The sequence below is a fragment of the Sorex fumeus genome, unplaced genomic scaffold, assembly GCF_029834395.1.
Source record: "Sorex fumeus unplaced genomic scaffold, SorFum_2.1 ptg000019l, whole genome shotgun sequence".
In the NCBI taxonomy this organism is placed as follows: Eukaryota; Metazoa; Chordata; class Mammalia; order Eulipotyphla; family Soricidae; genus Sorex; species Sorex fumeus.
In genome coordinates this window covers 39,997,348-40,069,436 of record NW_026606076.1, presented here as the reverse complement: position 1 = coordinate 40,069,436, position 72,089 = coordinate 39,997,348, and the positions used below count along the sequence as shown (strand labels likewise).

Here is a 72,089-nt window from a genome sequence, read left to right as displayed (position 1 = left end):
CCAAAGTCTCTTGCAGTGTCCATGAATTCATAGGTATTTTGGTTAAGGTCTCATCATCTTTCCTGGACATTGCACAACACTTCCAATGTAGGACAATCATGAGTGAAACATAGTAAAATGATTAATTTGAAGAAGAATTTGTTTCTATCAATTTACTTAACGAAGTACCTGGGGTCCCAGACAAGTCTGGACCCCAGGGCTGGAGCGACAGCACAGTGGGTAGGGCATTTGCCTTGCACGCAGCCAATCCGGGTTCGATTCTCAGCATCACATAGGGTCCCCCGAGCACCGCCAGGAGTAATTTCTGAGTACAGAGCCAGGAGTAACCCCGATCATTACCGGGTGTGACCCCACACCCCGAAAAAAGAAGTCTGGACCCCAGCAGGAACAAAGCCAAGGAAAGGAATTTCAAAGAGGACAGCTAACCAATCCCAACTCTATCCTCTGGGAAATTACCCTAGCAACAAACTTTTACCTAGGAAGAAGCCCCACCTGGGGCACTTTGAAAAAACCTAATAAAAGCCACCCGGAACAAAGAAAGCCCACACAGCTGCTGTCTGAGTCCACATGCGGCTTGTGCCCATGTGGCCGAGCACATGTGGCACCTGAGCACAGTTTAACATCATGTCTAATTCATTTAATCCTATGTAAAAAACCTTGATTTCCAATGATTTAAGAGCACTATAATGGGAGTCCAGCATTAAGATCGATAGACCATAGTTTAACGTCATATCTAACTTATTTAGTCTCATGTTGAGTACCTTGATTTCCTGTAATCTTTAAAGTGTCTAATTATCTCAGAGCACTGTAACAGGAGTCCAAATTATTCATCTAATATCTTTACCATACAGTTTAACATCATATCTAATTCATTTAGTCTCATGTTGAGAACCTTAGTTTCCTGTAGCCTTTTAAAGTGTCTATCTCAGAGCACTGTAATAGGAGTCCAAATCATCTAATATCTTTTCTTTTTTTAAAAATTTTTTCTAATATCTTTTCCATAGATCTTGCCAAAAAGGTACTAGAAAAATTCTGCAGATTAAAGAGTTGCTTATAACAATACCAGTTTGATTATAGTTTCTTTCCTTAAACCACAACCTCAAACTTTGTACACATTTCTTTACATTCTCAAGTCTTCAACACATTCCTTTACATTCATTCTGTCCTGTAACCTTTATTCATTCCATTTCAAAACCAGTTTTTTGCACTAACAGTATCTCCATTGATTATCTTTCTTATTAAAATATAGTCATGGGCTGGAGCAATAGGACAGTGGGTAGGACATTTGCCGGGTTCGATCCCCAGCATCCCACATGGTCACCCGAGCATGACCAGGAGTAATTTCTGAGTGCAGAGCCAGAAGTAACCCCTCTGTGCGTCACCGAGTGTAACCAAAAAATAAATGAATAAATAAATAAATAAAATATAGTCGCATCTTACAATTTTAACTTCCTTATTTTACTGAACTTAATACAGTTTGATCTGTCAAGAAGTTTAGACACAAGTTGCTAATCATTATGTCATTTAGCGTAACAAAATTGTACTCTGCAGTACTCTTTCAAAAACATTTAATCAGTTCTACAACTATTCAAAAGGCTGGGGCTGTAGCAATAGTACAGCAGGTAGGGTGTTTGCCTTGCACACAGCCAACCCGGGTTTGATTCCCAGCATCCCGAGCACTGCCAGGAGTAATTCCTGAGCGCAAAGTCAGCAGTAACCCCTGTGCACCTGTGCATCACCAGGTGTGACCCCCCCCCCCCCCCGCAATAAAAGGTTTTTGGATGCTCACAATTAAAGAACTTGTAACATATTACTCTTGGCAAAAATTCACTTCATATTAGGAATTAATCAGAAAACATACCAAAAAGTTTTATCTTTAGAATTCTGATTTCTAGGAAACCAGACATAAAAGGTTAAAACACTTACAAAGGTTACCATAAAACAGTAAGGATTTCACACACTTGTGAATAGAGTTCTCTTAAGTTCAAGACTTGGTGACAAAGCTTACATGAAAAAAAGTCATCTTAATAATAGCATCCGTTTTCATGTACTGGGCAGGTTGGCAACATAATCTGAAAAAAATTATTGCAGTCATTTTCACATTTTCCACCCAATTATTCATATTCAGAAGTTGTTAAATCCAAAGGGGCTGTTCCTAGCCTCTTGATTGTAGAGTGACTCACTTTTTTTGTGAGACTGGTCTGGAATTCCAGCAGGAAAGTCTGAGATCTTTAAACACTGATAGGCTAAAAGTTTTGTGAACAATTTTATAACTAAGAACCCATGTTTTAAACTAAACCAATACTTCTTGAACCTTTCTTTTTGATGTGCCACCACTATTTCAACTCACAAGATTTTCTAGGTCAGCTATTCTAATAATCCAATACAGGAACAAAACAAATATGTATAGTTAGACACACCATAGCTCTTGTACCTTAGTTATTTGTAAAACAGCCCAATTTCTCATTAAAATTGGTTAAGCCTTAAAAATAAAATCTTGCATTCTCTAAGCTCTTAACTCATTTCATTAAAATTTTTTTAGTTGTATATCTGTGAGATAAATCATTACAAAGCTGTTCATAATTGGATTTCAGTCATCCAGCACCCATCCCTCCACCAGTGTACATTTCCCACCACCAATGTTCCCCTTTTCCCCACCCCTGTTCCCCAACACCCCACCCCCTACCCCCAGCCTTCCTCTATGGGAATCACTTTCCTTCTTGCTCTCTCTCTCCTTTTCCTTTTGTGCATTATGGTTTGCAATACGGGTGCTAAGGCCATGGTGTTTGTTCCTGGCATTCGGTGTTTTTATCAGGAGGGTAAGGTTGAAATAGCTTTTCAGTTGGATCTCACTTCATTTTGGGGCTCTAGTTCCACAGCCCTTTCTAGATAGTTCAGATTCTTAAACTCAAAAGAATTTTAAGTGTTAAGTGATGTTGTTGGACCCCACTGGTGACTTATGTGAAGCCAGGAGGAGAAAGATGGTCACTTTCTCCCCATCTGCCTCTGCCACCCAGGTCCTGCTGGGAAGACTAGGACTTGGTAAAGACTGCGATGAGTCCCTGCTCTGCGTGGGCCTGAGCCCCACCAGTCCCACGAGGTTGTTGTCAGGCCACACTTGAAGTCGCTTGATCATCTAGACAAGGGAGTTGATCCCTGCCATCTGATTCCTCGGAGCAGGGAACAAACTCAGGCTGGAGCAAGGATTTACTCTTTGCAGGAAAGGAGAGGCCAGTCCCAGGCCTTATCCAGGGTTTTCGGGGTTCTTGTCTCGCTCGCAAAAAAAAATTTCAGGAGTAGGGGCTGGAGTGATAGCATAAGCGAGTAGGGCATTTGCCTTGCACGAGCTCTACCAGAGTTCAATTCCAAACATCCCATATGGTCCCCCGAGCACCGCCAGGAGTCATTCCTGAGTGCAGAGCCAGGAGCAACCCCTGTGCATTGTCGGGTATGACTCAAAAAGAAAAAAAAAATCAGGAGTATAAAAGCAGTGAAGTAAAACAGATTTTATTTGGAGGATTGAAGGGGAGGAGAGAGAAAGAGTAACACACTTAAGGGAGAGTGCAGTTTTCTCCAAAGATGGAGAAGCCTTGAAATGTTCTTTAGGACCTGCTTTTTTATGTATATTCCATTTTGGGGGGGAAGGGTGGCTTTTTGGGTCACACCCAGCAATGCACAGGGGCCACTCCTGGCTCTGCAATCAGGAACTACTCCTGGCGGTGCTCAGGGGACCCTATGGGATGCCAGGAATTAAACCCGGGTTGACCGTGTGCAAGGCAAACACTCTACTCGCTGTGCTATTGCTCCGGCCCCATATGTATTTTCTTAAGGATGCCTTAGTCCAGAGCTTTCTGACAGAGGTGGGGATTGAATAGATACAGTATCAATGGAACAACTTTGAAGTTTCTGGTGAATCTCTTTCAAGTCCTTAATTGTGTTGTTATCTTTGCTGAAGTTCATCATTTCTGTAGGGGTCCAACTCCTCAGGGTGTGTTCCTGGTTTTTTTTTCTGTTTTTTTCCCCTGCTTGCTGCTGAGGGTCTTATCAGGATCTCACCACTCTGGGGCTATTTCTTCCCAGGAAATCTTTGCCATTGCCTTGGGAGGGAGCCTTCCCTATCTGCCAGCCATAAGAACCATTTTACGTTTTTCCAATAAGAAATTTAGATTGAGAATTTTGATTTCTTTGTAGGTCCCACGTTCTGATGAGAAACCTTTGTTTAATCCTCGTCTAACAAGGTCCAAAAACATCTAAACTTTTTTCATTGCTAGGTTGCACATCACTCTCACCTCTCGTGATGATGCAGCTTGCCCAGATGTAAGGATTTCTGCTTCTGATTTCAACCTGGCTCTGACATTCCACACACAGAAAAACAGACGAATTGAGTACAGACAGAGGGGATGACGCCCACACATACATAGATGCACATACATGTCCGATCAATGAGTTTCAGTTGTTATGTGATCCTGGTGGGGTGGTGAGGGAGGGGGGAGGGGGGAAAGAAGGGGCAGTCTCCAGGTTAAAAAAATATCCCTGTTGGCTGATTTGGGAACTTTTCTCCACGTTTTTCAACCTGGCCCAGCTTTTATTCTGTGCTTTTTTTTTTAACGTGAAAAATGGGTCCCAACATAGAAGGACTGCATTCATCTGGGGAATATAAAGTAACAGAATGGGAGTTGAACACCCAAGAATAGTTGAGATAAATACCAGCAGGTCTGCTCCAGGGCTTGGAAGCCGGCCTCATATGCTGAGGGGGATAGGCAGCTCAGATAGAGAAGGGAACACTAAGTAAAGGATTTTGGAGGACTCGCTTGGGATACGAAATGTGTGCTAAAAGTAGACTATAGACCTAACATGATAGCCACTCAATACCTCTATTGCAAACTACAATACTCTAAAGGAAAGAGTGAGCAAAAGGGAATGCCCTGTCACAGAGGGTGGGGTGGGGGGATGGGGTGTGTGGGTGGGAGGGTTACTAGGATCATTGGTGATGGAGAATGGGCACTGGTGGAGGGATGGGTACTCGATCATTGTATAACTGAAACCCAAGCACGAAAGTTTGTAAGTCTACAACTGTACCTCATGGTGTTTCAAAAAAAATGGGTCCCAAGAAAGTGCTTTTGTTTGTATAGAAGCCGGCAAACTCAATCATGGGCAAGTCATTGTCTTTGGAATTCTAATTTCTAGGAAAACACAGATTTTACTGGACTTAAAACACTTGTTTTCCTAGCATGTGGCTGGCAGTCTTTCAATAAACCTAGGAGAGAGAAGGGGTTCCAGGTGGCAGTGACAGGGAGGGCTCAGGTCTGGAATCTGGAATTGGTGGCAGAGGGAGTGATGAGGGAGTGGCAGCTGTAGTGGCCAGCCCAGCGGTGTTAAGAGAGGAACAGTAGGTGAGACCCGGCAGGGGCCCCAAGAAGCTGGAGTGGGTTGGGGGGGATGGGTAGCAAAAGCTCAGTAGAGCTGACTGGTGGGGACCTCACCTGGGCCCCTCTGAGTGGGGGGAAGCGCAGGGAAGCACAGCAGGATGGATGAGGATGAGGATGAGGATGCGAGAGGATGGGGAGTCTGGCTAGAGACAGAGAGAGGAGAGAGAGAGACAGAGAGAGGAGAGAGAGAGACAGAGACAGAGAGAGGAGAGAGACAGAGAGAGAGAGAGAGAATTTCTCAGGTCAGAGCCATGGTACAGCGGGTAGGGCGGGTTTGCCTTGTGCACAGCTGACCTGGGTTCAATCCCCAGCATCCCATATGGTCCACCAAGCACTGCTAGGAGTAATCCCTGAACATTGCTGGGTGTGACCCGAAAAGAAAAAAAAAGAAGGTATTTCTCCCCACTGGTCACACACTGGCAGTGATTTCAGAGGTCAAGTAGTCCAAAGAAGTTAGCATTTTCTTGTCTAGGGAGACCTAGATCAGTTAGGATTCTTTTGTCCAGGGAGAGGCTACTCTAGGTGGAATTTTATGAAACTCTGATGAGGCTGAGGTCAAGATGAAGAAGGATTTTTAAATTGTCTTAGGCATAAAAGGGAACAGAGACCAGTGGAACCGGTGTGCTTGGTCTGACCTGTTATCTTGGGGAGGGGGGCGGGGGGCAATGTCTATGTGAGGAAGCAAGAAATGCAGCCTGATGGCTTCCTGTCTCTGGGTAGGCCATAAATCCTGTCTTCCGCACTGGGGCAGGGTAGTCTTTGATTCTGGAAATGTCACTACTTCATCTGCCACCCACCATTCAGTCTGGAGCAAACCTTGCAAAACAGAATTTCTAAATTCCTAAGTTTCTAAATTTCCAAACCCTATCTAAGGTTTGAAATACATTCAAATACACAAAGAGAAACTAGACTTCTATACGCAGCAGCAAGCTGATGACATGGGCCATCCAGATTCTAAAGCAAAGTCACAAAGTAATGGGAACAACAGAATTAAATAGGTATGTCTCATTTCATACTTGGCTACAAAACAGTACGGGGATGCAGCACTGTTTACAAAAGCTAGAATCTGGAAAAAAACTGAGTGCCCGAGAACAGATGACTGGTTAAAGAAACTTTGGTACATCTACACAATGGAGTACTATGTAGCTGTTAGAAAAGATGTAGTCATGGAATTTACATACAAGTGGTACTACACGGAAAGTATCATGCTAAGCGAAATGAGTCAGAAAGAGAGGGACAGATATAGAACGATTGCATTCATCTGGGGAACATCACTGTCACTGTCCTTCCGTTGTTCATCGATTTGCTCGAGCGGGCCCAGTAACGTCTCCATTGGAGACTTTGTTGTTACTGTGGTTTGGAATATCGAATACATCACTGGTAGCTTGCCAGGTTCTGCCATGCGGGAGAGATACTCTCAGTAGCTTGCCGGGCTCTCTGAGAGGGGCGGAGGAATCGAACTCGGGTCGGCCATTTGGCTGCATGCAAGGCAAATGCCCTACCGCTGTGCTATCACTCCAGCCCTCTGGGAAACATAAAGTAACAAAACAAGAGACTAACACTCAAGAATAGCTGAGATAAGTACCAGGAGGTTTACTCCATGGCTTGGATGCCAGCAGCACATGCTAGAGGAAAAGGCAGCTCAGATAGAGAAGGGAGCACCAAATAAAGGGTATTGGGAGGATCCTCCCAGGATGGGAGATACATGCTGAAAATAGACTATAGACTGAACATGATTGCCACTCAATGCCTCTTTTGCAAACCACAGCACTCAAAAGGAGAAAAAGAACAAAAGGAAATACCCTGCCACAGAGGCAGGGTGGGATGGGAGGGATAGGGGGTGGGAGGGATACTGGGATCAGTGGTCGTGGAGAATGGGCACTGGTGGAGGGATGGGTACTCGATCATTGTATAACTGAAACCCAAGCACAAAAATTTGTAGGTCTACAACTGTACCTCATGGTGTTTCACTAATAAAAATTAAAAAAAAAAACAGTATCGGGTTCCAAGATTTCAAGATCTGAAATGTCTTCCAGTTCGTCCATCCTAGGGAGGTCACGTGTCTTTTAGTTTTTCTTCCTGATAAGTCTTATCAGAGTGGCCTTGATGTCTTTGTTCCGGAGGCTGTAGATGAAGGGATTCAGCATGGGGGTGACCACTGTGTACATTATTGAGGCGATGGCAGTTGAATGGGAGTTCTGAGACACGGCGGCGCTCAGATACACCCCTAGGATGGTACAGTAGAACAGGGAGACCACGGCGAGGTGAGACGTGCAGGTGGAAAATGCCTTAAACTTCCCCTGAGCGGAAGAGATTCTCCGTATGGAGGAGATGATCTTGGAGTAAGAGTAAAGGATCCCAGTCAGGGGGCCGCCCCCCAGGAACACGGCTGTAAACAATATCACCAAATCATTAGGAACGGTGTCTGAACAGGCAAGTTGGATCACCTGATTGAGTTTGCAGAAATAATGAGGGATTTTCACATCTGTACAGAAGGACAGGCGTAAAACCATGGAGACTTCTAATAAGGAATTCAGGGCAATGGTGACCCAGGACCCCAGAACCAGCAGCCCACAGAGGTGGGGATTCATGATGACCATGTAGTGCAAAGGGTGGCAAATGGCCACATAGCAGTCATAGGCCATCACCGCCAGGAGGATATTGTCCAGGCCTGCAAAGAGGATGAAAAAATACATCTGGGTGATGCAGCCTTCATAGGTGATGGCTTTGCTCTGGGCCTGTATGTTCACCAGCATCTTGGGGATGTTAGTAGAGGTCAAGCAGATGTCCATGAAGGCCAGGTTAGAAATGAAGTACATGGGCGTGTGGAGGTGGGGGTCTGAGCTGACGGCCAGGATAATGAGCAGGTTCTCCAGCACGGTGATCAGGTACATGGACAGGAAAAGGCAAAAAATCAAGGACTGCAGTTCTTGTTCCTCGGACAATCCTAGAATTAGAAATTCTATAATTCCAGTAATATTTTCTGGTTCCATGTGATGGCGTGAGCTATAAAGACTGAGTTAAAAACAATATGATTATTACACAAAATGTCATTATTTTGGGCTTGGATCAAGGAGCATGGGATTTCAAGACTGATTGACAAATGCTATAAATATTTATACTACAGAAACACTCCTCCCCCTTAACTCTTGCACTGTTGACACTCTTTGTGTGAGATTTGTCTGTGCCTTCCAGAACATTCAGAGCACCCATGATCTCCACCATTCCTGCTCTTTTGTTGCAGCTAAAATGTCCGTGAAAATTGTTCAGTGTCTGCTAGAGAAAATAGTCATTCCTGCTCTGAAGTACTTTTCAATTCACCATGCAAAGTATTTTATTGGATTGGTATATTTACAATTTTCATAGACTTGACTCTTACAATCTAGCACCGTATTAATGTTTGTGATCCCTTATGAAAATGTGCTCTCTGTGGGTGGGGAACATGGCCGAAAGGACTGGAGTACTTCCTTCCTTCTTTCCTTTCCTTTCCTTTCCTTTCCTTTCCTTTCCTTTCCTTTCCTTTCCTTTCCTTTCCCTTTCCCTTTCCCTTTCCCTTTCCCTTTCTCCTTCCTTCCTTCCTTCCTTCCTTCCTTCCTTCCTTCCTTCCTTCCTTCCTTCTTTCTTTCCTTCTTTCTTTCCTTCCTTTCTTTCTTTCTTTCTTTCTTTCTTTCTTTCTTTCTTTCTTTCTTTCTTTCTTTCTTTCTCTTTCTTTCCTTTCTTTATCTTTCTTTCTTTTTTCTTTCCCCTTCCTTTCTTCCTTTCTTTTTTCTTTCTTTCCTTTTCCTCCCTCCCTCCCTCCCTCCCTCCCTCCCTCCCTCCCTCCCTCCCTTCCTTCCTTCCTTCCTTCCTTCCTTCCTCTTACTTTATTTTTTTCTTTCTTCCTTAGTTTGCTTGGGGTGACTCCTGCTCTGCAGTCAGAAATCACTCCTGGTGTGGCTGGGCGAACCATAGGGCTGCCAGGGAGTGAACCCAGTTTGCAAGACAAGTGCCTTACATGCTTTACTATCAGTCCAGCCCCGGAGCACATAATTTACATGTGGGAACTCTCAATTTCAGTACCACATCTCGGCAGCAACTTCTGAGCAATTTGTCAGGTGTGGCCCAAACAGACACTTTCTTCTCTTCTCTTCTCTTCTCTTCTCTTCTCTTCTCTTCTCTTCTCTTCTCTTCTCTTCTCTTCTCTTCTCTTCTCTTCTCTTCTCTTCTCTTCTCTTCTCTTCTCTTCTCCTCTCCTCTCCTCTCCTCTCCTCTCCTCTCCTCTCCTCTCCTCTCCTCTCCTCTCCTCTCCTCTCCTCTCCTCTCCTCTCCTCTCCTCTCCTCTCCTCTCCTCTCCTCTTCTCTTCTCTTCTCTTCTCTCTCTCACACACACCATACACTCACACATACTCTCACTCACCATATATATACACATTTACTTATACATACTTACATACTCAAGCTCTCCCACACAAACACAAAATAAAATGTTAGCTATCTTTTTTCTTTTGGGACCACACCCAGCTGTACTCAGGCTGCTTACTTTTGGCTCTGTGTTCAGGATCACTCCTGGAGGTTTCAGGAGACCCTGTGTGGTCCCAGAGATCAAACTAAGATCAACTGCATGTAAGGCAAGCAGATTAACTCCTGTACTATCTCTCTGGCCCACAAAATTTTCTCTACAAACACCTTGATTTAACTTAATTGTGTGTGTATTACAGAACAATGTCTAACTTTTATTACAAAAATCTTTGCTTAACATATATGTGTGTGTATATATATACATATATATATATATATCCTCCCTTATTACCACAGAAGTATCACAAAATGATAGGTTAATCTTTCATCTAAGAAATAAGACAAAGCAGACTGAATTCTGCTATTAATATTTGACAGTACTGACCGCATTAATTCATACACTTTATATATTCTTAATATATGTGGTCACTGTCACTGTCCTCCCGTTGTTCATTGATTTTCTCGAGCAGGCCCAGTAATGTCTCCATCGCGAGACTTTTTTGTTACTGTGTTTGGCATATCAAATACATCACTGGTAGCTTGCCAGGCTTTGCCGTGCAGGCGAGATACTCTCGGTAGCTTGCCGGGCTCTCCGAGAGGGGCGGAGGAATCGAACTCGGGTCAGCCATGTTGGCTGCATGCAAGGCAAATGCACTACCCACTGTGCTATCACTCCAGCCCAATATATGTGGTAAACAAATTAAATGGAATATAGTCAGATGGCAAAAGTCTATTATTAGCTTTTGATTTAATGCAATGAAGAACAGAAACAAAATCACTGTGACCTGACCACGCCAGAGCTAAGGGCTTGGATAGACAGTTCACAATGCTAAACAATGTTTGTCACACCACAAATATGCTCATCCAGGGCTGTAGCGATAGCACAGCAGGCAGGGAATTTGCCTTGCACACGGCAAACCTGGATTCAATCCCTGGCATCCTATATGGTTCCCCGAGCACTGCCAGAAGTGATTCCTGTTTGCAGAGCTAGGAGTAACCCCTGAGTATTGCCGGATGTGACCCAAAAAGAAAAAAATGCTCATCCACACAGAAAATGAAATGATTAGAACCCAAAGCTCATTATCAGAGCCTATTTTTATGCAGTGCATAATTTTCTTTCATACAGATACCAGTTTGAGCAGACCCCATTGCAGTTGCAAGATAACATTTTCAAGCATTTTTTTCACTGGTGTTTTTCTCATCAACAAGCAAAGTCCATGCTACATCCTTTCAAAAAATGCAGTTTTGACACCTCTCTTAATTGCAAGATAAGAGATTTTGTCCTATATTTACTGGAGAATTATATTTTTATTTCATTTTATTTTTCATATTAATATATTTTGATCATCATATCTGTATTAGGGTTATAATTGTGTTCAAAGTCTTGGTATCGGTATACAAAGATCCTGCCCACTTTTGCCACCAAATTTTCCATGAGCTTTCCCCACATCCCTATGTCTGGAGAATTTTTTTAACACTCTGGGAATAGTACATTTATTTTAATAGCACAAAAATGGAAATCAATTTCAAATGAAGAATATATATAGACTGAAATTAAATGCTCTTAAAATGTTTGTGCTCCATTTTGGCTCTAAAAGGAAGAAAATCATCAAGGAGAATACATGACATGAAAATAGTTATATTAAGAAATAGGAATTCTGAGGCTATGGTGCCACCAGCAGGTCAATTTGTACCTGTGAGGCAAGTGCATCAGCAGCCTGATGGCACAGTCAGACTTGCAGATACTCCCAAATTGCTGCTGCCTTTGGCCAGACCCCAAAAACTTGGGGCAAAGTTTACCAAGAAAGTAAATGGCCAAAAGTTAGGTATGTGGGAGACACACTAACAAACCACATCCGGCTCAGCTATATAATTGGAAGCATGGTCTCTCTAGTTCCTGATCGAACTGCTTAACGGCCATGATCCCAGAGACTCAGAAACGAATCTCAGAACCCAAAGGCTTTTGGCAGAAATGTGTCCTGTTCCTGCAGTAGGTTACTGGCACTGGGCCACTCCAGGTGGGAATAGGTTCCGTGCCTTGGCCTGTTCCCCCTGGCGGCCCGGTGACCACCATCCTCCAAAGGCCCCTGGACAGTCAGGTTTGGGCCTGCAGTGATGAGACATGTGGAGCCTCACAAGATGGGGGTGGAACCAGCCCTTTCCTCCTCATCCCAATGAGACCCCGAGTTGCCACCTACAAATGGCCTCTCTGGCTCCTTATCAAGCTGATTAACGGCAATGATCCCAGAGACTCAGAAACAAATCTCGAAACCCAGCGGCTTTTGGCTTTTTGGCTTCTGGACCGCATACAAGGTGGCCGCTGCCTCAGAGCTTATAAGGAAGCCAGGTATGAGCCAGCAGTGATGGGAGAACTGCAGTCTCATGGGAAGGGGGATGGTACTGGCTCATCATTCACGCCCTACCTAGGTCACGAGTTGCCCCCCACGAGTGGATCTCTGGCACAGCCATAACACCAGATGCCCAGAAACCAATCTCATAATTATTGGCTCTTTGCAGAAATCCAAAATCATTATATGATTCTCATAACCAGCTATAGAAAACAAAGTGTTTCATAATGCCTTTTCAGTAATTCTGATTGTTGGGGGGGGATATTCTATACAATAATGGTGCATCTTTTGTCAAAATAATGAATGTAATCAATGTATAGAAAAGTAGAAATCATCTGCCTCACAGGCATTGGGAGGGATGAGAGGAAGGTATATTGGGGTTCTTGGCGGTGAAAAATGAGTACTGGTGAAGGGAAAGGTGTTTAATCATTGTATGACCAAGACTTAAACCTGAAAGCTTTGTAACTTTTCCCACAGTGATTCAATAAATAAATATAAGAAGAAAAACTAAATCAATTAAATTATGAAGAAAAAAATAGTAAGGTGGAGTTCATGCCCAATTTAATCAGCTAATCAGTGGCTGAATAAATAGCAGTACTCCTACATAAAAAAAAAAGAAATAGGAATTCATTCTTCAGGGATGTTTCTATTTCAACTAATATCTCTCAAGCTTTGTTTAATGTCATTTAAAACTTTTCATTTGATAACATGAGCACGGAAACCAAAACACAAGATTAAAACTCTGAAAGCATATCTTGTCTGGAGAATTCTTCTAATTTTTCTCCAATTAATACTATACCCTTTGACACCTGCCTGATTTGTTCAATAACTACTTCTCTTTGAGTCATCATAAGCAGTATATAATGAATCAAGCCATACTAAGAAAATGATCTCAGGGATCTGGAACAAAATGGATGGTCTCACAGGTATCTCAGAGCAGTGTTCTTCCCTTTCCTTCTCTCTGACCTTCTCCTATATAGTCAGTGTGACTCACCCGGAAGGGATTCCAGAGCCCAAGGTCTCTGCAGAAATGAGAAGATTTCTCTCTGTGTGAGGGATGATGCAGACAGGAGCCCAGATGAGTCTGTAGGAAGGAGAGAAGTTCCCGTCCCCCAGCCAGACTCAGGACTCTGAAAGCAACCACCATGTCTTTCTCAGTCCCACGTTGAACAAGCTGATGTACCACAGAAAAAAAGGATATTTATTGCTCCTCTCTATGCTCATTAAGTCCGATTACTTTTTTACTTCACCCTCTGAGATTTTGATTTTCCTGTGTGACACTGGTCTGGACTAAATGGAAATTACCAACTGATGTGAGGTTTTCCAGGAGATCTTGTTAGAAGTCAGGTGAGACCAATTGTCACAATGACTCCTTGATTTTCTAGACCAAGAGATGGGTCACCTCCCAATTCTGAGTTACATTTTCTAAAGTGTATAAAAGTGGAAAATTAGTTTTGGCTTAGTTCCCTGCATCTTACAGTATTAGAGTGGTGGGGACCCAGTTCCTGAGATCTCCAGAGAACTGCCCTAGATATCCAACAGAACTGATGGGTTTGGGACCATATTCCTTAACTTTGTGACACTTTTGACAAATAAAGGGCAATCTCCACATACTACAGAAAACTAAGAATTACAATTCTGCCCAATGAATAAGAAACCTAATTTTAAGAGATGTATTCACATGCTTGCTTTTAGAATTTTGCAGCTTTTTTGACTTTGCTTGATTTAATTTTCATAAATTTCATTCTGGGAAAATTAGCTTTCATAGAAAATTGATTTAATTTTCATAAAGTTCTTTCTGTGAGGTAGTTCTACTATAAATTCCATTCCTTGTTGCAGAAATGGTACAGTGAACTTTCACAATTTGTCCAGAAATATAATCAGAGGAAGGGTGGACACTGATGGTAATTTAGTCAAGATGTTTTCAAACTTCCAATTCTCTGTCAGCAGTTATCAGTTAGAGATGATGTTCCCCTTACTGCATTTCACAATGTCTGAAAGAAGCTTAGCAACATTTATACTCCATGGGTCAGCCCCCAACACATGGAATTATTGAACCCAAAATGTAAGTTGAAAATGTGGGCAGACACCTTTGACCCAGCACTTTTCCAGTGACAACGTGTAGGTATATTTCAAAGGTTTCTAGTCCAAATGCATGATCCTCTTGGTTCAATTCCTAGAGGGTCCACGGATTCAACCTCTACAAAATGCTGTTCAGCACTGATGCTGCAAGTCCTGGTCTGTGGTCTACTGTCTAAACAGCAAAGTTGTGGTTCTGTGGATTATAGTTTCACAAATATCTGATTTGATTTATTTTTTAAACACATTGTATAAATTAAAGATAAATGAGTGTCCCCCAGGCCAAATTATATTGCAGGTGATTTTGAACAAATGGGAAATCCACAATTTCAGGAACTTGTGTTTACATATAGAGGTTTGATCATTTTATTTAAGGAGTCCTGAGAGCCTGTAGAAGGAAGGAGCATGTGAGATGAGGTTGCACAATTGTTGATCTTACAATAACAGATTAGCCATGGTTACACAGGAACTCACATTATCCTCACTGCTTCCTGGATATAGAAGAGAATGACAAAATACTGGGAATGAGAGAGATTTAAAAATGCCAGCCTATGGAGGAATCAGTCGGGATGGGAGATGTGTGCAGAAAGTAGTTAAAGGACCAAACATGATAACCTCTCAGGGTTGTAAACCATTAATGCCCCGAAGTAGAGAGAGATTATGGGGAATCATATCTGCCATGGAGGCAGAGGGAGGGTGGGAAAGGGGGGTTATACTGGGGATATTGGTGGTGGGAAATGTGCACTGGTGGAGGGATGGGTGTTTGATTATTGTGTGATTGTAACCCAAACATGAAAGCTTATAACTATCTCACAGTGATTTAATAAAATTAATAAAAAATTTAAAAAAGAAAAAATAAATTAAAAAATTGGAGAAAGAATAATTCAATTAAAAAGAAAGAAAGAAAGAAAATGCCAGCCTATGTGGTTTGATTATGAAGAGAATTGTCCCATATGCCAAGGGATACCTGTGGTCATAACCTAGAAATTAATTGTTAATAGATTCTCTCCTGGAATCTCCAGCAGGAATTGGATTTTGACCTTATATTGGTCTTATTGGTCATCTTGATCTCATTGGGAGTTAACCCAGGGTTTTCACCTCTCCAACAAGAGACTCATGAAGTTGATGCTGTGTTAAACTAGGACGTTAAGCTCTAGAATAATAATTTGTTACAGCAGCATTAAAATGTGACATATTAATCTAGTTTTTGAGAAATCTCATTTAATCCTATTGGATGTGGACAGGGACATTGTGCATGGAAGTCCAACTTAAGTAGGAAAAACTTAAGTGCTGTGTTGGCTATATCCTCTGCTGGTAGAGAGAATTCCCCACTGTAAAAATAAATATACTTATGGTTCTAATGATGAAGTCTTTGGTGGTTATGATATGGAACGTAACTTGTCATAAAAATTAAAAATATTATTTCTACTTAGGTAGGGCGTTTGCTTTGCATGCGGCCAATCTGGCCAACCCAGGTTCGATTCCTCTCTGCCCCTCTTGGAGAGCCCGGCAAGCTACTGAGAATATCTCCCCACACGGCAAAGCCTGGCAAGCTACCCATGATGTATTCGATATGCCAAATACAGTAACAAGTGTCACAATGGAGACGTTACTGGGCCCACTCTAGCAAATCGATGAACAACTGGAGGACAGTGACAGTGACAGTGATTTCTACTTTTATCTTTGGCTCTGAATTGATGTAATCTGTAGGATAACATTGTTTTGTCCTTTCCCCCTTGCCACAAGGAACTCAGGTTTATTACAGTGCTCCTGAGGCACTTCCATTCCATTGTGTTTATCTGTAAATTCTTCCCTATGCTCTCTTCCCCAACCAGTTAATTAGCTTTCCCCCTAATCAGAATCTGTTAATTATTTGTAAGGTCAGATCCTTCTAGGACACTGAAATTGTATTGATGTCTTTGTTCCGGAGACTGTAGATGAAGGGGTTCAGCATGTGTACATCACTGAGGCGATGGCACTGGATTGTGAGTTCTGGGTCACAGCAGAGCTTAGGTACACACCTAGGGCTGTGCCATAAAAAAAGGAGACCACGGAGAGGTGGGACGCATAGGTGGAAAACGCTTTATACTTCCCCTGCGCTGAGGAGATTCTACATACAGAGGAAACAATCTTAGAGTAGGAATAAAGGATCCCAGCCAGGGGGCCACCCCCCAGTAGCACAATTGAAAAGTACATCACCAGGTTATTAATGAAGGTGTCAGAACAGGCAAGAAGAAATACCTGGTTGAGCTGGCAGAAAAAATGAGGGATTTCCAACTCTGTACAGAAGGACAGTTGTAACACCATTAAGATTTCTAATAAAGAATCCAGGACACTCATGATCCAGGACCTCAGGACCAGCAGCCCACAGAGGCGGGGGTTCATGATGACCGTGTAGTACAAGGGGTGGCAGATGGCCACAAAGTGGTCATAGGCCATCACGGCCAGGAGAAAATTGTCTAACACTCCAAAGAGTAGGGAAAAGTACATTTGGGCAATGCAACCTCCATAGTTGATGGCCTTACTGTGTCTGGATGTTCAGCAGCATCTTGGGGACGATGGTGGAGGTGAAGCAGATGTCCACAAAGGACAGGTTGGACAGGAAGAAGTACATGGGTGTGTGGAGGTTGAGGTCTGAGCTCACGGCCAGGATGATGAGCAGGTTCCCCAGCACAGTGATCAGGTACATGGACAGGAAAATCCCAAAGATGAGGGGCTGCATTTCTGGTTTTTCTGAAGAAGTAATTCTAGAACTCCTGTAAGGTTTTCTGACTCCATGCAGTGTGAGAACTGAAAGGATTGAGTAAAAAATATAAATTCTGTTAGGGGTTACACTTTATTGAGGCAACACGGAATGACAAGATTATGTTGTAAGAAAGTTATAAATATCAAAGACATGAACATTCGGGAGGTGCATTTCCTCATTCTGGGATGATTGAAAATACCCAGTTGATGATCTGGCCTCGGGTCTGTCCTCTAATTGTTGGAAGTGGAGAGAACATTCTGACAGAGATGTCTTCACTGTGCCTTCCATACCATAAATGCAATGTTTTACCCTCGTGTAACTTTCAATATATTTTGACCTGTTCTGCATTTAGCAAAGGATTTTAAACCTACTTCCTCTTTGTTTTTTATTAAAAATCATGGCGACTTACAAAGTTGTACATTATACAGTTGTTTCAAGCATTACACTACTTCCACTACCCAGCCGTCGCCACACTCCAGGACGCTTTCCGGACCCGCGCGGCTGCTTGACACATCATAAGACACTAAATACCCACCTTCCGGAATTGTCGTACCATATTTGATAGGGTTCAAATATGGTAACACCTACAAGGGTGATTAGAGGTCGCCCCAAAAGCCTCTATCCCTCTCGGAAAGACTGGCAAGCTACCGAGAGTATTCCACCCGCACGGAAGAGCCTGGCAAGCTATCCGTTGTGTATTCGATATGCCAAAACCAGTAACTACAACTGGTCTCATTCACCTGACCCTGAAGGCTTCACCGACATGGCAGCACTGAGAAGGATGAGAAAGGAGAGGCCGACAAAATCTCAAGGCCGAACTAGGCTGCCACAACGAAGGAAGACAAAAATGATCTTCTGTATGTTCAATGCACGTACGCTAGCATCAGATACATCCATCGAGGACCTGATGGTACAAGCGCGAATGATCAAGTACGACATCATTGGTCTGACTGAGACAAGAAGGCACGAATCTCACCATGCCGTTTTCGACACTGGAGAAGAATTGTTCCTCGGAACATGCGATAAAAGAGGTGTCAGAGGCGTTGGTGTCCTTGTCAACACAAACTTGGCCAAGAGCATTGATTCATTCGAATGCCTAACAACCCAAATCGGACGTTTACATTTGAATAGATGTGGCTCACTGCCTGTAGTTTCTATCTTCGTTGTCTACGCACCAACATCTCATTATGATGAAAGAGAAATCGAGAAGTTCTACATGGAGCTAGAGAAGTTCTATAAAGAAGACCACACCTTCTACAAGATCATTGTGGGTGATTTTAATGCCAAGATAGGACCGAGAAGATCAGCTGAAGAACTTCACATCGGGACCCATGGCCTAGAATGGAACGAACAGGGTGAGAGACTGTCTGAGTTCATCATGTCGACCAAGACCATTCATGGTAACTCACAGTTCCAGAAGGCAGAATCTAAACGATGGACATGGGAGTCTCCCGGTGGACGATTCCACAACGAAATAGACCACATCATATTCAATCGACGGTTTTGCCTGACTGATGTCGCTGTTGTCCCAAAATTTCTAACGGGATCGGACCACCGTCTCCTTCGTGCAAAATTATACTTCACAGAGCGGAGAGAAAGGGCTGCAAAGTTCAAAAAGAGAACTCCCAGAATGACCACCAACTGGGAATTCTTTGGTACTATTGCGGCAACATGGGAAGATGCCATTGTTGACAACATTGACGAGGAATACGATCGACTGGTTCAGCACCTCCATGAATGTGCGAGGAACGCCAAGAGAGAGATAGCCACAAAAAGTCGCCTATCTTCGAAAACTCTTGAGCTAATTCGCCAGCGTGGTTTGGCGCATGCCTCAGGCAACCGCAAGCTAACGTCCGAGCTCGCAAAGCAGTGCAGAGATGCGATCAAGGAAGACCTCAAAGAGAGAAGAGCAGAAGTACTGGTAGATGCGGCAGAAGCCGGGAAAAGTATTCGTCGTCCTTCGCCAACTATAAGACCAAGATGACTGCCCTCTGAGGTCCTGATGGATCCATCACATCCTCCAGAACGGCAATGGAGAAGATTATCCATGACTTCTACTCAAATCTCTTCAATAGCCATGTCTACTTGCCGACATACCAAATTCCACAGGATGGATATGTCGTTCCCAACGTTCTCCCTTCCGAAATCCGACAAGCCATTTCGTCGGTAAAGAAACAAACAGCACCCGGCCCAGACAAGGTCAGACCTGAACACCTGAAGAACCTGCCGTCAGTACTCATCAATACACTGGCTCGGCTCTTCACTCGCTACCTGTCTGAATGCAAGGTTCTGTCCCAATGGAAAACCAGCAGGACCGTTCAAGAAGGGAGACATCCATGACATTGGCAACTATCGCCCGATCTGCCTATTGTCTGTCATCTACAAGTTGTTCACTCGAGTCATCCTAAGTAGGATTGGCAGAACACTAGATGAAGGACAACCATGCGAGCAAGCAGGGTTCCGCAAAGGATTCAGCACCATCGACCATATCCACACAATAACCAAGCTCATTGAGGTTTCTCGGGAGTTCAAGATGTTGCTCTGTTTAACGTTCATTGATTTAAAGAAGGCCTTTGATTCTGTTGAGATGGAAGCGGTCATTGAAGCCATAGCCAATCAGTCATTCAAGCACAATACATCAGGATCCTCTGTGAGCTGTATTGCGGATTCACTACCAGGATGTCACCATTCTACAAAGAAGTGATCGTTGATGTCAAGAAAGGGGTTCGGCAGGGTGATATCATTTCACCGAATCTCTTCAGTGCCACCCTCGAGAACATCATGTGATGACTGGAATGGGAAGGAATGGGAGTGAAGATAGATGGTCGGCAACTACACCACCTCCGCTTTGCTGATGACATTGTTTTAATAACACCAAACATCAGCCAAGCGGCACAAATGCTGAACGACTTTGACCGTGAATGTGGAAAGGTCGGACTACAGCTGAATCTTACGAAGACAATGTTTATGAGAAACAGCCTTGTTCCTGACGCCCCATTCACTCTCAATGGAACGACCATCTCCGAATGCAACAGCTATGTGTACCTAGGTCGAGAGGTCAACATGACAAATGACCTGGCACCCGAGCTGCGCAGGAGGAAGAGAGCGGCTTGGAACGCCTTCAACAACGTCGAAGAAATAGCTAAGAGGATGAAGAACCTCCGGCTCCGGGCACATCTCTTTGATTCCACTGTTCTTCCTGCATTAACATATGACTCAGAGACCTGGGCCCTACGCAAACAAGATGAGAACACTATTCAGGTCTCCCAAAGAAGAATAGAAAGAGCTATGCTTGGAATATCACGTTTCACTCAAATGAGAGAAAGAATCCGGAGTTCTGACATCCGTCGACGATCAAGAATCAGGGACGCTGTCTCATTTGCCAAGGTGTCAAAAATCAGATGGGCTGGTCACGTAATGAGATTTAAAGATGACCGCTGGACTAGAGCTGTTACTGACTGGATTCCACGGGATGTCAAAAGACCGCGTGCCACCCACCTTCCAGATGGTCAGACTTCTTCGTGAAGATCATGAACGATCGGTTTGAGGCCCTTCATGTTCCCGGAGCGAACAGATACCATTGGGCTACACTAGCACGCGACAGGGACAAATGGAGACGTTACTGGCGCCTGCTCGAGCAAATCGATGACTAACGGGAAGTTAAGTTAAGTGGTAAGTGATTCCTCTTTGTTTTTTATTAAAAATCATGGCGACTTACAAAGTTGTACATTATACAGTTGTTTCAAGCATTTAGTGTCCCAACACCCCCTCCCTCCACCAATATTCCCAGTTTCCCTCCCAATCCCAACCTGCACCCTGTTGCACATACCAAATTTACTTTATATTGCTTATTCCAACAAAACTTAGCACTGTAGCACTGCCGTCCCATTGTTCATTGATTTTCTTGAGCGGACACCTGCATTGTGAGACTTGTTATTGTTTTTGGAATATCGAATACGCCATGGGTAGCTTGCCAGGCTCTGCCGAAACAAAACTTAAAGAACTAAAGAACTGGAAAATAGAATGCTTAGAAAATAAATCAGTAAGGGCCAATGAGTGATTACTATATTATTTTGACCTGTATCACTGTCACTGTCATTGTCATCCCTTTGTTCATCTATTTGCTCAAGCAGGTGCCAGTAACATCTCCATTTGTCCCTGTTGCATGCTAGTATAGCCCAATGGCATATTGAGGACTTTTTCAAGATCAGGGGAACGAGGACCATCATTGTTACTGTTTTTGGAATATCAAGTACACCACGGATATCTTGCCAGGCTCTGCCATGTGGGCAGGATACTCTCAGTAGCTTGCCAGGCTCTTTGAAAGGCATGGCTAGCACTGACACCAGCATTGATTATTCAATAATTACTAAGGTTTTGGTCATCAGAACTGGTCCAATTCTTTAATGTTTTAAGTTTTTTATTGAATCATTGTGAGATAGGCCATTACAAAGCTGTTCATGATTGGATTTCAGTCATACAGCATTCCAACACCCCTCCCTCCACCAAAACTGGTCCAATTCTTGGATCCTATTGTAGAACCTTCTAGCTGAGTTGACTAAACAAAAATATTAGTTCATTCATTCATTAATCATGCTAGCATAAAAACCAATTATCATGGTATCTGCTCTCAGCTGGAGGATCTCTCAGGTGACGTAAGGTCAAAGTTCTTGTCTTTCCTTCTGTCAAACATGCGTCTCTAGCAGCTGGAGAGATAGTATAGCAGGTAAGAAACTTGTCTTGCATGCAGCAGACCCGGGTTCAATCCCTGGCACCACACATGGTTGCCCTGAGCCCACCAGGACTGATTTCTGAGTGCAGAGCCAGGAATAACCCGTGAACATTGCCAGGTGTGGTCCCCAAACCAAAACAAACAAATAATAATCAAACGAACATGCGTCTCTAAGCTCTACATGACATGTCAATTCATATGGATTAGATATTCTCTTTTTGTTTTGTTTTATGGGCCACACCCAGTGGTGTTCAGGCTTACTTCTGGCTCTGTGCTCATGTATCACTCCCAGCAGTCTTGGGGGACTATACAGGGTTCCAAATATCAAACCCAGGTCAGCTGTGTGCAAGGCAAGCACCTAACCCACTGTACTACTGCTCAGTCCCTCATCTGGGGTAGAATTTCTGAGAAATACAGAATTCTTAGACCTTATTGTTGAACCCTCCAGCTGATTTGACTGAGTATCCCTGAGAGGGTCCCCGGATTCCCTTGCTCAGTTTGGAAATCTCCTTAGTCATTCAGAAGACAGGTTACAGTAGGAAAGTGTGGATATATTGCAGGGCAAACTAACTGGTGACCCAAAATGTCATAGTGATATACTGTCAGGATTCCTTTGTGAAAAACTAAGAAATCCTAATTACAACAGCCAATCTTGCAAAACCCTTTGAATGACGCATTGTGAATGAAGTTTCACACCATTATAAGGGACCACTCTAATGTTTAGGACAGAATAATGAAGTGTTGGATGTTGGAGAAACCGTTTGAAGATGGCGCTGAGAGCCTGGATACCATTTCACCACTGGGGCTATTGGCTCTCTGTCCAGTTGAGTTCTGGTGGGGTCTTTCCTGTGATCTGAGATAAGGTCAGAGCAACCCCAGCCTTCACCCAGTCTCCTCCAGTGTTGCTTCTAAAATATCTGTGGAAATTTCCCAATGTCTTCTAGGAAACATCAGGGAACGAACTAGAGTTTTCCTTAATCATGAAAAAAATGTTTGGTGATATAGCATATTTACATATTCTAAAGATATCATTAAAGCTCATCAAAGACATAAACAACCACCATATCATGCATGATGATGAAGCATCAAAACCATGAATTGATGAGTCATGAGTGACAACTCATGAATTGATGACAATTGGGCTAAAATCAGCTCTGCCATGAGTCGAGCTTGTTGTTTAGAGATACTCGCATTCTGAGTGAGAGGAATGAGGGAAAATGTAGAAAAGAAGTTGCCATGTTGAAACTCTACTTCCCCTCCTAGAATACGCGATATCTGTATTTCTCACAGGACCTCAGGGGGAGCAGCCTTGCTGTTCATTCTCTGTGACAAGTGTCTTTCATTCCCTGCAGAGGTTGTCTGACAGTTGGATTCACCTGGGTGCAATCCAAGAGGAAGCCTCTGAGTGCAAACATAAATTCCTCACTGCAAGGTTGATAGTGGAGTCTGGAGTCCAGACAATGCAGCAGAAAGGAGAGGAAGCTTCATTCTACCGACACATTCAGGACTGCAAAAGCATCATGCACGCCCTGTGCATCCCCAGAGTGAACACGCAGAGGGACAGGGCAGAGGAGTATTTACAGCTACGGTGTTGGCTCATTAGCCTGATCCCTTTCTACTCCAGCCTCTGAGAGCGTCCATTCCCCATGGGTCATGTTGCACAAAGGATGGAAATTTCCTGAAGGAGCTCAGGATGGCAGGAAGTCATGTTAGGAGTCAGGTGTAACCAACTGTTTCCTCCTCCCTGAGCCCCTGACTCACTGAGGGGTCAACTTCCAGGACTGTCCCAACCCTGTTTGTCCCAGATTGCAATGTCTAAGGGTGGAATGTGGGTCTTAGCGAAGGTCCCTACATATTTAGTCCATAAGCACAGCACTGACACAACCCCCAGGTTGCCAGAGACGGACCCACAGTCCTTCACTCAGTGTCACTTTTGCCAAACCAAGGAGGAATTTCACATTATATAAGACGTTAATAGATGTCAATCAATCCCAACTAATCATAACTTTAAAGAGGCATTCATCTAATTGTATGCCACATAACCTTTTTTAAACATTTTATTGACTAGCTCACTTAAACTTTTATAAAATCTATTTTGTGAAGCAAGTCTCATAAATTTCACCTGCTGTTTCATAAATGTAGCTTCAAATTTTTTTTATATAAATGTACCTGCAATTCACTGCAACTTGGATGCAACTGAATGATATCCTGGTAAGTGAAGTTAACTCAGCAGAAGAGGAATCAATACCAAATGATCTTGCTTATTTCTGGCATATGAAAATAGGACCAGGGAATTCAAGATAACAAAAGTGGGGGCTGAAGCGATAGCACAACAGGGAGGGCATTTGCCTTGCATGCAGCTGACCCAGGTTCGATCTCCAGCATCCCATATGGTCCCCCGTGCACCACCAGGAGTAATTCCTGAGTGCATGAGTCAGGAGTGGCCCCTGAGCATCACTAGGTGTGACCCAAAAAGAACAAAAAAAGATATAAAAAATGGAACACTTAGATTACCTTTGACACTAGCTTATAGAAATTAGCCCGGCTGGAGCGAAAGTACAGCAGTAGGGTGTTGGCCTTGCGCAGTAGGTTGTTTGCCTTGTGCACAGCCAGCCTGGCCAAGCTGGGTTCGATTCCTCTGCCCCTTTCGGAGAGCCCAGCAAGCTACCGAGAGTATCTCACTCGCATGGCAAAGCCTGGCAAGCTACCTGTGACGTATTTGATATGCCAAAACACAGTAACAACAAGTCCCAAAAATGGAGACATTACTGGGCCTGCTCGAGCAAATCAATGAACAACAGGAGGACAGTGTTTGTTTATAGAACTGCCAGGGAAGGAAAGAAATCAAGGAAGTGTTGAGTAAGAAGAGGTGGATGGAAGGTAACTTGGACAGGGGGCAGGGGCCTTGGACATATTGACAGTATATAGGTGTGTGTGTATGTGTCTAAACCACAGAGCCAACAGAACTGCAAGCCTGAGGTTCAAACTACAGCAACCAAACTTAAAAATGTGCCTGTCCCAGTAGGAAGGGTGGGGGAGAGGGGGTGGAGGGAACCTGGTGACACTGGTCGACAGAAGTTGACACTGGTTGTAGGGTTGGTATTGGAATATTGTATGCCTGAAACTCAACTCTCTATAACTTTGTAAATCATGATAGCTTAAAAGTGGGCTTTTTTTGCTCTCTGGGATATATTCCCAGGAGTGTTATTGCTGGGTCAAATGGGAGCTCAATTTCTAATGTTTTGAGAATCGTCCATACTGTTTTCCAAAAGGGCTGAACCAGTCGGCATTCCCACCAGCAGTGAAAGAGGGTCCCTTTCTCGCCACATCCACGTCAGCACCTGTTGCTTTTGTTCTTGTGGATGTGGGCCAGTCTCTGTGGTGTGAGATGATATCTCATTGTGGTTTTGAGAGAGAGAACAAAAGAGAATGCCCCGATACAGAGGCAGAGTGGGATGGGGGGGGGTGGGAATGAAAGGTGGGAGGGATACTGGGACCTGTGGTGGTGGAAAATGGGCTCTGATGGAGGGATGGGTATTTGATCATTGTATAATTGAAACTCAAACACAAAAATTTGTAAGTCTACAACTGTACTTCATGGTGTTTCACTAATAAAAATTAAGAAAAAAAAAGTGGGATTTTTTTTTTGGTGATCAGTTGCCATTAATTCCTTTCTTCCCACACACCTGTTCCAGTCTCCCTAAGCCCCTCATTCTAATCTCACTCTGCCCCTCATTCTTTTTTTAAAAAATTTTTTATTAGTGAATCACCATGAGATGCAGTTATAGATTTACAAACTTTCCTGCTTATATTTCAGTCATACAATGATGGAGTACCCATCCCTCCACCAGTGCCCATTCTCTACCACCAATGATCCCAGGATCCCTCCCGCCACTTCCACCCTGCCTCTGTGGCAGTCTGCCCCCCATTCTTGTCTCCTCTTGTCTCTCCCACTCATCTCTCCCCACCCTTCTACTCACAGCCTAGTCTCTCTCTAGTCTCTCACCAACCCCCCCCCCCATTGGAGGTAGCAGAATCAACATATCAAAGCCCTTCATGATCGACAGATCAGACTCAAGGGCAGAAATACCACCTAGGGGTTTTTCTCCTCTCCTTAGTCCAATAACTTAATTAACATCTTCATTCTACTTCTTAATATTAGTCATTTTGTATGGACACAGTAAGAGATACATTCGCTTTGCAGGGTGACTCTCCTGGGGACAACTCGCTATAGATCTCAGACTACATACAGTACTCAGGGCAGATTAATATTTTCTAACCCTAGCAGGGTCCTAATCTAGATATTACTTTTTGGATCCTGACAGAATTTGTTCAAGACCATGCTCTTAACTTATAGCTAAGTATTATGGCACTTTGGCCAGGCTCCTTTCGATTCCAGATAGCTCACAACTTGCCCTGGGTCCAACCAGTCCCTTGTTGGGAAAGTTTAAAAGTTTTAAAAATAAATTTGTCTGAAGTTTTATGGGGGGGGGGCAGTGATTAAAGTTCTGTAAGTCAGCAAAGAGGGACCACACCTATGGCCTCTCCCTCCCCTTATGAGTAAACTGGAGCATATTGGGGTTGGAGAGATAGTGCAGCAGGTAGGGCATTTACATTGCACTCAGACAATCAGGTTTAATCACTGGCACTGCTTACAATCCTCCAAGTTCTGTCAGGAGTAATCCCTGAGCACTGCAGGTTTTGGCACTCCCAAATAACCAGGCGCATATGAATTTTAGAGACATTCTTTTTTTCCTTTTGTCCATTCCCAGTGATGCTCAGGGCTTCCTCCTGGCTCTGCACTCAGTAATTATTTCTGGCAGTGTTTGGGGACTGTATAGGATAACAGGGATCAAACCCGGTTGGCTGCAAGCAAGGCAAACACCCTACTGGCTTTACTATTCTCCAGTCCTCCCCACCCCCCATTTTTTTTCATTGGTACCATCAAATTCCCAGCCTGGGTCCTTTCTATTGCTTATCAACAATCACGTTTCTTTTGGTCATCAAACACAATGCATCAATAAATTTGTTGAGTGTAAGGACCCAGTGGCATTGGGATCTAGCTAAGCTGGATCAGCGCCCAGTCAAACTCAGTTGGATGTTCTTACCTTTCATTCCTTCTGACGTTTTCCTACACAGTATACATCACAGGTGAACTCACCTGGCTGGAATTTTGAAAGGAAGTTCTCGGAGCAGAACTGGGAGATTGTTGAAAAAGACAAGACAGAAGAGTGGAGGCAACTGGTTTCTCAGAAAGAGGCAAGATTCCAAACCAACATGATTTGTCCCAGAGCACGTAAACTGAGGAACTGAGCCGTGGAGATAGTCACAGCGCCCTTGACTGCTCATTAAGACCCATTTAATTTCTCACTCCTGTCTCTTGAGAGTATGATTTCCCAGAAAGAGTACTCAGGATAGGACAGAAATTTCCTGCATTTCTCAGGAGGTCTTGTTAGGAGTCACGAGTATCCAAATGTGGTACAGACTCTATGATGCTCCTGTTTGACAGAGGGGTCTCCACTCAAGGATCAGTCTGGAATGAAATAAGTACATGTGTCCCTATTGGTCACTCCTTTGGACAAAGGAATATTTTCCCCTCTGGTCTGTTCCCAGGAGACCAGGTTAGGAGTCAAGTTTATCGTGTTCATTATTGCTTCACTGTGAGCTATCCTGTCTCCCAGAGTTCTAGCTGATCCAGCACTTTCTCCCAAACATGAGTTTGAATTATGTCTAAATTCTAAGATTCAGAAGTCTCTGGAATTGCTAGTTCTGGTATCTTCCAAGCATTAAGTTGTGTTGGGAGAGTCCATAATAACAGAAAATTCATCTTCCACAATTCAGCAGGGGAGAGAACCATGCTCTTTTGAAAGAAAATCTTGATCACTTAATTATTTGCTTCAGGCTACATTTACAAAAATTAGGGATTCATCCTATATCACAAGCTTTATTTGCATCTCATTTAGAAGGGTTTCTTATTTATAATATGTACTGACATATGTCATGCCATGTGGACTGATATTTGTAGCTTTAGAAATTGTTTAATTTAAATTTCTATGTTATTTTAACTTTAACATAGACTTTAATTTTCTTCATTCTAACTTTGAAAATTTTGCTAACTATCTAATAAAAAGATTGGATTGCGTATCGCTGTAAGTGGATTTATTTCAAAGAGAATATATGAAAATTTATCTTTTTTTACTTACACACATATTTTTCTTGAATATTTTGTTTAGACTCAGCAAATTACTTCTATACATTGCATTTGTTCTTCCAGAAAACCCATGAAATTGTGTTCATAGTCCAAGTTATAATTAGAAATAAAGAAATTAAAGTTCAAAGATTTAGCATGCAAGTAACAATGAGAACTTGTAAGTTTTGTTTAAAATATGAAAAAATCGGGGGATGGAGTGATAGCACAGCTGGTAGGGCATTTGCCTTGCACATGGTCAACCCAGATTCAATTCTCAGCATTCCATATGGTTCCCTGAGCACCACCAGGGGTAATTCTTGAGTGCAGAGCCAGAAGTAATGCCTGTGCATCGCCAGGTGTGACCCAAAAAGCAAAAGTAAATAAATAAAAATGAAAAAAATCTCCCCCAGGGATCCAGGGTGAGAGTACATACTCCCTTTGCATGCAACCAATGTTAGTTCAATTCATGGCACTATAATGATCTCCTAAGCATTGCCAGAAGTGACTCCTGAATACAGAACCCATAGGAGCACCACCAGATGTGTTCCAGAACCCAAACAAATATTCGAAAATTGAATCAGACTGTCCACTCAACTTTTGTTTGAGTCTTGGCATTCTAAATATTGAAAAACTTACACCATTCCATTTTTTTAATTTCTAATGAGTCATAACTGGCATATGGCATTGAAAAACGTGTAGAAAACAATGTATGTGTAAGAAAATGGGAAAACATTCTGGGCTCTTATCCTTTTTGTCGCCCACACAATTATTATTATTATTTTGCTAGTGTGAGGTCATTAAGAGGGTTTTTTAGCAATGTACAAGTATATAAGGTAAAAAGGTAAAGGCCCTTCCGTTGTTCATCGATTTGCTCGAGCGGGCCCAGTAACGTCTCCATTGGAGATTTTGTTGTTACTGTGTTTGGCATATCGAATACGTCACGGGGAGCTTGCCAGGCTCTGCCGTGCGGGCGAGATACTCTCAGTAGCTTGCCAGGCTCTCCGAGAGGGGCGGAGGAATCGAACTCGGGTCGGCCATGTTGACTGCGTGCAAGGCAAACGCCCTACCACTGTGCTATCGCTCCAGCCCTTATAATACAGAATTATTCACTGTGGTGATCATATTAAAGGTAAAGGCCCTCCCGTTGATCATCGATTTGCTCGAGCGGGCCCAGTAACGTCTCCATTGGAGACTTTGTTGTTACTGTGTTAGGCATATCGAATACGTCACGGGGAGCTTGCCAGGCTCTGCTGTGAGGGCGAGATACTCTTGGTAGCTTGCCGGGCTCTCCGAGGGGGGGGCAGAGGAATTGCACTCGGGTCGGCCATGTTGGCTGCGTGCAAGGCAAACGCCCTACCGCTGTGCTATTGCTCCAGCCCTTATAATACAAAATTATTCACTGTGGTGATCATATTATAGAGTAGCTTCTAAAAGCTTATTTATCCTATAAATATATGGCTCATTTCGAATAAAATATTCCATTGCCTTCACACCTCAGCAAGTAGAGACTATAAATCTACTCGTTATATTTGTACTCTTCGTTTTCAAAGATGCCATATACTTCTGGGTCATGGTCTTATTTCACTTAACTTACTTACTCAAAGGACCCTCTGTGTTGCTACCAATGACGTCATTTCCCTGTTTGTTAAATGCCATTCGTATGTATGTCTATGGCATCACGGTCACTGTATCACTGTCAATCCATTGTTCGTCGATTTACTTGAGCAGGTACCAGTAACGTCTCTATTCCTCACAAGCCCTGAGATTTTAGCAGCCTCTCCTTACTTGTCTTTCCCAATGATTGGAGGTTCTTTCAGGGTCAGGGGAATGAGACCTGTTATTGTTACTGTTTTTGGTATATCAAACACGCCACGGAGAGCTTGCCAGTCTCTGCCCATGCGGGCGGGATACTCTCGGCAGTTTGCCGGACTCTCCGAGAAGTATAAATATATATTTCTCTCTATGATTTATTGCCTAATGTCTGAACCCCATCAAATATGGTGTGGTAATTATGAGAAATGGGTTGGAAGTCTGGTAGCATGGTTTAGGGAGCCTCATTTTATGCTGCCTTCCAGGAGAAGCAGCAGATGAGTTCGGGAGGGTGGCCAATGAAGAGATTATCTGGCACCAACAGGGAGTGGCTTATTGGTGTGACCCCTGGATCGCTGGAGACTGGGGGATGCAGGCAGAGGATCTCTGCTCCTGGGTCCTGTTGAGCCCAGAGTCTAAGGTCACAAAGTTCCACATTACCTGGGTTCCATGGGACTTCATTTCATGCGTGAGGCTCAGCCCGAGCATCCAGAAAGCGGCCTGGAGCATGGCAGTGGTTGTGGGTAGTGGAGGTTGGCTGCCAGGGCTGTGTCCCTTGGGGCGAGAAGGGCACTCACCTGCCCCACTCTGGGGATCCCCTAGTGAAAACAGCCTGGCACAGAGTCTATAGGCATGCAAGTCCATATTCATATCTCCATGTCCATCTCTATAGTCGTTCACCAAAGAACAACACTTGGATTGCTCCCATATATTTTGCTATTGTGAATGCTGCTAGGATTAATATTTAGTAGACATTTATGATAGACAATAAGACATTTATCTCTTTAAGATAATGATTCATTATTAGTTAATTTTTTATTAAGATACCATGATTTACAACATTATTCAAAGTTGTATTTCAGTCATACAACGTTCCAATGTTCCAACACCAATCTCACCTCCACCAATATCCCCCAAGTTGCCTCCCAGCCCCACCACTATTTCTTTGGATGTATACTCAGGGTTGGATTATGGGGACCCAAGATTACTTTCTCACATAGTTACTGCACTAATTTTTATTCCCACACACAGTGCATAGGTGCATTTTATTTTTACCACCTAAACTTGGTTTACTTGTCAACTTTTTTTAAGAAAGCCATTCTACAGGGTGGAGGTGACATATCATTATTTTGATTGGCCTCTCCTTGATTACTAGTGGCATTGACTACATGTAGCTATTGGACATTTATCTTCTTTGGGAAAATATCTACTCAGATCCTCTGCCCAATTTCTATTTGAATATTTGTGTTTTGTTATTGATTTGTAGGACTTCCTGGTGTGCTTTAGATAGTAACCCATTGTGAGGTATAGCACTGTCACTGTCCTGTCCTTCCTGTTGTTCATCGATTTGCTCAAGCGGGCACCGGTAACATCTCCATTGTGAGACTTGTTGTTACTGTTTTTGGCATATCAAATATGTCATGGGTAGCTTGCCAGGCTTTGCCATACGGTTGGAATACTCTCAATAGCTTGTAGGGCTCTCTGAGAGAGGCAGAGGAATTGAACCCTGGCCGGCAGGATGCAAGGCAAATGCCTTACCCGTTATGCTACTGCTCCAACCCTGTCAGGTATAGGGTTTGAAAATATTTCCTTCTGAAGAAACAGAAGAGAGAGGGCTAATAGACCTATACAGGGCTTTACACCCCCCCCCCCCCAAAAGAATGCACATTATTCTCCAGTGCACATGGAGCATTCTCCAAAATACGTGTTAGGCCACAAAACATACTTCAATAAAATCAGGAAGATAGAAGTAGTATCAACAATCTTTTCAGATCATGATGTGTTGAAGATCGAAGTGAATCACACAAAGACACCAAGAAACAAATCAAACATTTGGAAATTAAACAACTCAATGTTGAACAATGAGTGGGTCAGGAAGGAAGTCAAAGACGACATCAAAAGATACCTGGAAACAAATGAGAATGAAGACACTAGCTACCAGAACCTATAGGACGCAGCTAAAGCTGTACTAATAGGAAAATTTATATAGTGTTGCAAGCATTCCTAAGGAAAGACGAAAGGGCCTACATATATAACCTAACCACACAGCTCAAGATTTTAGAAAAAGACCAATAAAAGGAACCCAAAATTGGCCAAAGGAAAGAAATAGTAAAACTTAGAGCAGAAATTAACGACATGGAAACCAAAGAAATAATCCGAAAAGTCAATGAAACCAAGGGCTGGTTCTTTGAGAAAATAAATAAGATTGATAAACCACTAGCAAGACTCACAAAGAAAAAAAGAGAGAGAACCCTAATAAACTGAATCAGAAATGAAAAAGGGGACATTACAACAGAAACCAGTGAAATTCAAAAGATCATCAGAGACTAGTTTGAGAGTCTGTATGCCACAAAACAAGAGAACTTAGAAGAAATGGACAAATTACTGGATTCCTATATTCTCCCAAGATTGAACCAGGAAGACTTGGGATACCTGAATAGACCATTCATATCAAGGAAATTGAAGTGATAATCAAAACTCTTCCCAAAATCAAAAGCCCAGGCCCAGACGGGTTCACTAGTGAATTCTTCCAAACATTCAAAGAAGATCTTTTTTTCAGTTCTCCTCAAGCTTTTCCAGGAAATTGAAAAAACAGAAACTCTCCCAAACAGCTTCTATGAGACACATATCTCCCTAATACCTAAAGCAAACAAAGACACCACCAACAAAGAAAACTATAAGCCAATATCCTTGATGAACATAGATGAGAAGATCCTCAACAAAGTATTAGCAAATAGAATCCAACAACTCATCAAAAAGATCATACACCACGACCAAGTAGGTTTCATCCCGGGGATGCAAGTATGGTTTAACATTCAGAAATCAATCAACATAATCCATCATATCAACAAAAGTAAAGATAATAACCATATGATTATATAAATAGATGCAGAGAAAGCTTTTCACAAGATCCAGTACCCGTTTATGATGAAAACTCTCACCAAAATGTGTTTTGAAGGAACTTTCCTCAAGATAGTCAAAGCCATCTATGACAAACCCATGGCAAGCATTATCTTCAATGGGGAAAGACTAAGGCACTTTCTTCTAAGATCAGGGACAAGACAAGGATGCCCACTATCACTACTGCTGTTTAACATAGTACTGGAATTACTTGCAATAGCAATTAGGCAAGAAAAAGACATTAAAGGTACCCAGATAGAAAAGGAAGAAATCAAGCTCTCACTATTCGCAGATGATATGATAATGTATCTCAAGAATCCTAAATCTTCTACCAAAAACTCCTAGAAACAATAGTCTTGTTCAGTAAAGTCGCAAGCTATAAAATCAACGCCCAAAAATCCATGGCCTTCCTATATGCAAATAACAAGAGAGAGGAAAGTGACATGAAAAAAACAATCCCTTTCACAATTGTGCCCCAGAAAATCAAATACCTCGGAATCAGCCTAACTAAAGAGGTGAAGGATCTCTACAATGAAAACTACAAAACACTCCTCCATGAAATAAAAGAGGACACTAGGAAATGGAAATATAGCCCCTGCTCATGGATAGGAAGAATCAACATCATCAAAATGGCAATACTTCCGAAAGCATTATACAGATTCAATATGATCCCTATAAGGATACCCATGAAATTCTTCAAAGAAATAGATCAAGAATTCCTGAAATTCCTAGGAAACAATAAATACCCACGAATAGCTAAAGCAATTCTTGGGAAAAAAACCTGGGGAGGCATTACCCTCCCCAACCTCAAACTCTACTACAAAGCGATAATAATTAAAACAGCATGGTACTGGAAAAAAGCCAGGGCTGCAGATCAATGGAACAGGGTGGAATATCCGTACACACAACCCCAAATGTATGAACATCTAATCTTTGATAAGGTAGCAAGAAATTTGAAGTGGAACAAGGAAAGCTTCTTCAACAAATGGTGCTGGCATAACTGGACAACCACATGCAAAAAAATGGACTTAGACCTTGACCTAACACCATGCACAAAAGTCAGATAAAAAATTAAAGATCTCAACATCAGGCCAAAATCCAAATGATACATTGAAGAAAAGGTAGGCAGAACCCTCCAGGATATTGAGACTAATGGTACATTCAAAGATGACACTCCACTGACCAACCAAGTGGAAACAGAGATAAACAAATGGGACTATATTAAATTAAGAAGCTTCTGCACCTCAAAAGATACAATAACCAGAATACAAAGACAATCTACAGAATGGGAAAGGATATTTACCCAATACCCATCTGATAAAGAGTTGATATCAAGGATATACAAAGCACTGGTTGAACTTTACAAGAAGAAAACATCTAACCCCAAGAAAAAAATGGGGTGATGAAATGAACAGAAACTTTCCCAAAGAAGAAATCCGAATGGCTAAAATGCACATGAGAAAATGTTCAACATCACTAATCATCAGGGAGATGCAGATCAAAACAACAATGAGATATCATCTCACAACACAGAGACTGGCCCACACCCAAAAGAGCAAAAGCAATGGGTGTTGATGTGGATGTGGCTAGAAAGGGACTCTCCTTCACTGCTGGTGGGAATGCCAACTGGTTCAGCCCTTTTGGAAAACAGTATGAATGATTCTAAAAAAAACTAGAAATTGAGCTCCCATTTGACCCAGCAATACCACTCCTGGGAATATATCCCGGAGAGACAAAAAAGTGTAGTCAAAATGACATCTGCACTTCTATGTTCATTGCTGCACTATTCACAATAGCCAAAATCTGGAAAAAAAACTCGAGTGCCCGAGAACAGATGACTGGTTAAAGAAATTTTGGTACATCTACATCTACACAATAGAGTGCTATGCAGCTGTTAGAAAAGATGAAGTCATGAAGTTTATATACAAGTGGTACTACATGGAAAGTATCATGCTAAGTGAAATGAGTCAGAAAGAGAGGGATGGACATAGAAAGATTGCATTCATCTGGGAGATATAAAGTAACAAATTGGGAGACCAACATCCAAGAATAGCCGAGATAAGTACCAGGAGGTTCACTCTATGGCTTGGAGGCCAGTCACACATGCTGGGGAATAAGGCAGCTCAGATAGAGAGGGGAGCACCAAGTAGAGGGTATTGGGAGGATCCTCCCAGGATGAGAGATACATGCTGAAAATAGACTATAGACCAAACACGATTGCCATTCAATGCCGCTTTTGCAAACCACAGCACCCAAAAGGAGAGAGAGAACAAAAGGGGTGGGGTAGGATGGTGCCACAGGGGTGGGGTGGGATGGTGGGGTTGGGGGCATGGGAGTGATAGTGGGAGCATTGGAGGTGGGGAATGGACACTGGTGGATGGATGGGTACTCAGTCATTGTATGGATAAAACCCAAGCTCAAAATTTGAAAGTCTACAATTGTACCTCATATGTGTTTCACTAATAAAAATTAAAAAAAAAAGAAAATATTTCCTTCTATCATAGAGTATTCTTCTTTGTTGATTGCATCCTTTACTGTTGAAATATTTGCCTGATATTGTTCTTCTTAATTATTAGTATTTTTATCTGTCTTGAGTGTCATATTCAAAAAATCATATATGAAGTCATGTCAAGGCCATTAGTTTCCACGTGTTTTCCTAAGTATTGTGGTTCTGTTGTTATGTTTCCATCTTTTATTCATTGTGTGTTAATATATGTGAGTCTTATAAGACAAAATTTTAATATCATTCATTTACTTGGATAATAAAATCAGTAACAAGCAACATTCCTAACCTACTTTTAATTCTCAACAGTATCTTGTGGATTCATATGAATAGTATCCATTGCCCATATGTTCATAAGTTTCTATCAATTTTTTAGGGCTTGGAGAATAGTCCTGGCTGTGTCAGGGTTTAGTCCTCGCTCTGCTCAGACCCCTGATGGGGTTTGAGGAACCATATGGGGAGCTGAGGTTCAAACCCAGGTTCAAACTCATGAGTAAGGCAAGTGCCATCCCCACTGTACTATCATTCCCGCCAGGCTTCAAATTCTTAAGCTGGTTCCATGATCTATTTTCTTTTCATGCCAGTATTATACTTACCATCAATATGGTCTTGAAACAAAATTTGAAGTCAAGAAATATGATACCTTCAGCTCTCTTCATTATTAGGGATGCACTGACTGTAGGATGACTGGATACCAATCGTGAAAGATTTCTATGTATCTGGGGAACTGTTGGAATTTTGGGAACAATTGGATAGACTGGAACTGGGTAGGCCACTCGCCTTAAGAGTCCCGTCCCCTAACCCGGGGCTGGAGTGATAGCACAACAGGTAAGGCATTTGCCTTGCACACGGCCAACCCGGGTTCGATTCCCAGCAACCCATATGGTCCCCTGAGCACTGCCAGGATTGATTTCTGAGTGCAAAGCCAAGAGTAACCCCTGAGCATTGCCAGGTGTGACCCAAAAAGCAAAAAAAAAATAATAAGAGTCCTAACCCTCACCAGAAGAGTGATCACTAAACACCGAGCTAGGAATAAGCCCTGAGCAGTCAAGTGAGACTCCCCACACCAAAAGAAAAAAATGTGGATGCATAGTTTTTATTAAAAGTATAAGTCTCACTACTATTCTCTCAATAAAGGTGCACAAAATTTACTTTAAACTACTAATTAGAATAAATTATTCTCAAGACATCCACATAGCCCCTGAGCACTGCTGGAGGTGGCAAATTCCCCACTCTCAAGAATAGAAAAACAAACGAACATAAACATAGTACATAATACAAGTGAAAGCTTCAATATTTTTAGATTCAAGTTAAGAAAATTACAGCATAAATTGTTACAAAGAAAAGCCCGCCTATCAAGAGTGGAAACAGCTTATTAAGTTGAATTTTAGAAGCTATAGAGAGTACATTTAAAAACAAATTAGAGGAGTAAATTAAAGTACAAAGTGCTCGCTTCCTTTTCAGAGCCACCTCTGAAAAGAAATCACAGTTTCTGATGCTCTTGCTCTAGACCATGAAACTGAGACATTCCTTTGTCCACAGGACAATTAAAGTTTTCTTCTCTCTTTTCCTATAAGAATTCTCAGAGCCCCCTTTATGTCTGTTCCTCAGACTATACATGAAGGGGTTCAGCATGGGGGTGACCACTGTGTACATCACTGAGGCTCTTGCACTGGAGTATGAGCTGTGGGCATCAGCAGAGCTCAGGTACACGCCGATGAGTGAGCAGTAAAACAAGGAGACCATGGAGAGGTGAGACGCACATGTGGAGAAGGCTTTACGCTTGCCCTGAGCTGAGGAGATTCTCCGGATGGAGGAAATGATCTTAGAGTAAGAGTAAAGGATGCCAGCCAGGGAGCCCCCACCGAAAAGGATAACCGTCAAATATATTACCACGTAATTCAGAGTGGTGTCAGAACAGGCAAGTTGGATCACCTTACTGAGCTCACACAAAAAGTGGCGCAATCCTACTCTTTTGCCAAAGGACAACCTTAGCACTAATAAACTTTCTATCAAGGAATGCAGGAAACTCGTAACCCAGCACACCAGAACCAGCAGCCTACAGAACTGAGGGTTCATGATGACTGTGTAGTACAGGGGGTGACAGATGGCCACAAAGCGGTCATAGGCCATCACCACCAGGAGAAAGTTGTCCAGTGCTCCAAAGATGTGGAAGAAAAACATCTGGGTGATGCAAGTTTGGAAGGTGATGGCTTTACTGTGTGCCTGGATGTTCACCAGCATCTTGGGGATGGTAGTAGATGTGATACAGATGTCCACAAAAGACAGGTTGGCGAGGAAGAAGTACATGAGGGTGTGGAGATGAAAGTCTGTGATGATGAGCAGGATGAGGAGTAAGTTTCCAAGCACAGTGATCAAGTACATAGACAGGAAAAGCCCAAATATGAGGGACTGCAACTCTGATCCCTCTGAAAATCCTAGCAGAAGAAACTCTGTAGTGCCAGTTTTGTTCTCTGGTTCCATGAAGTGGAGGGAACTATAAAGCATGGAGAAAATGGCATCATTTTTGTCTTAGGCAATACATACATTAATTGGAATACTACTGCATTTGTTGTGAATTAAACTCTCTTCCATGTTCTGTGGATAGATTTTGTGACCTCAAAGGAACTTCTCTCATTTCAAGAATTTCTGTCCCTTTTCACTGAAATCTCCAGACTTACCCAGAGCCAAGAATGGGCGACCTCTTCCCATCTGCCTATGCTTCCAATAACTGGTAATCAGGACCACGAACTATTTCTGGTGCCATTTAAGCTCATCAACAGTCATGATCTAGAAACTCACAAATAAACCTTGGAAGTAGAAGAGAGCAACACACTGCAGAGATGTCTCTGGACCACAAAGTCGCCATCCAGTTAAAAGTTTAATTCCTTATATATGAGCACACAAGTCCAACCTTTAATAACATGTTACTAATCTCTTATAGATGGGCTTAATGGCTACTGGGTGAAATACAACAATCTTTATACACTTTCCTCTAATAAACCTTTTCTGTCTCATTTTTAGTGGATTATTCATAACAAGCAATACAAAATAAATTATTTCAGCTCTGCTTTGGGGGCAGGGTTTGGGATTCGAGATGGAAATATGCTGGCGGGAAGGTATAATGGTGGTGGGATTGGTGTTTGAATATTAAATGTAATCAATTATTGTGAACAACTTTATAAAAATTAAATTAAATTTAAAAAAGAGGAAACAAGAATTTCTTTCCTGCTTTCAGCCTTTATTCCGTTATTTCTGCAAACCTTAGGAAACTTAGGCTAGTCTAAACCATGTTCTCCTGTGTAGGAGGCTGAATGACAGTTGTCTATGTCCTAATGGTGGAAAAATGTTTCAACAAATTAAAAAAATTCAACATATAAAAATTTAATCTAATATGTTGTTTGGGGAGAGTAACCCTGATGTCAAGGAAAAGAGCTTTAGAGGATGTGTATCTAGTGAGTACTATATTTAGCAGATATTTGTCCAGAGAACACAGGAAATACGAAACCAGAAGACCTATAGAAATGTGTTTGTGAATGCACAGGAGGCTAGTACAAACCCTCAGAGCAAAAAGCTTGTTGAAAAAGATGTGGAAGATGGGTAAACAGGAAGGAGTTTGATGAGAGAAGGGGTCAGGAAATAGGAGTTGTGTCCTCAACTCACTGCTGCTAAAGAAATTTCCAGGGACTGGAGCAACAGCAATAGGTAGGGTATTTTCCTTGCACACAGACAACCCGGGTTCGATTCCCAGCATCCCATATGATCCCCTGAGCACCTCCAGGAGTAATTCCTGAATGCAGAGCCAGGAGTAACCCCTGTGCAGTGCCGGGTGTGACCCAAAAAGCCAAAAGAAAGGAAGGAAGGAAGGAAGGAAGGAAGGAAGGAAGGAAGGAAGGAATTTCCAGAAAGGAGGATTTCGTCACTCACAAGTTCCAGATTCTATAAATTTACTTAGAGTGAAAGCTCATGAATCAGCAAAATCCTCTCTTGAGGACCATCTACTGGCTGATATTTTTGCTCTGTGATGTGAGTCATCTTGGTAGGTATAATCCAGAAACTCTTATCAGTTGAAAAGAGCATCTTATTCCACTAGGTTGGCATGTGAACACACACACACAGTGGGGGATGCCCCCAGCTCTTTCCCACCATGCCCTGACCAGTCCAATCCTATGCATTAAGGATGGATTGAATTCAGTGCAAACTGGTCAGATCCATGGCTGGTGCACTCACCTGGGTGGGATTTCTTATACAAAATCCTCTGACTCCCCAGGTGGTTGATGGTAGAAAGTGAAGCTCAGACAAGACAACAAGGAGGATGAAAGCATTGGTCCCTCAGACAGGGGGATCCGAGGGAGGCACTGGGCAGAGAAGGTATTTACAGCTCTTCATGTTTGCTCATTAGGCACGCTGCCATTCTGCCACTTAATTATGTGGCCACCATGCACATGATTTCCCTGTGGGTCACTGCTCTGGAGAAAAGCAAATTTTGCCTCCTGAATCTCTGTTCCCGAGGGAGCTAATTAAGACTGGTGAGTCCTGTCCGTGATTCCTTCTCCATAAACCCTCCCGCCATCTTCCAAGGCTCTGCCCACCACCAGCTTTCTCCAAAATGAGTTTTCTCCAAAATCTCAAATAGATCAGTCTTCGGCTTGCATTATTTGTGCCTTCAAAGCATTAAGCTGTATTAGGGACCCAAGTGCATCGTTTCCAGAAAATATATCTTCCTTCCCATAACAAGGGGAATAAATAGAAAAGCAAGGAATTCATTGAATTAATCTCCTCCCTTGTATTTGTAGAAAATCATGTGGATATCTGCATCTATTTTAAAGTAATTTAGGAACTCAGCATTTATTAAATAAGTATCATCCTGAGTTTAAGAACATTTCTAACACAAATGCATTTTATAAACTGTAGCATAGGAAGCTAACAGAAACAAGCTGTACATATGTACATATGTGTAAGTTAATTATCAGCACGGAGAGGCAGGTGATGGTGGGGGCGGGTGAGAGTGGGGGTTGGAGGGAACTGGACATTTGTTATGGGAAATGTACACTGGTGAAGCGATGAGTGTAGGAACAGTATATGACTGAAACCCAATCATGAACAACTTTTAACTGAGTGTCTTCACTAGGATTTAATGCAAAATTTAAAAATAATATCACCATGAATCCATAATTAAATTAAAACGCATTAACATAAATATACACTGTCACTGTTATCCCATTGTTCATTGATTTGCTCCAGCGGGTGCCAGTAACCTCTCCATTCATCCCTGTCACGTGCTAGTGTAGCCCGATGGCATATTGGGCGCTCTTTCAGGGTCAAGGGAATGAGGACCATCATTGTTACTGTTTTTGGCATATCGAGTATGCCACGGGTAGCTTGACAGGCTCTCAGGTGGGATACTCTCAGTAGCTTGCAAAATGTAAAAGTAACTTCCGGATGTGTCAATATTCTAATGTAGTTTGAATAATCAGAAGCAAATTGTTCAATATAAAAGATATTTAGTGGGGCTGGAGCGATAGCACAGCGGGTAGGGTGTTTGCCTTGCACGTGGCTGACCCAGGTTGGGTTCCCAGCATCCCATATGGTCCCTCAAGAACTGTCCTGAGTGCAGAGCCAGGAGTAACCCCTGACCATCACCAGGTGTTACCCAAAAAGAAAAAAAAAGATATTTAGTGTGTGACATGATTAAATTTCCATTTATTTGAAAAAAATTAGCATGCCTACTTTCACTTTAGAGTACTGTTTTTATGAGAATTCTCTGTGTAAGAAAATACTGATAAGTGAATATTTCAGTAACAAGATTATTATTCCTGGTCACCTTTGGAGGAAATATGTTGATATGGGTCTTTGTTTTATTTTTTCCCTGGAGTATTTTAACAAAAATAAAGTAAATTTCTTTTGTTTTTACCTTTGGAATTAAAGTAAATTATTTCAAGACACACATCTAGTGCATCAAATGAATGGAACTTTACAAATATTGATATCCAAAGTTAACAGTAGTTGATAGAATGTTTAGCTGTAGGGAGGAAAAATCTTCAGATGAGAGAACAAAGTTGAATATTGATAAAAATATAAGATTAACAGAGTAATGAAAATCAAACCATCTTAGTTAGTGAGGCAAATCAGTGTTGAAACACATAATACACAACTCAGAGAAGATAAAACACAACTCTCAGTATGCATCCTCTGTTTCAAGGAATTTCTACAGTCACAGAACAACTGACATTTACAAACAAAAAAAAACCTTATTTTTTTTCCAGGAAAAGAATCTTTAGAGTCCTTTCTATGTCTTTATTCCTCAGACAGTAAAGAAAGGGGTTCAGTTAGTATCTCTTACAGAAGGGCTTAATGGCCCCTGAGTGAAATACAACAATCTTCATGCACTTTCCTCTAAAGAATTTTTTTGGATCATTTTCAGTGTGTTTTTATAACAAACAATATGGTCACGGTCACGGTCACGGTCCTCCCATTGTTCGTCGATTTGCTCGAGCGGGCCCAGTAACGTCTCCATCAACTGAAACCCAAGCACAAATATTTGTAAGTCTATAACTGTACCTCATGGTGTTTCACTAATAAAAAAAAAGAAAAAAAAAGATAAACTCGGGGGATTAGAGCACTGGAAGCTTCTCTGGAGTGAGGAAAACGGCAATTCACTGATGAAACCTAAAACTGGATCAATATTCAACAGACCTCCACAGGTGGAAAGGAGAGCAGTCTCTCTATCTCTCTCTGCCTCTTTCTCTCTGTCTCTGTCTCCCTCTCTGTCACCAGATTCACCTCTGCCACCCTGGGACACCTGGGAAGCTAATAGAATGGACCTTGAGTTCCGGCAGCCCCAAGAGGTGCTGTCAAGCCACAGCTGATGTCCACTTGGTCTTCTCGGCATGGGAATTAATCCCCACCACCTGATTTCTTGGGGAGACTCAAATTGGAGTGAGAAATTGCTCTTTTCCTGGAAAGTCAGTCCTAGTCATCACCCAGGGTTTCTAGGTACTTTGTCCTGTCTCACAGAAAAGAATCTCAGGAATAGACAGGCAGTGAAGTAAAAACAGGTTTTATTTGGGGGCTTTTAGGAAGGGGAAAGAGAAAGAGCCCAGGGAGAGAAAAGTGGTTTAGGGACACAGCCAAATGGCCTGAAAGATCAGCTTGTATATGCATATTCTTTTTTATATGCATATTCTTTACTATTATTATATGATTTTTAAAATTTTTATTAGTGAGACACCATGAGGTACAGTTGTAGACTTACAAATTTTTGTGCTTGGGTTTCAATTATACAATGATCAAATACCCATCCCTCCACCAGTGCCCATTTCCCACCACCACACATGGAAAGTATCATGCTGAATGAAATGACTCAGAAAGAGAGGGACAGGCATAGAAAGATTGCATTCATCTGGGGAATATAAAATAACAAAATAGGAGATCAACATCCTAGAATAGTTGAGATAAGTTACAGGAGGTTGACTCCATGTCTTGAAGGCCAACCGCACATGCTATGGGAAAGGGCAGCTCAAACAGAGAAGGGAACACCAAGCAAAGGGTGTTGGGAGGATCCTCCCAGGATGGGAGAAGCATGCTGAAAGTAGACTATAGACCAAACATGATTGCCACCCATTGCCTCTTTTGCAAACTATATGCATATTCTTAGGGTTGCATTAGTCCGGAGTTTCCTGCCTGGGGGGAGTTTTCAGGCTTTGTCACAAAGGAGTATCTTTGAAGTTTCCAGAGAATCTCCTTCAAGACCTTATTTGCAGTCTCTTTCTCTGCTGAAGTTTGTCATCTCCGTAGGGGTCCAGCTTCCTCAGGGGCCAATGGTGATTGGCTAATGAGATAGCAACACTCCCAGAATCAAAGAACACCCTGTCCCCACTCTGAGGACAGGACTTAGGGCCCACCTGGGGCCAAAGACAAGACAACTTAGAATATTTCTAGTCCTGCCTAGATTCTCTCAGTGCTCAGCTCTCCCCCCAGTCTTGCTAGGGGCCTCCAGAGGGCACATCCCAAAAACTCCTGTTCCTTCACTTTTATTTCTCTCTGTCCCGCTGTCTGCACCAGATGAGGTCTATAACCTATCAAATACCTTTCTAATAAAAATATTTTCCTCCTCCTGAAATTCTTTTCTGTCAGGGATGATGTTTGTGGGGCTCGTGGTGATGTTGGTGGGCCCCACAGGTGTCTTATGTGAAGCAGGGAGGATAAAGATGGTCACTTTCTCCCCATCCGCCTCTGCCACCCGGGACCCAGCGTTACTGGGTTCTTGTCTTGCCTCACAGAAAAGAATATCAGGAGTACACAAGCTGTGAAGTAAATAGATTTTATTTGGAGGTTTTGAAGGTATGGGGGGGAGAGAAAGAAAAAGAGAGAGAGAAAGAAAGAGAGAGATGAAAAGTGCTTGTCATAGAGAAAGAAGGAGAGAGAGTGGGAGGGAAACTGAGGACAATTTTGGTGGGAAATGTACACTGGTGAAGAAATGGGTGTTGGAACAGTATGTGACTGAAAACCAATCATGATGAACCTTGTAACTGTATCTCACTGTGATTCAATAAACAAGTAAAGTAAAGGCCCTCCTGTTGATCATCGATTTGCTCGAGCGGGCCCAGTAACGTCTCCATTGGAGACTTTGTTGTTACTGTGTTTGGCATATCGAATACGTCACGGGGAGCTTGCCAGGCTCTGCCGTGCGGGCGAGATACTCTTGGTAGCTTGCCGGGCTCTCTGAGAGGGGCGGAATAAACAAAATTTAATTAATATCAGCTTGGATCAATAATTAAATTGTAAAACATAAACATGCATACAAAATATAAAAACAACATTTGGATGTGCCAATATTCTATTGTAGTTTGAATAATCAGTTCAAATAAAAAATTTTTTTTAAAAAGAAATTTTTGTATCTCCAGCACAGTTGGCCATTTGTGACCTTTTTTCTCTAAAAGAATGCTTTCAGAGCCTCCTTAATGTCTTTATTCCTGAGACTGTAGATGAAGGGGTTCAGCATGGGGGCAACCACCGTGTACATTACCGAGGCGATGGTACTTGACTGTGAGCTGAGGGCACCAGCAGAGCTCAGGTACACACCTATGGCTGAGCAGTAAAACAAGGAGACCACGGAGAGGTGAGATGTGCAGGTGGAAAATGCTTTATTCTTCCCCTGAGCTGAGGAGATTCTCTGTATGGAGGAGAAGATCTTAGAGTAAGAATAAAGAATCCCAGCCAAGGGACCCCCGGCCAGAAACAGAGACATAAAATACAAAACCAAGTTAATAACAAAAGTGCTGGAACAGGCTAGTTGAACCACTTCTTTGAGTTCACAGAAAAAGTTGGGGATTTCCAAGTTTGTACAGAAGGACAGACGTAAGACCATTAAACTTAATAATGTTGAATTCAGGACACAAATGCTCCAGCACACCAGAACCAGCAGCCCACACAGCTGGGGGTTCATGATGGCCAGGTAGTGCAGGGGGTGGCAGATGGCCGCATAACGGTCATAAGCCATCACAGTCAGGAGAAAATCATCCAGTCCTGAAAACAGTACAGAAAAATACAACTGGGCAATGCAACCTTCATAGGTGATGGCTTTGCTTTGTGCCTGGATGTTCACCAGCATCTTGGGGATAGTGGTGGAGGTGAAGCAGATGTCCACAAAGGACAGGTTGGACAGGAAGAAGTACATGGGCGTGTGGAGGTGGGAGTCTGAGCTGACGGCCAGGATGATGAGTAGGTTCCCCAACACGGTGATCAGGTACATAGACAGGAAAATTCCAAAGATGAGGGGCTGCAATTCTGGTTTCTCTGAGATTCCCAGAAGAAGAAAAGATGAAACTCCAGTTGAGTTCTCTTGTTCCATATTGAAGGGGACTGGCAGGAAAGAGCAACACAACATAACTGATTTTCACACATACTACTGGGGCTTTCACAATTCATGGTCTGCATAAAGTAATTTATTTTGATCATTTATGACTAGCTATTTTCTCCTTGAAATTCTACTTATTGATGGGGATTTTGGAGGTGGTCCCACTCAGCATTTAGTTCTTATGACCATGCACTTTATCTGTCTTGCTGAAAATATTCCACACTTCAAGTACTGTGTATTGAGGGTCAAAATTGTTTCAGGGATGGAGTGATAGAACAGTGGGTTGGGCGTTTGCCAGGTTTTATCTCCAGCAGCACATATGCGTCCTGATCCCTAACTAGAACCAATTCTCGAGTACAGAGCAGGAGTAAACCCTAAGTACTGCCAAGTGTGGCCAACCAACAAACAAAAAGTATATTTTGTTCACTGTCTAGACATTGAGTTCAAGGAACTGAAAATTTATGGATGTCACAGTCCAGACTACAGGATGAATGGAAAATTTAAGACACAATTCCTCAGGTGGAAACAAGTGACATTAAAATAATTGAAACTAATATAAATTAAAAAACCACTGTCCACTGTCCTCCCGTTGTTCATCAATTTGTTTGAGCGGGTCCAGTAACGTCTCCATTGGAGACTTTGTTGTTACTGTGTTTGGCATATCGAATACATCACGGGTAGCTTGCCAGGCTCTGCCGTGAGGGCAAGATACTCTAGGTAGCTTGCCTGGCTCTCCAAGAGGGGCGGAGGAATCGAACTCAGGTCGGCCATGTTGGCTGCGTGCAAGGCAAAGACCCTACCGCTGTATTATTAAATAGATTCAAATAAAAAAAACCCTTTTATTTTGACATAATTTCATTTCTTCATATATTTTCTTTTTTGGGTCACACCCAATGATGCTCAGGGGTTACTCCTGGCTCTGCATTTAGGAATCACCCTGGCAGTGCTTGGGGGGACCATATGGGATGCTGGAAATCAAACCCAGGTCAGGTGCGTGCAAGGCAAATGCCCTACCCCACTGTGCTAACGCTCCAGCCCCCACATTTCTTCATTTTTTAAATTTGATTTTATTATTGATGGGATTTAATTTTGGAATGTATCGCTGAAGCCCAAGTTATGGACAATTTTATATGCTATACTTATTCAAAAAAGAGTTGCAGGAACTGGAGTGATAGGATAGCGGTGCTTGCCCTGCACATGGCAGTCTTGGGTACAATCCCCAGCTGCCCATATGACCCCCTGAGTACCACCAGGAGTCTTGAGTGCAGAGCCAGGAGTAACCCCTAAGCATCGCTGGGTGTGTCCACCCTTTTCCCCCCAAAGAGAGAGATGTACAACAACATCCATCGCAAATATCACATTTGTTAAATTTGATATTAAATGAACATTTCAATGAATAGTAAATGAAATAAATCAGGAGAAAGACAAACACTACCTGTATAATTAGTGGACAGTGTCTCGCTCTATCACCTTACAGCCAATGAAAAGTGACCCAAGATGGCACTAACACTTCTGGATGAATTATGTTCTACCCACAACTGTGTGGAACAATTAATATAGTGTTGCAAATTAATATAGTGGCAAAAAGTCTCATCCTTGCTTAAAGACAGGCCATCTAAAACTAGAATAAAACCATAACCTCAGGCTGGAGCTATATCACAGCGTTTGCCTTGCACGTGGCCTGCCTGGGTTTGATTCCCAGCATCCTATATGGTCCCCTGAGCACCGCCAGGAAGAATTCCTGAGTGCAGAGCCAGGAGTAACCTCTGAGTGAGCATCTCCGGCTGTGACCTGAAAAGCAAAAACAAACAACCAACTACAACAACAAAAAAAATCACAATCTCAGGAGCCAGAGCAATAGTCCAGCAGGCAGGACATTTGCCTTGCATTTGGCTGACACAGGTTCAATCCCTGGCACCCCGTTTGGTCCCCCAAGCATGACTTAAAGTGATCACTGAGCACATAGGCAGGTGTAAGCCCTGAGCACTGCCGAGTATGGCCAAAAATAATGAAAACCCAACCCATAAAAATACAAGGACAAATATGTAGAAAAGTTGTAGTAAAGAAAGCAAGGAAAATGCACAAATGTAGTCAACTGCAAAGGCAATGAAACTAGCAAACCACAGCTCCTTCACAAATCCCTATCAACAAATTGGATCTTATTTTCATGTGACTAGTCGGAGTGGGGGTGGTGAGAGGGATACTGGGAACATTGGTGGTGGAGAATGGGTACTGGTGGGTACTTGATCATTGTATGGCTGAAACATATTTAAGAAAGTTTGTAAGTCTGTAACTGTATCTCACGGTGATTGATTAATATATATACATATACATATATATACATATATACATATATATATATATATAGGGTCTGATAGCACTGCTGATACCCAGAGTGATAGCACAGCAGGTAGGGTGTTTGCCTTGCACATGGCCGACCCGGGTTCAATTCCCAGCATCCCATATGGTCCCCCAAGCACCGCCAGGAGTAATTCCTGAGGGCATGAGCCAGAAGTAAGCCCTGTGCATCACTGGATGTGACCACCCCCCCAAAAAAATTTGAAAAAAGATAAGAAAAGAAAAGAAAGGAAAGGAAAAATACTGGCACCAGATTATCAGATGCCCTTTTGGAATATGGGAACTTTTGCAGGAATATAAACCACTGAAAAATCATGCCTCCATCTTAAGCATTCAAAGGAAATTCCTGCTTTTCCCTACAGATTCATGGCTACCCTTGTTTTCTACTTTTCACCGCAGATATCTTTTGGAAAGTTCTGTGAATAACTGGGAGGAATTTCTTCTTTCTGATTTCTCATTGGGCTTCTCTCACCTCATCAACAATCAACCCTGAGTTGCTGCCTCTAATGCTCACTTCTCAATAAAGCATCCTTCATCCATCAGCCATAGACTACAAGAGGACCACCATAACCTGAGCTAGAACTTGAACTTGCCTTTGGCTCCTGCTCGCTCTGACCCTTTCCTGCACTATCTCCTACATGATCGTACTCACCTGATTGAGAACTCTGAACCAACAATCTCCAGTGGAAGTGCCAATTCCTCCAGGATGGAATGATAGAGACTCAAGCTCTCTGTCTCAGTCTTCTGCTGGAAGCAATAAAACACCAGTCCCCGAGCTAAAAGGCTCGACCAGGTTCTGCAATTCCCAGGGTGCACACCTAAGGGACTTAGCAGAGGAGATAGTTACGGCAGTCCTGGTCCGCTCATTAGGTGCATTTCCCTCATGAAATTCCAATATTCGTGCATGTGATTTCCCTGTGGACACCAGTCAGGACCAAAGGAAAGATTTCCTCAAGATACTGTGTCCCCAAGGTTGCTGGTTAGAAGAATCGAGGAACTCTGGGTTTTATTGCCTTCCTTGTGAACTCTGCTCATTTTCAGAGTTTTTTTCTGAAATCTCATAGAAAATTTTCTCCAAAGACTAAAGTTGGGGCTGGAGAGATAGTATAGCAAGTAGGGAGCTTACTTTGCATGCAGCTGACCTGGATTCGATCCCTGGCACCCCAAAGGGTCCCCCCAGCCACCAGGACTGATTCCTGAGTGCAGTCAGGAGTAGGCCCTGAGCATTGCCAGGTGTGGCCTTCTACCTACCTATTCCCCCCTACACACCCCCACCCCCTAAGAAGACTAATGCTAAGCTCTATCAGCACTATATTCCAGAAGTCTCTTGCAGACCTGAGACCTCTCAACCTGAGAATCATATTAAAGACCTGTCACATGGATCTAGGGATACTGTCACAGTTACAGCTGGATCTAGGGACAGCCATGGGACACTCTGCTTTACCAGGATCATGATGCTCCAACGCTTAGAAATCGTTTAGTGACAATTGTGGACAAAATGTGTCTTATCGCCAGCTTCATGTGGCTGAAAGAGATGTGATTTCAATTTTATGGCTCAGTAGTTCGAAGAACCATAATGGAATGCCAGGGATCGAACCCAGGTGGCCTCATGCAAGGCAAACCCCTACCCGCTATACTATTGTTCCAGCTTATAGGTAGTACTTCTAACTTATTAACTCATTGAAAATGGGTACATGAGTTCTTTCCAAAATTTGCTATCATAAATAGTGCTGCAGAGGGTGTGTGTGTGTGTGTGTGTGTGTGTGTGTGTGTATGATTGAATCAAGTTTCTGTGTTCTTGAGAGAGCTATTTTGCAGGGTGTACCACTTTACTTCTGGATCATATAGTAGCTTTATTTTCAATATTTTGAGAATTCTCCATGCTGATTTATGTAGAGGCTGGTCTAATTTACGTTTATAACAACAGTGAGTGAACATTTATGGGTGTTTTATTTGGTTGGTCTGTTTTTGGTGATTATTTATTTATTTATTTATTGGTCCATATCTGACAATGCTTAATCCTGACTCTGCACTTCAGAATTATCCTGGTGGTGCTTGGGGGACCATATAAGATTCCAGGGATGAAACCCAGTTCAGCTTCAAGCAAGGCAAGCACCCTGACCACTGTGCTATCTCTCTAATCCCAGGTTCCTATTTTTTATATCCTTTGGAACAACTGTTTCTTCTGATCTTTTTTAAGAGACCCTTTTCCCTGGTGTGAGGTTGTATCTCCTTGTTACCTTTGACTTGCATTTTTCTGGTGATAAGAAACATCTTTCCATTTGCTTGTTGGTTAACTGTGTTTATGACTCCGTTGGTGATGTGTATGTTCAGCTCCTCTCTCTGTGTTTTGAGACTGTTTTCTTATTGAGTTCTGGGTTTCTTTAATATTCCTCAGAAGTATGATGTGAAAATATTTCCTCCCAACCAGTGGAATGACTTTTCATTATAAAGTAGCTTGTTTTACCGTGAAGAAGCTCTTTATTTTGATGTGATGTCATCTTTGAAAATTTATTTTTTCTCTCTTTTTAATATAATTTCATTTTATTCTTATAAAGTAGTACACAATACTTGATTACATTTAATATTTAAACACCAATCCCGCCACCACCACACCTTCCCACCACCATATTTGGATGTTTCCATTCCGAACTCCAGCCCCTGCCCCAAGCAGAACCAAAATAATTTATTTAAATAAACCACAGAAAACACTCCAAAAAACTTTCCTTAGAGGGGACTGTGTGAATATTGTTGTATTTCACCCAAGGGGTCGTTCAGCCCTTCTATAAGAGGTTACTAATATGTTGATAAGCGTTGATAATTGTGTGAAAATTTGGTTTTGTTATGGAGTTAAATCTTTGAGTGTTTCACTACCATAGACTGTTTTATATGTTACCCTTAATATTATTATGGTTTCTGGTATCATACCCACATATGTATTCCAATTCATGTAACACTGTTAATGGTTTGAAATTGGTTTGGGGGTCTTGGGGTGTAGGGGGGTTTATTTGCTTGGAGGTTTGGGTTTTGTTTTTGTTTGAGGGTCACACCAGCTGTGCTCAGGGCTTCTTCCTCTTGGATCTGTATTCAAGGATCACTTTGGCAGGGCTCAGAGGACCATATGGGATGCTGGGGATCAAATCCAGGTCCACTGCATGCCAAGGCAAACACCCTACCAGCTGTGCTATCGCTCTGCTACCAGCTACGAACTTTTCATGTAAGTCTCACAGTAAGCTCAGGACAAATATTTTGAAAAAATAAACAAGAAGAGGACACTGAAATCTGTTCAGTACAGAAAAGACAGCTAAGTGAGTGTTTTCAAACCAGCTTTGTTAAATATACTAGATAGATAATCTAAGAAAATTTAAAGAAATATAGGCAATAGCAATGTTGAATGACACCAACATGACACACTGATTCATCGTTAAATTGACCCCAAAATTGGAAATTAAAAATATTTCAGAAGCCTGCAGATTGGAAACCCTTCTCCCATTGCAATGACAACTGATGTAAAGATGACAGTAAGTGATACAACTTTGAGAACTAGATGAATCATAAAATGGTACACTAAGGAATGATGGAGAAATGAAAAGAATTTGACCTCGCTATAAGGAGTTAGATGTCAGCACATAGGAGGCAGAAGTAACTTCGCTTTGCTTTTTCTTAAAAGCGAGGATGTTCAAAAAAAGAATATTTTTAAAAATTTATTAATTTATTGAATCACTGTGGGAAAAGTTACAAAGCTTTCAGGTTTAAGTCTCGATCATACAATAATCAAACACATTTCCCTTCACCAGTACTTATTTTTCACCAAGAAGAACCCCAATATACCCCCCTCCCAACCCTCCCAATGCCTGTGAGGCAGATGAATTCTAGTTAACACTCTATCTACTTTGATTAGATTCATTGTTTTGACAAAAGATGCACAATTATTATGTAAAGCTTACACCCCCCAAATCAGACTTGTTGAAAAGACATTCTGAAATAATTTGTTTCTATAGCTGGTTATAAGAATCAAATGATGACCTGCGGCTGCTATCGCGACCACGTGATTTTGGATTTCTGAAATTTTACTTATTAAACCTGGAAGTATTTCTGCCGAGAGTCAGATAATTATGAGACTGGTTTCTGTGGGCTGGAGCCATGGCCATGCCGGAAAGCCGCTTGTGGGGGAAAACTTGGTAGGGCGTGAAGGACAAGCCCAGAATGCCCCCCTTCCCATGATGTTTCAGTCGCCCCCGTCACGACCGGCTCATACCTGGCTTTCCAAAAAGCTCTGAGGAGGCCGCCATCTTGCTGTCCAGAGGGAAAAAGGCAGAAGGGAGCAACATCCTTTTTCCTCCGGGCAGGCATAGTGGCATGGATTAACACATAGTCCATTCACTTTACTGCCGTGAGCTGCCAGGTTCTGCATTAAGTCCTTGTGCTTCTGGAGCCGTGGCCGTGCCAGAGAGCCGCTTGTGGGGGGCAACTCGTGACCTTGGTCGGGCGTGAAGGACGAGCCCGGAACGCCCCCCTCAAGTGAAGAATATTTTAAGTACACAGAAGGGGTTGGTGTTGGAACAATAAAAACCTGAAACTTAATCATAAATATCTTTGTCACTTTGTAATTCACAGCAGCTTAATTTAAAAGAAGAGTTTTTTGAATTTATTTATTGATTTTTGGGTCACACCCAGTGATACTCAGGGGTTACTCCTGGCTCTGCATTCAGGAATTACTCCTGGCGGTACTGGGTGGACTATATGGGATGCCAGGCAACAAACCTGGGTCAGCCACGTGCAAGGCAAACGCTCTACCCGCTGTACTATCACTCCAGCCCCAAAGAAGAATATTTTAAAATAATTCAACACATAAGTAATAGTACAATGTGTAGGGTACTTGCCTTGCATGCAGCAGACTCTTAGGTAATCTCTGGCACCACATATTGTCCCTTTTGCCTGAGAGGGTTAATCTCTGAGCACACAATCAAGATTAAGCCCTGGGCACACCTGGGTGTAGCACCCAAAAAATATATTTCAACAATAGAGGTAGTTTTGGGGGGAGGGGGAAAATCAGAGGGTAACATCAGGCACTTGCCTTGTACACAGTGGCCCAGGTTCTATCCCTGGCACCCCAGATAGTACCCGAGAACTGCCAGGAGTGAGTGCAGAGCCAGGAATAAACCCCTGAGTGCATTCAGGTAGGAGACCTCAAGCAAAACAAAAGGTAAAGGTAAAGGTAAAGGCCCTCCCGTTGATCGTCGATTTGCTCGAGCGGGCCCAGTAACGTCTCCATTGGAGACTTTGTTGTTACTGTGTCTGGCATATCGAATACTCTCGGTAGCTTGCCGGGCACTCCGAGAGGGGCGGAGGAATCGAACTCGGGTCGGCCATGTTGGCCGCTTGTAAGGCGAACGCCCTACCTGCTGTGCTATCGCGGTCGCAAGGTCAACCTAAAGTCAAGCAAAACAAATAACAATAAAATCAAAAAGGAAAACAGCCACCTGATTGTTAAATGTCTTATTTTTTAAGAGAATATAATTTATTTTTAATTTGGTGGCTTAACTATGTGAAATAATCTGCACTGGGGGATCCAGAGTATCTGTCAGAAAGGAAGTCTGCAACTAACAAGCCACAGATGTGTTCGTCGCACAGAAGGAGACAGTCTGACAGTCAAGTTCATTCCCCACCTGGGAATCTCGTTTTACAAGACAGCATTTCTTGTTGACTTTGTGTGTTTCTGTGGTACAAGGCTACCACCGAGCATTGCTTAATCCAGATCTTCCTCATCTCCTGGGAAACAGTCAAACATGCCCTTTCTCAAAATAAGATGCTACTTCACAAGATCCTCCAAATGATCATGACATCCCTACCCTCTCATTAGCTGCAAGGATCCCTCGCTCTTCTGCTCTCCTTTTGCTGTAAAAACATTCAACCCCCGTTCCCTTCTACAGTTTTCTTTCCAGTTATTTAGTTATTTACATTGCCCAACTTCGTGGCTTACTTAGCAATCATTTCTAGTTGGCTTTCAGAAACAGGCCTGAATTAATCCTGGGATCATCAGGTAAAAGTGAACTCAGCCACGGTTCCGGGTACATGGGCTTTCAGTGATGGTGGGGAAATGCCCTATAGTTTCACACTCTGCACTTCTGTTTCATCAATGTGACATGTGGGCTCATCTGGAGAGTCTTGGTGAGGTAGCAGTGCAAGCTGAAAGCCTTTTGTCACAACTTTGTGGGAACTGCAAATGATTGTGGCAAGGGAAGTAGGCCACCACAGTCAGGAGCGAGTTGTCCAAAACTCCAAAGAATTAAAAAAAAAATCTGGGTGAGGCAGCCCTCATAGATGATGGGTCTGCTCTGTGTGCTTGTGCTTCTGCCTGCTCCATGCTCAGGGTACCATATGTGATACAAGGGATTGACATGATTATAAATAGAGACCCCCTGAGTGACAGCCAGGTGTTCCTGGAAATGACTGGAAGGAAATGTTTATCCCTTGTCCAATGTATCTGTAGACACATTGTGCTTCTATAGTCCTAGATTTGTCAGACTCCCTAGTAATGTAGCCTTGAATCAGGAGGTTTTCCATTTTGACATCTCTACAAAGGGGCATCAATTTGGCATATGGAGTGTCCAGTTCACCCTTCTTTTCTGAAAAAGAAAATGCAGAAAAGGAGGAGATACTTAATTGTGATTAATGCAAGCTTCACACTTGTAGGCAACAGTTGGAATTTTTCAGGGGAAGAAAATTCAATAAAACATTATAAATAGAAAACCCCCAATAAAATATAATAAATAGGGAAGCCTATACTTCAACCCAGTGAACAAACTCTCTTTTATGTAGTCACCCATCTTCCATATTCATTTATTAATTTTATTTATGTATTTATTTTATGTTGGGACTTTGGGGTCACACTTGCCTGTTCTCAGTGGCAATTCCTGATTATGTGCTCAGGAGTGACTCCTGGTGGTGTTCGGGGAACATACACAGTGTTGGGGATAGAAACCAGGAGTAGTGGGATAGAAACCAGGAGTAGTGGGATACAAGACAAGTAGCCTTAACTCTTTACTATCTCTTTGGCCTATATAAATAAGTAGATTCACAAAAGAGTTTCCTAGTTACACAGAATGTGATTCAAAGTTCTGCTTTATTATATGTGAGATTCATCTGACGCTGTTAATAAAATACATAAAATCAAGTTTCTATATGCATGGAACACTGGAAACATGCCTTGCTCATCACTTTCCAAGTGACACTCCTAGGCACTCTGAAGACAGACCAGATTAACACAGGAGAATGTGACTCTCTGACCTTGACATATGATGGTGTGTACCAGGAAGTGCAATAAGTCAGGGTAAATGTTGCCCATCAAAGGAAAAATGAAATAAGTTTTATACAGGTTTTTTTGTGGCGTTTCACACCTTCAAATTAACATAGTAGAATCAATGTACATTAAAAATAAGCACAGCGGGTAGGGCGTTCGCCTTACAAGCGGCCAACATGGCCGACCCGAGTTCGATTCCTCCGCCCCTCTCGGAGAGCCCGGCAAGCTACCGAGAGTATTGGATATGCCAGACACAGTAACAACAAAGTCTCCAATGGAGACGTTACTGGGCCCGCTCGAGCAAATCGACGATCAACGGGAGGGCCTTTACCTTTACCTTTCTTATAAAAGAAGATTTGTTTTTTGACTTATTAACTTACTGAGGTAAAGTGAGTTTTCAGGGATGCTGTCTCATTTGCCAAGGCATCGAAAATCAGATGGGCTGGACACGTAATAAGATTTGGAGATGACTGCTGGACTAGAGCCATTACCGACTGGATTCCACGGGATGTCAAAAGACTGCATGGCCATCCACCTACAAGATGGTCAGACTTCTTTGTCAAGACCCCAAACGAACAGTTTGAGGCTCTTTGTGTTCCTAGAATGAACAGACGCCATTGGGCTACACTAGCACGCGACAGGAACAAATGGAGATGTTACTGGTGCCCGCTCGAGCAAATCAATGATTAGTGGGAAGTCAAGTGATCAAGTGATCAAAGTGAGTTTACAAATGTGTGAATGCTGTATGTCTTGACCAATGTTACCACATCAGAATCACCAGGAAAGTGGCGATAATCCTCCACCACCTACAGTGCCTAAGGTCCTTCACTGAGGATAAAGTATTCTAAAGTTAGCTTGATACAAGTGGTGGTTGAGGGGGAGGGCACTTAGGAGAGAGAAGTGACCACTATGCCAAAGAGAGTTGGATAGGATCACCTGGAGAAGAACTGAATGCCGAAAGTAAGTTAAGGCACAAACATAATGACCTTTCAGTGCCTTTATTGCAAACTATAATGCCTAAAAGAAAAGAGAAAGAGCCAGAGAGAAAGAAGAAAAGCACCTGCCATAGAGGTAGGCTCAGGGGAGGGAAGCAGGAACAAAACTGGAGACATTGGTGATGTTAAAATGTACAGTGGTGAAAGGATGGGTGATCAAACATTATATGACTGAAACCCAATCAAAAACAGCTCTATAACTGTATATCTCATGGTGATTCAATTTTAAAAATATATGTATTTATATATACATACATTTATGTGTATATAAAAAAAGTTTTGGGGGATAGAGGGACAAAGTGATAATGCAAGTGCAGTGTATAGGGCATTTCCCTTGCACACGGAGTGCCTGGGTTTAACCCCTATATTCCATATGGTCCCTTGAGTAGTGCCAGGAGTGATTCCTGAGTACAGAGCTGGAAATAATCCCTCAGTAAATCTGAGAGTGGCAAAAATAAAGCTTTAGGTAGAAGAGTGGTAGGAGAAGGTTGGGTCACACTCAGCTGTGCTCAGGAGCTAATCCCGGCTCTGAGATCAGAAATGATCCCCAGTTGTGCCTGGGAGATCATACACAGCATCAGGAATTGAAATAGGGTCAGTTGCATCTAAGGCCTGTGCCTTGTTTCCCGTGCTATGTCTTCTGTTTGAAGAGTTAACATTTGGGGCTGGAGCAATAGCACAGTGGAAAGGGCATTTGCCTTGCATGCAGACAACCTGGGTTCAATTCCTGGCATCCTATATGGTCCCCTGAGCACCGCCAGGACTCACTTCTGAATGCAGAACCAAGAATTACCCCTGAGCATCACCAGGTGTGACCCAATAAGCCAAGAAAAATTTTTAAAAAGAGTTAATATTTGAGAATGGATTTGGTTTTTAGTCACATCTGACATTGCTGTGGGCTTACTTCTGGATCTGAGTTCAGGGATCACTCCTGGTAGGTTTTGGGTGGCCAGATGTGTTGTCATTTTGTTAAACTGATATATGTCAGTCACTGTCAGTCACTGCCTTCCCGTTGTTCATCGATTTGCTCGAGTGGGCCCAGTAATGTCTCCATTGGAGACTTTGTTGTTACTGTGTTTGGCATATCGAGTACGTCACGGGTAGCTTGCCAGGCTCTGCACTGCAGGAGAGATACTCTCGGTAGCTTGCCGGGTTCTCCGAGAGGGGCGGAGGAATTGGACTCGGGTCGGCCATGGTGGCTGTGTGCAAGGCAAACGTCCTACCTCTGTGCTTTCGCTCCAGCCGGCTGGAAAGATGAAATTATTTATTCATATCACGGCAAAGCCTGGCAAGCTCCAGTGATGTATTCAATATGCCAAAAAACAGTAACAACAAGTATCACAATTTGTTGTGAGATGTTACTGGTGCCCGCTGGAGCAAATCGATAAACAACAAGAGGATAGTGGGCAGTGCAGTGCTACATTTATGTAAAATAATACACATATTAATATAATAGATTCTTTTAAATATGGGCAACTAAGGTCAAAGAATAAAGTTAATTTAAATTGTAATTTAATGAAAAAAGTTATTCAATTAAAAAAACTGTCTCAAAGTCTTCTATATAAGTTACAAAAACATGGGTAATTACAAATATTTTAGGTTCATGTGGGAATACATTAGAGGGGGTAGGTATAGACCTGTTAAAAAGACTTTCATACTAAAGAAAGCAGAGAAGAGACAATCAAAAAAAATTATAGGCAACGCCAGAAAGAAATAACTGAAGCAAGTCTCATTGCACAGGGATCAAAAATATCACACTTGTCTTGCTCTCAAGAAGTGTGTGTTGAAATAACTGAACCTTATTCATTCCTAGGAATCATATATAATATATAATATATAAATACCTCCCATTGATCGTCGATTTGCTCGAGCGGGCCCAGTAACGTCTCCATTGGAGACTTTGTTGTTACTGTGTCTGGCATATCGAATACTCTCGGTAGCTTGCCGGTAGCTTGCCGGGCTCTCCGAGAGGGGCAGAGGAATCGAACTCGGGTCGGCCATGTTGGCCGCTTGTAAGGGGAACGCCCTACCCGCTGTGCTATCGCTCCAGCCTAGGAATCATGTCCTACCGTTATTTTCTTCCTGATAAGATTCTTCAGAGCCCTCTTGATGTCTTTGTTCCGGAGACTGTAGATGAAGGGGTTCAGCATGGGGGTGACCACTGTGTACATCACCGAGGCGATAGCACTCGACTGGGAATTCCGGGTCACTGCAGAGCTCAGGTACACACTTAGGGCCGTACAGTAGAACAAGCAGACCACGGAAAGGTGGGATGCACAGGTGGAAAAGGCTTTATACTTCCCCTGAGCCGAGGAGATTCGGCGGATGGAGGAAACGATCTTAGTGTAGGAATAAATGATCCCAGTGAAGGCACCTCCGGCCAGCAGCAATGCTGCTGCATACATGACCACATCACTGACAAACGTGTCTGAGCAGGCAAGGTGGATCAGCTGGTTTAGTTCACAGAAAAAGTGGGGGATCTCCACATCTGGGCAGTAGGAGAGCCACAGCACCACCAAACTTTCGACCACAGAGTCCAGAACGCTAACAATCCAGCACAGCAGAAGCAGCAGCCCACAGACCCGGGGATTCATGATGACCCTATAGTGCAGTGGATGGCAGATGGCCACAAAGCGGTCATAAGCCATCACAGCTAGAAGACAAATATCCATCACAACAAACACGAGGAAAAAGTACATCTGGGTGATGCAGTCTGCATAGCTGATGACTTTGCTGTGTGTCTGGATGTTCACCAGCATCTTGGGGACGGTGGTGGAGGTGAAGCAGATGTCCACAAAGGACAGGTTGGACAGGAAGAAGTACACGGGCGTGTGGAGGCGGGGGTCTGAGCTGATGGCCAGGATGATGAGCAGGTTCCCCAGCACGGTGATCAGGTACATGGACAGAAAAAACACAAAGATGAGGGGCTGCAGCTCTGGATCCTCAGAAAATCCTAGAAGGAGAAATTCTGTGATTCCTGTAAGGTTCTTGGCATCCATGTGCTGGAAAGCCCTAGAAGGACTGAGCAGAAACTCATGATGATTTCTCAAATTACTTCTATATTTTTATTTGGACTGAGGCAGTATGCAATTACAAACCACATTTGTTTCAGATGCATGATTTCAAACCCTTTTTAAATGTTTATGGCCACAGCATGACTACTAGAGATATAATTTATTTTATTTTATTTTTTCGCTTTTTGGTCACATCTGGCACTGCTCAGGGGTTACTCTTGGCTCTGCACTCAGTAATTACTCCTGGTGGTGCTCTGGGACCATATGCGATGTTGGGGATCGAACCCCGGTGGGTCACGTGCAAGGCAAATGCCCTACCCACTATACTATCAACCCGGCCCTGAGATATAATTTATATACGGTATGAACTACTGACATTTGAAGCCAAAAGGTTAATTTTAGTACATTATGATGGCACTATTTATCTATTCCCATTGCTTAAGTACAGGTACCATTCCCTTGGGCACCTCTCTATATGATTTTGTCCTTATTTCAGCCTTTTCCCAAGATAACATTGATCAGGCATTTGAGCAACACTATAAGCAAGTTAAGACAATATTTCAGGTACTGCAGCCACTGTAGCACTGTTGTCCCATTGTTCATTGACTTGCTCGAGCAGGCAACCAGTGACATCCCCATGTGAGAATTGTTGTTACTGTTTTTGGCATACTGAATATGCCATGGGTATTGCCAGGCTCTGCCGTGCAGGCAGGATACTCTCAGTATCTTGCCGGGATCTCTGATAGGGGCAGAGGAATCGAACCCAGGTAGGCTGTGTGCAAGGCAAATGCCCTACCCGCTGTGCTATTTCAAGTACTACCCAGAACCAACCTGTGGGATGCTGGGAAATCCTCTGTTGAGAGGGGTTGCAATTGTTATGTTCCAAATTTGCTTTAATTATTTGTTAAAATTATTTGCTATCATCATCTGTAATATCATTTAATTAAGGACAGAAACACCCTCATGTTTAATAGTTTGAGAAAACATCAACCATGCACTCTTGGGTCCTGAAAAAGAGCGACTTTGTGCTGACTTTGTCTACATCCAGGGATTTATGGCAAACACTTGTGCTGGGGAGGTTTGGGGAAAACAGTGCCTTGACCCTGAGCTCTGTAAGGAGACAACTGGCTCCCCTGCAATGGAGAGCTGGCTGTAACTGTATTTTGTCTTCTTTGTTTTCTGTGCCACACCTGGTGATGCTCAGGGGTTACTCCTGGCTCTGCATTCAGGACTTCCTCCTGGTGGGTTTGGGAGGCCCTATGGAATATTCAGCTCAACCTGGGTTGGTCACACACAAGGCAAGCACCCTGTAGGGTGGGTATTACTGCAGACCCCTATTTGGATGTATGCCTGTAAACCATATCTTCTTTGAAATATAAGTAAAAACTGTATTTAATTTTGCATCATTCACTTTGAAACTTAGCAGTGTAGTTTTAGAGCATAAATGAATATTTGAATCCTTTGTCAAATGGATTAGAGTGCCATGGCCCTCATGATCTCTGGGCCCATGATAAACTAATCTTATTTCCAATTCCCCTACTGTGTCCTGTGGCTGTCTCATTGAGTGGTGGTAAACTCAGACATGAATCAATGAAAAAGGGAAAGGATTAAAGAGAAACTAGACATTGAGGTGACTCAACAGGTATTTAGGTGAGACCAGCCATTAGGTGACAGTGGAGCAGAGATCAGAAATTATGATGCAAGCAGAAATATCTTTAATCCCAAGGCCCAAAGAAAGTTAAGAATGAACAGTGATGTGGAAACAAATAAAAAAAGACATGTGAAGAATGATTTCTCCAGAACAAGGATGTGTGTGAACATTTCTATTCATCAAGAATTTCTATATGAAAAAATATAGATAGTAGAAGGGAAAACAGGGGTTAGGAAGACTTGTCAATGGTTGGAACTAACCACAAGTGTGGGCGGGGCAGAGGGTAGGTAAAATAGAGAAAAGACCACAATGACAGTAATGACTGGGAATGATCATGCTGGACAAGAGCTGAGGGTTAAAAGTAGGGAAGGGATGTTCTGGATAAACTTTCAATATCAATATTGCAAACCACAGTGTCCAATAGGAGAGAAAAAGAGAGAGAGATAAAGAGAAAGAGAAATAGAGAAAGAGAGAGAGAGAAAAGAAGCGAGAGAGAGGGACAGAGAGAGAGAGGGAACAAAAGAGTTGGGGTGGGTTGTGATGGGAGGTTATTTGCAGACCCTGGTGCTGGGAAATGTACACTGGTAGGGGGATAGCTGTTGGAACATGACTGAAACCCAATGATGAGTAGCTTTGTAAATAAATAAATAAATAAATAAATTTGGGGGGCGAATAATTTTTATGTGAAGGCTATGAAAGTGACAGATCAATTCCTTTGTTTACACACTACACATTCATAGAAAAGGAGTCCTATTGACTCTGAAAATTAATAAAGTTGTACACATCCTTTTTTTTTGGCTTTTTGGGTCAAACTCGATAATGCACAGGGTTTAGTTCTGGCTTTGCACTCAGGAGTTACTCCTGATGGTGCTCAGGGGACCATATGGGATGCTGGGAATCGAACCCAGATCAGCCATGTGCAAGGCAAATGCCCTACCTGCTGTACTATTGCTCCAGCCCCTGTGTACATCCTTCTTAACAGTCCTACCAGTATACAAATATAATGAAAACCGAACAAAAGCAAACATTCCAAAAGCTATCATTGTTTTGGGTGAATGGCATGTAATACGAACACCATTCTTTGATGCCTTCATCATGCTGAAGCCAAAGACCCAATGGGCTATAGATAGGCAACATACACATGGTACTTTTCGTACATGCGGCCAACCGGGTTTGGATGCCTGGCTCCCCATATGACCTTCAAGCCCTGCTGAGCAGAGACCCATGTGAAAGCCCCTAAATAAATAAAAACACAAAACAATATGCCAGTCTGATAAGTATGCAGATATGTCAGGTCACTCAGGAAAGGAAATAATTAGAATGTAAGCTCATTGCAAAGTCCCTTTCACACAGTCAGATAAAAACCCTCAGAGAGAAGACGGCAGGGTAAGGTGTCTAGTGCATGACTGCTCCTGTTCAAGAAAATGTTTTCACACATTCATAGGTCCGAGTCTCCTTTAATTGCAGGAGAACATCTGTAACACTGTCCTCCCGTTGTTCATCGATTTGCTCAAGTGGGCACCAGTAATGTCTCCATTGTGATATTTTGTTGTTACTGTTTTTGGCATATCGAATACACCACAGGGAGCTTGCTAGACTCTGCCATGCATGCTGGATACTCTCGGTAGCTTGCCAGGCTCTCTGAGAGGAACAGAGGAATCGAACCCGGGTTGGCCCCATGCAAGGCAAACGCCCTACCCACTGTGCTATTGCTCCAGCTCATCACCATGATAAAAGAGCTATAGGGTCACTAACTGCCGCCACCCCCACTCCAATAGACAGCACCCTATTCATCCACTTCAATTAGTTACAAAGATCTTTGGACATTTGTTCTATTTTACTAGAAGAATTTTAATCAAATTTCTTCTTTTCCCTTTTTCCTCCATTCATCTCATTGCATTGCCAACATTGAACCATCTGTTTCTTATTCCATAATCACTTACTTTCTGCTCACCCTAAGCAACACATTAAGTAATGGATTAACTCACAATCCAAAAAACATTAAAACATTAATGGTGAATATCTGAACTAGGTGGGATGGCTCTCTGTTGGCCTCTGATACTCTCTGACTTTCTCCTTGCAGCATCTATAGGACATGAAGCTTCACCAGGGTAGAAACACAAATTCCCACCTGTCAGCTGGCGTGAGATAGATGAGTCAAGATAGGACAGTGGAAGGAGACTCAGGACTGCAAAGCCACCAGTCTTGCCTGCTCTGGGCGGAACATGGGGTGCCAGGCAGAAGAGATATTTAACACTCCCTGTGTCTGCTCATTAAGCCTCCTTTCCTTGCTTGCTCCAACCTCTGCGAGCATGATATTCCTCTGGGATGCTGATTGGACAGGCTGGAAATTTCCTGCTGGTTCTGTGTTTTCCAGAATGTCTTGTTAAGTATCAGATGAATTCTGTGGTAATTTAGCACAATGAAGCCAATTATCTGACATCTTCAACCTCCATCCAGTGGGTCCGTTGAAGAGAATGAGGCAGACAACACACAAGGACTGTCCAAGCTTAAGGTGCCCTGAGAAGCCCTTGTGAGCTCAGAGACTGGCCACTTATTCAGCCCCATATCCCTCCCCCGCCCCCAGGCTCCCAGCCAGAGAGTCTTTGCTTGAGTTGACAGAGTCATTCAGGGCAGTGAGTGAGCACATCAGAATCCAATGGGTACAGGAAGTGCAGAGTCTTGAGTAGTTCCTGTAGCCAATCAGCAGACAGCCTTCAAATGTAGAGTATCCTACTCTATTCTTTTCTTTATACTTCCCAGGAGCAGTTAAGATTCTCCTTATGGAGGAGACAGTCACAAAGCAAGAGGAAAGGATCCCAGCCAGAAGGGTACCCTCTAAGAACACATTGAAAACCAAAACATTAAATCATCAGGAACCTGATTGAGTTCCCAGAAATAATGAGGAACTTTTATATCTGGACAGAAGAACAGCCACAAAAACATGGAGGTTTCTAAAAAGGAATTCGAAACAATTGGGATCTGGACCTAGAATGGGGGGTCTCATGAACTGTGGGTTCATGATGACTGTAATTGGAAGGGTGTAGATGGCCACACAGCAATCATAGGCCATCCCAGCCAAGAGGGCTGGAACCCAATACTAGACATCTACATAATGTATACACCCCTCTACACCCAGAATAACCGATACTACACCCAGGATAACACTTAACAAGACATTCTGAAAAACCTAGAACCAACAGGAAATTTCCATCCTGTCCAAGCAGCATCCCAGAGGAATATCATACTCGCAGGGGTTGGAGCAAGCAAGGAAAGGAGGCTTAATGAGCAGACACAGGGAGTCTATGGTAAGCATTATCCTCAATGGGGAGAAACTAAGAGCCTGCCCTCTAATATCAGGGACAGGACAAGGATGTCCACTCTCATCACTTCTGTTCAATGCCCATTCTCATCACCTCTGTGCTGGCAGAGCCTGGCAAGGTCCCTGTGGTGTATTAGATATGCCAAATACAGTAATGACAATAGGACTCATTACCCTGACTCTGAAAGAGCCTCCAATCGTTGGGAAAAGACGAGTAAAAAGAGGCTGCTAAAATCTCAGGGTTGGGCAGAATAGAGACGTTACTGGTGCCCGCTTGAGTAATTTGACGACCAATGGGATGATAGTGATAGTACTGCAAGTATTTGCAATAGTGGTAGCACTGTAGCACCGTCCTCCCATTGTTCATCAATTTGCTCGAGCGGGCACCAGTAACATCTCCATTGCAAGACTTATTGTTACTGTGTTTGACATATCGAAAATGTCACAGGTAGCTTGCCAGGCTTTGCCGTGCGGGTGATACTCTTGGTAGCTTGCCAGGCTCTACAACAGGAGTGGAGGAATCGAACATGGGGCGGCTTGGTCAGCCACGTGCAAGGCAAATGCCCTACCCACTGTGCTATCTCTCCAGTGGTAAGTCAAGAAAAATGTATTAAGGGCATCCAAATAGTAAAAGAGGAAGTCAAGCTCTCACTATTTGCAGATGATATAATACTATATTAAGAGAACCCTAAAGCTTCTACAAAGAAGTTCCTAGAAACAATAGACTCACACAGTAAAGTCACAGGTTATAAAATCAATACCCAAAAGTCCATGGCTTTCCTATACGCAAACAATGAGAGAGAAGAAAGTAGCATGAAAAAAGCAATCCCATTCACAATCATGCCCCAGAAAATCAAGTACCTCAGAATCAGCTTTAACTAAGGAGGTAAAGGACCTATAAAAACAAAACTACAAAATGCTACTTCATAAAATAAAAGAGAACATGAGGAAATGGAAACATATCCCCTGCTCATGGGTTGGAAGAATTAACATTGTCAAAATGGCAATACTTCCCAAAGCATTATACAGATTCAATGCGATTCCTATAAGGATACTCATGAAATTCTTCAAAGAAATAGTTCAAACACTACTGAAATTCATTTGGAACAACAAACCCCAATGAATAGCTAAAGCAGTTCTTGGGAAAAAGAAGATGGGAGATATCACCTTCCCTAACCTCAAACTCTACTACAAAGTGGTAATAATTAAAACAGCATGGTATTGGAACAAAGGCAGAGTCGCAGACCAATGGAACAGGGTTGAATATTCCTACACACACACACACACCCTCAAATGTATGATCATCTAATCTTTGATAAAGGTAAAAGTAAAGGCCCTCCCGTTGTTCATCGATTTGCTCGAGCGGGCCCAGTAACGTCTCCATTGGAGATTTTGTTGTTACTGTGTTTGGCATATCGAAAACATCATGGGGAGCTTGCCAGACTCTCCAAGAGGGGCGGAGGAATAGAACTCAGGTCGGCCATGTTGGCTGCGTGCAAGGCAAACGCCCTACCGCTGTGCTATCGCTCCAGCCCAATCTTTGATAAGGGAGCAAGAAATGTGAAGTGGAGCAAGGAAAGCCTCTTTAACAAATGGTGCTGGCAAAACTGGACAGCTACATGCAAAAAAACTGGGCTCAGACCTCTACCTCACACCATGCACAAGAGTCAGCATCCGACCAGAATACATAAAGTACATTGAAGAAAAGGTAGGCAAAACCCTCCACGACATTAAAGCTAAAGGTATTTTCAAAGATGACACCCCACTGACCAAGCAAGTGGAAACAGAGAGAAATTAATGGGACGATCTTAAACTAAGAAGCTTCTGTACCTCAAAAGAAACAGTGACCAGAATACCAAGACAGTCTACAGAATGGGAAAGGATATTCACCCAATACCCATCTGATAAGGGATTGATATCAAGGATATACAAAGCACTGATTGAACTCTATAAGAAGAAAATAGCCAATCCCATCAGAAAATGGGGGGATGAAATGAACAGAAACTTTCTCTAAGAAGAAATCCGAATGGCCAAAAGGCACATGAAAAAAAAATGCTCTTCATCACTAATCATCAGGAAGATGCAGATCAAAACAAAAATGAGATATCGTCTCACACCACAGAGACTGGCACACATCCAGAAGAACAAAAAGCAACTGGTGGTGGTGTGGATATGGGGAGAAAGGGACTCTCCTTTACTGCTGGTGGGAACGCCAACTGGTTTCAGCCCTTTTGAAAACAGTATGGACGATTCTCAAAAAATTAGGAATTGATCTCCCATTTGACCAGTAGTACCACTTCTGACAACATATCCCAGAGAGCAATAAAGTACAGTAGAAATGACATCTGAACTTGTATGTTCATTGCAGCACTGTTTACAATAGCCAGAATCTGGGAAAAAAACCAAGTATCCAAGAACAGATAACTGGTTAAAGAAACTTTGGCACACTTACAATGGAATACCATGCAGCTTTTAGAATAGATGAAGTCATGAAATTTGCATATAAGTGGATCAACATGGAGAGTACCATGTTAAGTGCAATGAGTCTGAAAGAGAGGAACTGCACTCATTTGTGGAATATAAATTAATGAAATGGGAGACTAACACCCAAGGATAGTAGATATAAGGACCAGAAAGATTGCCCTACGGCTTGGAAGCCGTCCTCACATTCTGGGGCAAAAGGCAGCTCAGATAGAGAAGGAACCACCAAGTAAAGAATGCTTAGAGGGTCCACTGGGAATGGGAGATGTGTGCTGAAAATAAACTATAGACTAAACATGATGGCCACTTAATACCTGTATTACAAACCACAACACCGAAAAGGAGAGAGAGAGAGAGAGAGAGAGAGAGAGAGAGAGAGAGAGAGAGAGAGAGAGAGTGAAACAGAATGTGCCTGTCACAGAGGTGGGGGTGGGGAAGGGTGGGGTGGGGGATGGGTTGGAGGTGATGGAAGAGATACTAGGAACATTGGTGGTGGTGAATGGGTACTGGTGGAGGGATGAGTCATTGTATGACTGAAATGTAAGTATGAAAGTTCGTAAGTCTGTAACTGTACCTCATAGTGATTCATTAATTTTAAAAATACTGTAAATAGAGAAGTCTATACATTATCCCAATAAAATATTATAAATAGGGAAGCCTATACTTCAACCCAGTGAACAAACTCTCTCTTATGTGGTCACCCATCTTCCATGTTCATTTATTAATTTATTTATGTATTTATTACTTTATGTTGAGACTTTGGAGTCACACTTAGCTGTTCTCAGAGGCAATTCCTGGCTCTGTGCTCAGGAGTGACTCCTGGTGTTCAGGGAACATACACGGTGTTGGGGATAGAAACCAGGATTAGTGGGATGCAAGACAAGTAGCCTTAACTCTTTACTATCTCTTTGGCCCATCAAAATAAGTAGATTCACAAAAGAGTTTCCTAGTTACACAGAATGTAATTCAAAGTTCTGCTTTATTATATGTACGATTCATCTGACGCTATTAATAAAATACATAAAATCAAGTTTCTATATACATGGAACACTGGAAACATGCCTTGCTCACCACTTTTCAGTGACCTCCTAGGCACTCTGAAGACAGACCAGATTGACACAAGAGAATGTGACTCTCTGACCTGAACATATGATGTCTACACACCAGGAAGCACAAAGGGCAGGGTAAATGTTGCCCATCAAAGGGAAAATGAAGTAAGTTTTATACAGATTTTTTTGTGAAGTCTCACACCTTCAAATTAACATAGTAGAATCAATATACATTAAGAATAAATTGGTTTTTCTTAGAAATGAAGATTTGTTTTGTTGACTTATTAATTTATTGAGGTAAAGTAAGTTTATGTGAATGCTATATGTCTTAACCACATCAGGATCACCAGGAAAGTGGTGATAATCCTCCACTGCTTACAATACTTAAGATCGCTCCCTGAGGATAAAGTATTCCAAAGTCAGCTTGCCACAAGTGATGGTGGGGGAGGGCAGCTAGGAGAGAGAAGGGACCACTATGCCAAAGAGAGTTGGATAGGATCAGCTGCAAAAGAACTGAATGCCGAAAGTAAGTTAAGGCACAAACGTAATAACCTTTCAGTGCCTTTATTGCAAACTATAATGCCTAAAAGAAAATAAAGGGAGCCAGAGAGAAAGAAGAAAAGCACCTGCCATAGAGGTAGGCTCAGGGGAGGGAGGCAGGAGAAAACTGGGGACATTGGTGATGGAAAATGTACAGTGGTGAAAGGATGGGTGATCAAACATTATAGAACTGAAACCCAATCAAAAACAACTCTGTAACTATGTATCTCATGGTGATTAAATATGCATTTATATATACATACATGTATGATGGGCTGGAGCGATAGCACAGTGGTAGGGCGTTTGCCTTGTGTGCAGCCAGCCTGGCTGAGCTGGGTTCCATTCCTCCGCCCCTCTTGGAGAGCTTGGCAAGCTACCTAGAGTATCTTTCCCGCACAGCAAAGCCTGGCAAGCTACCCATGATGTATTCAATATGCCAAACACAGTAACAACAAGTCTCAAAAGATGGAGACGTTACTGGGCCCGCTTGAGCAAATCGATGAACAATGGGAGCACAGTGCAGTGCTGCATATGTGTAAAATAATACACATACTAATAAAATTGATTCTTTTAAATATGGGAAATGCCAAATATTTTAGGTTCATATGAGAATACATTAGAGGGGATAGGTATAGACCTGTTAAAAAGACCTTCATACTAAAGAAAGCAGAGAACAGACAATCAAAATTACGGGCAACGCCAGCAAGAAATAAATGAAGCAAGTCTCATTGCACAGGGAACAAAAATATCACACTTGTCTGGCTGTCAAGAAGTGAGTGTTGAAATAACAGAAGCAACTTTATTCCTAGGAATCAATCATGTCCTATCGTTGTTTTCTTCCCAATGAGATTCTTCAGAGCTCTCTTAATGTCTTTGTTCCGGAGACTGTAGATGAAAGGGTTCAGCATGGGGGTGACCACTGTGTACATCACTGAGGCGATTGCACTCGACTGGGAATTCCGGGTCACAGCAGAGCTCAGGTACACGCTTAGGGCAGTACAGTAGAACAAGCAGACCACGGAAAGGTGGGATGCACAGGTGGAAAAGGCTTTATACTTCCCCTGAGCCGAGGAGATTCGGCGGATGGAGGAAACGATCTTAGTGTAGGAATAAATAATCCCTGTGAAAGCACCTCCAGCCAGCAGCAATGCTGCTGCATACGTGACCACATCACTGACGAACGTGTCTGAGCAGGCAAGGTGGATCAGCTGGTTTAGTTCACAGAAAAAGTGGGGAATCGCCACATCTGGGCAGTAGGAGAGCCACAGAACCATCGAACTTTCCAACAGAGAATCCAGAACACTAATAAACCAGCACAGCAGAAGCAGCAGCCCACAGAGGTGGGGGTTCATGATGACCGTGTAGTGCAGAGGGTGGCAGATGGCCACGTATCGGTCATAGGCCATCACTGCTAGAAGACAAATGTCCATCACAACAAACAGGAGGAAAAAGTACATCTGAGTGATGCAGTCTGCATAGCTGATGGCTTTGCTGTGTGTCTGGATATTCACCAGCATCTTGGGGATGGTGGTGGAGGTGAAGCAGATGTCCACAAAGGACAGGTTGGACAGGAAGAAGTACATGGGCGTGTGGAGGTGGGAGTCTGAGCCCACGGCCAGGATAATGAGCAGGTTCCCCAGCATGGTGATCAGGTACATGGACAGGAAAAGCACAAATATGAGGGACTGCAGCTCTGAATCTTCAGAAAATCCTAGGAGGAGAAATTCTGTGATTCCTGTAAGGTTCTTGGTGTCCATGTGGTGGAAGGCCCTAGAAGGATTGAGCAGAAACTCATGATGATTTCTCAAATTACTTCTATATTTTATTTGGACTGAGGCAGTATGGAATTACAAACCACATTTGTTTCAGATGTATGCTTTCAAACCTTTTTTAAATGTTTATGGCCACAGCATGACTACTAGAGAAATTATTTTATTTTATTTATATATATTTTTTCGCTTTTTGGGTCACACCTGGCAATGCTCAGAGGTCACTCCTGGCTCTGCACTCAGGAATTACTCTTGGTGGTGCTCAGGGGAAGTATATGGGATGCCAGAGACTGAACTCCGGTCGGTCGTGTGCAATGCAAATTTCCTACCCAGTGTACTATCGATCCAGACCCTAGATGTAATTTATATAGAATATGAGCTACTGACATTTGCAATTTCTCTGGCATTTGAATAACACTATGCAACTTATATAATATTCCAGGTACTATCCAGGACATATCTGTGGGATGCTGGGAAATCATCTGTTGAGCAGGCGTGTGGAGGTGGGAGTTGCGACTGTTAAGTTTCAAATTTGCTTTAATTATTGTGATAAAGTTATTTGCTATCATCGTCTATCACGGTCACGGTTCTCCCATTGTTCATCGATTTGCTCGAGCGGGCCCAGTAATGTCTCCATCATGAGATTTGTTGTTACTGTGTTTGGCATATCGAATATGTCACAGGTAGCTTGCCAGGCTCTGCCGCGCGGGCGAAATACTCTCGGTAGCTTGCTGGGCTCTCCAAGAGGGGCAGAGGAATTGAACTTGGGTCGGCCATGTTGGCCGCTTGTAAGGCAAACGCCCTACCACTGTGCTACGGCCATAACACCCTGAACGCACCCGATCATCGTCTATAATATCACATAATTAAGGACAGAAACACCCTCATGGTTAATAGTTCAAGAAAATATCATCCATGCACTGTTGGGTCCTGAATAATCAGAGTGGCTCTGTGCTGACTCTGATTACACTCTGTGATTTGTGGCAAACATAGTAAGTAAGTAAGTAAAGGCCCTCCCGTTGATCATCGATTTGCTCGAGCGGGCCCAGTAATGTCTCCATTGGAGACTTTGTTGTTACCGTGTCTGGCATATCGAATACCTCATGGGGAGCTTGCAGGGCTCTGCCGTGCGGGCGAGATACTCTCGGTAGCTTGCTGGGCTCTCCGAGAGGGGCAGAGGAATCGAACTCGGGTCGGCCATGTTGGCTGCGTGCAAGGCAGACGCCCTACCCGCTGTGCTATATATGTGCTGGGGAAGTTTGGGTAAACGCTGCCCTGACCCTGAGCTCTGTAAAGATACAACTGGCTCCCATGTAATGGAGAGCTAGCTGTAACTGTATATTGTCTTCTTTGTTTTCTGTGACACATCTGGTAATGCTCAGGGGTTAGTCCTGGCTCAGCATTCAGGCATTCATTACTTACTTACATGGGGACCCTATGGGATATTGGGGCTCAAACCTGGGTTGGCCACACACAAGGCAAGCACCCTACCCACTGTGAAGTGGGTATCGCTGCATACATACTTTTGTATGTATGCCTGTAAACCATATCTTCTCTGAAATGTAAGTAAAAGCTGTAGTTAATTTTTCTTGATTCATCGGGAAACTTTGGAGTGTAATTTTGGTAAATGCAGCCTTGGTCTTTGAATCCTTTGGTGAATGGGTTAGAGTCCCAAGGCCCTCACGATCTCTGGGCCCATGACAATGAGCTAAGGTTATTTCCAACTCCCCTCCTGTGTCCTGGCTTTCTCGTTGAGCTGTGATAAACTCAGACATGACACAATGAAAAAGGGAAAGGTTTAAAGAGAAACTAGACAGAGAGGGTGGTTCAATCAGTATTTAGGTGAGACCAGCCGTTAGATGACACTGGAGTGGAGATCAGAAAGTGTGATGCAAGCAGAAATATCATTAATCTCAAAAGGCCCAAAGATAGTTAAGAATGATCAGTGATGTGGAAACAAATAGAAAAGACATGTGAAGAATGATTGCTCCGGAACAAGGATGTGTGTGAACATTTCTATTCATCAAGAATTTCTATATGAAAAACATATAGACAGTAGAAGAAAAATATCCATGGCCAGGGAGAACAGGGGTTAGGAAGATTGGTCAATAATTGGAACTAACCATAAGTGTGAGAGGGGTAGAGGATAGGTAAGATAGAGAAGAGATCTCTATAACAATAATATCTGGGAATGATCACACTAGACAAGAGTTGAGGGTTAAAAGTACGGAAAGGATATTCTGGATAAGTTTTCATATCAATATTGCAAACCATAATGCCCAAAGTGGAGAGAGAGAGAGAGATAGAGAGAGAGAGAAGAAAAGCACCTGCCATAGAGACAGGCATGGAGTGTGGGTGGGTGGGTGATGGGAGGAAACCTGGGGACACTGATGCTGGGAAATGTACACTGGTAGAGGGATGGGTATTGGAACATATATGACTGAAACCCAATCATGAACCGCTTTGTAAGTAAATAAATAAATTTTGGGGGAAATATTTTATAAGAAGGCTATT

At 42.8% G+C, this 72,089-nt stretch overlaps 5 protein-coding genes and 1 pseudogene across 5 annotated transcripts; all 6 read right to left on the bottom strand.

Moving 5' to 3' along the window:
• Positions 1-7,495: 7,495 nt before the first annotated feature.
• LOC130022395 (olfactory receptor 1571-like) lies at positions 7,496-8,422 on the bottom strand. The gene has a single exon (XM_056113146.1). The coding sequence runs from the start codon at positions 8,420-8,422 to the stop codon at positions 7,496-7,498; it is 927 nt and encodes a 308-aa protein (XP_055969121.1).
• A 7,822-nt stretch (positions 8,423-16,244) lies between these two features.
• LOC130022292 (olfactory receptor 7A10-like) lies at positions 16,245-17,075 on the bottom strand (annotated as a pseudogene).
• A 19,665-nt stretch (positions 17,076-36,740) lies between these two features.
• Positions 36,741-37,742, bottom strand: LOC130022290 (olfactory receptor 7A10-like). The gene has a single exon (XM_056113037.1). The coding sequence runs from the start codon at positions 37,740-37,742 to the stop codon at positions 36,741-36,743; it is 1,002 nt and encodes a 333-aa protein (XP_055969012.1).
• A 6,427-nt stretch (positions 37,743-44,169) lies between these two features.
• LOC130022289 (olfactory receptor-like protein OLF4) lies at positions 44,170-45,087 on the bottom strand. The gene has a single exon (XM_056113036.1). It carries the CDS (start codon positions 45,085-45,087, stop codon positions 44,170-44,172), a length of 918 nt encoding a protein of 305 aa, XP_055969011.1.
• A 12,713-nt stretch (positions 45,088-57,800) lies between these two features.
• Positions 57,801-58,748, bottom strand: LOC130022288 (olfactory receptor 7A17-like). Its single transcript, XM_056113035.1, has one exon. The coding sequence runs from the start codon at positions 58,746-58,748 to the stop codon at positions 57,801-57,803; it is 948 nt and encodes a 315-aa protein (XP_055969010.1).
• A 9,870-nt stretch (positions 58,749-68,618) lies between these two features.
• On the bottom strand, positions 68,619-69,563 carry LOC130022287 (olfactory receptor 7A17-like). The gene has a single exon (XM_056113034.1). The coding sequence runs from the start codon at positions 69,561-69,563 to the stop codon at positions 68,619-68,621; it is 945 nt and encodes a 314-aa protein (XP_055969009.1).
• Between the last annotated feature and the right edge of the window lie 2,526 nt (positions 69,564-72,089).

What these genes read in the sequence shown, in the direction of transcription:
- LOC130022290 (XM_056113037.1), bottom strand. Translation starts at nt 37,742, where the DNA reads ATGCTTTATAGTTCCCTCCACTTCATGGAACCAGAGAACAAAACTGGC.
- LOC130022289 (XM_056113036.1), bottom strand. Translation starts at nt 45,087, where the DNA reads ATGGAACAAGAGAACTCAACTGGAGTTTCATCTTTTCTTCTTCTGGGA.
- LOC130022287 (XM_056113034.1), bottom strand. Translation starts at nt 69,563, where the DNA reads ATGGACACCAAGAACCTTACAGGAATCACAGAATTTCTCCTCCTAGGA.
- LOC130022288 (XM_056113035.1), bottom strand. Translation starts at nt 58,748, where the DNA reads ATGGATGCCAAGAACCTTACAGGAATCACAGAATTTCTCCTTCTAGGA.
- LOC130022395 (XM_056113146.1), bottom strand. Translation starts at nt 8,422, where the DNA reads ATGGAACCAGAAAATATTACTGGAATTATAGAATTTCTAATTCTAGGA.